The 72,089-nt window shown below is 41.0% G+C and overlaps 1 protein-coding gene and 1 long non-coding RNA gene across 2 annotated transcripts; one reads left to right on the plus strand and one right to left on the minus strand.

Moving 5' to 3' along the window:
* Positions 1–20,615: 20,615 nt before the first annotated feature.
* Positions 20,616–22,143, minus strand: LOC113017860 (macrophage mannose receptor 1-like). The gene is made up of 3 exons (XM_026160965.1): positions 21,870–22,143; positions 21,210–21,496; positions 20,616–21,115 (listed from the first exon to the last, which is right to left on the minus strand). Exons 1-3 carry the CDS (start codon positions 22,141–22,143, stop codon positions 20,927–20,929), a joined length of 750 nt encoding a protein of 249 aa, XP_026016750.1. The 3' UTR covers positions 20,616–20,926.
* Positions 22,144–27,741: 5,598 nt separating this feature from the next.
* Positions 27,742–28,196, plus strand: LOC113017861 (uncharacterized). Its single transcript, XR_003271604.1, has 3 exons — positions 27,742–27,761; positions 27,850–27,926; positions 28,179–28,196. It is a non-coding gene; the product is annotated as an uncharacterized LOC113017861 (long non-coding RNA).
* Positions 28,197–72,089: the final 43,893 nt, after the last annotated feature.

The raw sequence follows: 72,089 nt of genomic DNA on the forward strand, positions 1-72,089 counted from the left end.
ACGGGAGTCCACTGGCGTGCATGTTGATGTCGTTTAATGATTAAATTAGAATAGTCGGGCAGACGGCAATTTGGAATAATACGGTGAGTACATCCGCTCCAGATTTAAGGTTTTGTTTAGTTTGTATGTCTGGATCTCTTTTTTTGGAATATATTATAATTTTCTTTGTTTCTTTTATTCAGATGCGGAGGGCCAGACGTGGAGGAGACTGGGGTGCCTTGGTGGTGGGATCCTTTGAGTATTACACACCTGTGTTTTTAGTTCATTAGTGTGAGCCTGTGACAGTGCGCTGCACTTGTGTATCGGTGAGTTTTCCGTTTTTTTGAATTGTTTTTGTGTGTGGCATTCCTGTCCCTCCACTGGTAACCCCCGGCTCTGAATACTTTTTAGAATATTTGTATATTGATATGTATGCTTGTGCTTTTATATGCTGTTTTAAATAATTATTAATAAATTGTCAACCTGTTTTATCATTGAACCACGTCTCTGTATTGAGTATAACGAACCTAAGTACCTTCTTGGTGATTAGTATCATCTTGATCCAGTACTCTCTGGGTGAAATTCCCAGGGTGGCGTTGGCTGTTAAATTGTGAAGAGTATTTATTCCGTCCCCACCTCCTGCTGCCACACAAATGTATGAGTGCAGCATCATTACTTCTTGGAGGTGTTATAAGAGAATAAGTTATAGAAAACAGACGTTAAATCACAGACAGAGAATGAAGCACAAAGCTCAATCATGCGCATACCCTTCTGAGACAGTATTCTGGAAAAGGCATAAAATGTCACTGTGTGTGTGTGTGTGTGTGTGTGTGTGTGTGTGTGTGTGTGTGTGTGTGTGTGTGTGTGTGTGTGTGTGTGTGTGTTTGTGTTTTATGTGTACAGATTTTACTTAATTATTACTCATGATATAACATTGTCCAGACATGCCCTGTAAGGACATGAGGAGGAAACGGTGACAAAAGGAGCTGTGTGAGGCTGCTAAAGGCAGTGGATCCCTCCCCACCTGGATTAAAAAGAGCACAGGCAACAATAACACACATACCAGTTGTTGCATTGCAGACTTATTCAAGTATAAAAACAATAATAAACACAATTGCAGTGTTATAGTTCTATAACATGTTTCCATCATTGCTTTATTATGGATTAGTTGCAAGAGCTGTTAAGTGTGGATAATTAAATAATAGATTGATGCAATAGCAAATTGGGCGTTTTTCTGAGATGGACAGCAAGTGGAGAATGATGGGGGGGCAACCAGGTGAGAAGTACAAAGATAGTCAAACATGGTGGTCGAATGGCGTTGTTTGCATGACTGCTGCTCATACTAGGGAGCTACAGTTACTTGAGGTAACCATGAATGCCAACTTGTACTGTGACATACTCAGGCAGAGCATGATCACCTCCCTTCGGAAACTGGGCCACAGGACAGTATTCCAACATGATAACAATCCCAAACACACCTCCAAAAGGACTGTTACTTGCTAAACAAACTGAGGGTAAAGGGACTTGACTGCCCAATCATGTCTCCAGACTTAAACCCAATTGAGCATCTGTGGGGCATCCTCAAATTGAAGGTGGAAGAGCAAAAAGTCTCTAACATCCACCAGCTGTATGATGTCATCATGAAGGAATGGAAGAGGATTCCAGTGGCACCCTCTGAAGCTCTAGTGAAGTCCATGCCCAAGAGAATTAAGGCAGTGTTGGAAAATAATGGACATTGACACTTTGGGCACTGTTTGGACATTTTCACCTAGGGGTGTACTCACTTTTGTTGCCAGTGGTTTAGACTTTAACGGCTGTATGTTAAGTTATTCTGAGGTGACAGCAAATTTATACTGTTATACAAGCTGTAAACTGACTACTTTATATTTTATCTAAAGTGTCATATCTTCAATGTTGTCCCATGAAAAGATATAATAAAATATTAACAAAACAGCCCTTATTACAATTTTAGACAAAAAAATACAGGAAAAATATACAATAACTTCAGTCTTTATCTTTAACTTTGTGTTAAACACATGGTGTTCCACCCACAACAGAGAAAATGTCGGATCCAAAGCAGCTGCTTTGAGGTACACTGGATCTGAAAAGGGAGCAGTGATCCCATCTTCAAATCAAATCAAATCAAATCACTTTTATTGTCACATCACATGTGCAGGCACACTGGCACAGCACATGCGAGTGAAATTCTTGTGTGCGAGCCCCACAAGCAACAGAGATGTGCAAACACAACAACACAAACGAGCAAAATACAAGAATGGCCAACCTGAAACTAATAAATATATGTACAATATATAATAGTGTATGCATTTCTGGATGTGTATACTAAATATTTTCCTACGTGTGTGTGTGTGTGTGTGTGTGTGTGTGTATACACATTTTTACAAATTAAATAGTAAAAAATAATAATAATAAAAAAAAATAAATAAAAAAATAATAATAATAATAATAATAATAATAATAATAATAATAATAAAATATACAGAGTTGAATATGTGCAAAACAAGTGGCATTACTGTACAGTATGGAGTGCATAATGTTGAAGTTCCAGTAGTGAAGCTGAGGTGTCTATGACGTGTTCAGCAGTCTGATGGCCTGATGGAAAAAGCTGTCTCTCAGTCTGCTGGTACGGGACCGGATGCTGCAGAACCTCCTTCCTGATGGAAGCAATCTGAACAGTTTATGGCTGGGGTGACTGGAGTCCTTGATGATCCTCCCCGCTTTCCTCAGGCACCGCTTCCTGTAGATGTCTTGGAGGGAGGGAAGCTCACCTCCAATTATCCGTTCAGAGCACCGCACTACTCGCTGGAGAGCTTTGCAGTTGTAGGCGGTGCTGTTGCCATACCAGGTGGTGATGCATCCAGTGAGGATGCTCTCAATGGCACAGTGATAGAAGGTCCTGAGGATGCGGGGGCTCATGCCGAATCTTTTCAGTCTCCTGAGAAAGAAGAGGTGCTGCTGCGCCTTCTTCACTGTTTTGTTTGTGTGTACTGACCTCGTAAGATCCTCAGCCAGATGTACTCCAAGGAACCGGAAGCTGCTCACTCTCTCCACAGCAGCGCCGTTGATGGTGATGGGGGTGTGTACTTCTCTGCACCTCCGGAAGTCCACTATCAACTCCTTTGTCTTTGCGACGTTGAGGGTGAGATGGTTGTCTTGACACCAGTGGGTCAGGGCGCTGACCTCCTCCCTGTAAGCCGTCTCATCACTGTTGGTGATAAGACCCACCACTGTAGTGTCGTCCGCAAACTTCACAATGATGTTGGAGTTGTTAGTGGCTGTGCAGTCGTAGGTGTAGAGTGAGTATAGGAGAGGGCTCAGTACACACCCCTGTGGAGCACCAGTGTTCAGTGTGATGGGGGATGAGGTGATGCTGCCCAGTCTGACCACCTGGCGTCTGTCAGACAGGAAGCTAAGGATCCAGCTGCAGAGGGAGCTGCTCAGTCCTAGATCCTGCAGTTTCCTGTCCAGCTTCGAGGGAACGATGGTATTGAATGCTGAGCTGTAATCTACAAACAGCATCCTCACATACGTGTCTCTCTTCTCCAGGTGTGACAGGGCAGTGTGTAGTGTCAGGGCTATGGCATCATCAGTGGACCTGTTGTGGCGGTATGCAAACTGTAGAGGGTCCAGTGAGTCGGGTAGTGCAGAGCAGATGAAGTCCCTGACCAGCTTCTCGAAGCATTTGCTTACGATGGGGGTCAGGGCTACAGGTCGCCAGTCGTTCAATGAGGAGATGGTGGAGGATTTGGGTACAGGGACGATGGTGGCCATTTTGAAGCAGGCTGGGACTACAGACAGAGAGAGGGAAAGGTTGAAGATGTGCGTGAACACTCCAGCCAGCTGAGCCGCGCATGACTTGAGGACGCGGCCGGGAATCCCGTCCGGACCAGTAGCTTTGCGTGCGTTCACCTTCCTGAAGCACTTCCGCACATCCTCCTCAGACACAGTGTGCGCACTGACGTCATCCGCGGTGCGCACACTGTCCGGTCTCATGGTGTTCGCTGCGTCGAATCTAGCGTAGAATACGTTTAGATCCTCACACAGAGAGGCCGTGGTCTGCGGTGTGCTGGTTTTCCCTCTAAAGTCTGTGATCGTGTTTAGTCCCTGCCACATACTCCGAGGGTTGTCAAACTGTTGCTCCACCCTGTCCCTGTACTCACATTTGGCTGCTTTGATCGTCTTCCGGAGTTGGTAATGTGCGTGTTTGTGGTCCGATGTGTTCGCGGAGGCAAAGGCGGTGTTCCGTGCCGCCAGTGCCGCGCGAACATCTCCGTTAATCCAGGGTTTTTGATTTGGGAAGGATTTAACTGTTCTGGATGGGACGACATCTTCCACGCATTTCCTGATAAATCCACAGACTGAGTCTGTGTATTCATCAATGTCTCTGGCGGCCACGTGAAACATTTCCCAGTCTTCTGCTCTAGCCATTCGCACACTGATAAATATTCCAAGAAATCTTTTGTTCAAAGCTTGGAGACTCCTGAACAGACCATTCAGAAAATGTACGTGAGGTTTCCGTTTCTCAAGGTGGTGATTGAGGGACAGCACGGATGGAACAACAGCACTGATCGTGATGATTTTCTTACCTTGTGCCAAATCTGTTGCTTCTCCAAAAGGCTTCAAGATATCCACCATCTCCTTCAACAGATTCCACTGTTGTGCTATGAATAATAACTCCCTGTGCCCAGCCATTTCAAGAACAGCAAAGAGTTTTTACATTGGACAACTGCCTTTACTTGTCTGAGTGTTGAATTCCATCTTGTGATTACAGCAGCAGGGATCGCTTTCTGTTCACCAAATTCAGCTTCAAACACATCTTTGAATCTTGTGCTTGTGTGAAGTAGAGAGCTGAGTTTAGATAACTTTGAAAGAGAAGGAGATGCCACTTTGGTCTCTGACAACCCATCTCTCACAACCAGCTGGAGTGTGTTTGCAAAACACTGCAGGTGCTGGTTCTTTGCCATAGCAGTACCTACTGTTTCCTGATCTTCCAAGGTTAAGTTGTGCCAGAGTTCTGGGTCTCAAGGTGATCTCCATCATTATCATGTTCCTCACCTTGCTCAGTGGGGAAGCGCACAGTGAATGCTTTTCGCATATTGGCAGTATTGTGAGTAATTATATAGTCGAGTTCAGTGTTTCCCAACCGCTGTGCTGCGGCACATAGGTGTGCCGTGAGAAATGATCAGGTGTGCCATGGAAGATTATCTGGTTCCACCTGATTAGTACTCGAAGTGACCGGCGTGATTAACAGGCAGAATAATTACATTCTCTTTCACTACAGGGCAGTACAACCTGCTCTAATTAAATGGGCTGCCAACTGCCAGTAAAACAGAAGAAGATAAAGAAGAAATTATGTAATAGTCATGCTGTGAGTGAGACAACGCAGCGCAATATATAAATATAAAAAATTAATATTTGAAAAGAAAAAGTAGTCAATCTGACCTCGGTCCTGGAAAAAATTCCGACCCTGGTTAAGGCCCTAGCATGAGTAGTGTCAGAAGAAAGCAAAAGTGGTATACTGGGGACAAACTGAACCAATTCCGCTATGCCTGGTCCACAGGAAAAATGACCAATATGCTTTTTGTGACATTTGTGTTTGATAGTGTTCCTTGTGATTATTTTATTTATTTATTTATTTATTTTCCAATGTGAAATATGTGCCGTGGCTCCAAAAAGTTGGGAAACACTGGTCTAGTTTATCTTTGATGTTGCATTTGTCACATATAGCTTCAAATTTCTCACAGACTCTGTCACCAGTGTGTAACCCACTGAAATGGTCAAAGGCCAGCAGTTTGGGTTTCAGCTGTATCCTCTCTGTCTCTTTCTGTATCCAGTACACAGTGATACCAAGGAAACTCCTCATCTTTTCGGTCAAATGTCCACAGTAACTGAAACATGATCAGTCTCGCTCAACTGAGTTTTTACCATTGAAGGTTTCTCAGCAGCAAGGTTCTCTGTTTTTGATGTAATTGTTCTGTGACTGTATTTGCCGTCAACTACTGTCAGAAAGTGCCAATTGTTTTCCACAATAGACAGGGGCAGGTTGCAACCAATAATCTAGTCACTTAATAATGCATTTGTGATGACTTTCTGCTGTGGATGACTCACGCTGGCACAAGTGTCCAGAAATTGTGATATGGAAGGTTGAGGTTCATTTGTGATCCTCTTTTTCATCTGGTGTTCTTCAAATCTGGTAGAGGTAAGCATATTAAACTGATGTCAGAAATTCCATTACAGCCATTCATGAATTGCATTTGACTTTAAGTTGTTCCTACTAATCCTAAATAAATATCAACACTTAAATCCTCATAGTTTTCAGACAATCAAAAAAATTATAAAAATGATTTCAAATCAAAACACTTTTCTCAAAACTCATACTGCATATAGTTCTAATAAGCAATGTTTAGCATCCCTGTTTAGAATAACTAACGTTTGTAAATAAACAACAGCTAATACGATATGAGCACTCAAAATATTTTATGTGATATATTGACATAAATGACAGAAGAAAAGGCCATGTATAGCAAGGCTACTCAATTACACACTAAGATGGGCCAGACTTTTTTAACCAAGAAATTTCACTGGGCCAGACATTGCATTTGGCCTGTCCGTAACAGATAAAAGCCATGCAAAAGTTAAACACCGCAATGCACTAATTGCAAATTAAGTTGTTTGGAATTTTGATTTGATGGTAAAATAAATATTTGTCAGTCTAAGCGGGGTTAGATCTACAGGGTTAATGATGGGGAGGAGATGGTAAGAAAATGTCTTCCCTGAGTTCGGCTACAGAACCCACTTTCTGAAACGGACCTTCGCTCACCATTCACTGACAATTCTGAGCTAACAAGCTGCATGTTATTCTTGGATGCACTTGTAGGACCTGATTTAAAATAGCATGACAAAAATATCATACATGTTAAAACCAAACAGTATCATCAATGTAGCCTGGAGAACATTTGCTAATAAGATGAAGTTAGCTACCACCTACCACTCTTTATGCAACTTCAAATGTCGGACAAAGTTGGAAGTTGTTCCGTCTCCGTCTGTGATTCTGTTCTTGCATGTTCTGCATATAGCATTACGTTTTTTTATTGACTACTTTGTAGTTTATTTACTGAAAGAAATTACTCTTGGGAGCATTTTTGGCTTGAGCATTTTGTTTTTGTTTTTTAAAATCTGGTTAATTTGATTGGCTATGCTACAGCTCACGCACACATACATACGGAGTGTGGTAAGAATTAATGAAATGAATTAATGATACACATTTTTTATATAATATGTGTGTAAAATTTCAGATTTGGGGTAAAATATCAAGTCTTTTCAAGTAAACAGGTTCAAGTCCCAAGTCATTGGTGTAAAAGTCCAAGTCAAGTCACAAGTCTTAGAACATTTTTTCAAGTCAAGTCTAAAGTCATAAAATTAATGACTCGAATCCAAGTCATGTGACTCGAGTCCACACCTCTGTTTATATGTGATCCCTCCGAGCCTCTCAGGCTCTGTATTTTATTGTTCCGTTTAAAGAAATTAATAAAGTGGTTTGAAATTTCAAACTCGAACCCTGTGTGCTCTTTTAAAGCTGGTAGTACAAAACACAGCCATATTTTCATCCAGAAAGGTTGAATTTTAGTAAAAAAAAACAAACAAAAAAACAACGCTCTCTAGTTTGATACTGTCATTACAGACACAGTGGATGTTTAAAGCCTTTGGGCATGCATTTAAAAGGCAGTAGGTCTCATTATCAGCTGGAAATATTAAAGCCATAAAACAACTTTTGAGAGAAGCTAAAAACCATTAAACAATGACAGTGTTGGGCCTGTTCTGTCATGAGCAGCTGTGTGCAGGCGGGAGACGAGGGCCCAAACACACACTTCACAGAGGCGAAAATGTGAACTCAAAAGCAGCTTTATTGGTGACACAAGAGAAAAGGTACAAAACTAAACTAAACTGGGAAACTCTAGGAACTAAGCACATGGGGAAGAGCACGTGGAAACACGCACAACTATGAGGGAGACGCTTGCTGTGTCCAAATTCAGGGGTAGCATGCTTTGAAGGCTGCATCTGTAGGCAATGATGTCACAGCGATGCAATAAAGGCTGTCCAAATTCAAAGAGTCCACCAAATGTGGCGACAAATGCGTCCTGCCAGACAGGACAGGAAAACATTAAAAAACTGTTTAAAAAGAAACGTGTGAGATTATTTTTAGTCAGTGAATAAAATAAAGACTTTAAGAATTTATCCAAAGAGAAATTTCATGTTGATCCAGTTTAGCTGCAGCACCACCAGTCAGAAAACAACATAAACTTGAACTTGAATAAGATCGGTCATTTAAGATGACATTTGAACAATATCCATTTAAATAAACTGACCAAAAAAGTCATATGTTGCATGAAGATACTTAACCTTTGGCAGTTGGCACCGGCTCATTTTAAATTTCAAATACATAAAAAAAATCACATAAATTTATTTATTGCATCAAGGCTTTTTGACTTTGTCAGGAATCTCTATTTCTACAAAATAAAACAAAAAAATCGTTTCACTAAATTATAAAATGCCCTAGTTGAAATTATGACCTTTGTTTTGTTAGGGTTGGTTTCGACCCAGTTATAATATTATGAGTATAAAGCAATAATTAGAGCCAAAACTGAAATCATAAGTGCACTGTCAGCTGACACACTGACAGTCAGCTCCTCTCCTAATCATATGACCTTCATGGGAGTCTTATTTTGCGTGTTTTTCCAGTATACCTGCGCAAAAACAACAAAAACAAAGACGGGCATGTCAAGACATGTGAGGTAAATTCACGCATTTGAGTGGCCATTTGACTTCCAGAGTGCACATTTACAATTTGCAGCATACAAAAATGAGAAGAAGATTTACAGTGAGCCAAGTTCTGGATCATATTTTTGGTGAAAATGAAGGAGAGGACACAGAGCAGCATAGCGATTCAGATGGGCAGGTTTCTAAGGAGGAAGACAACGTGGACTATCATCCAGAAGACACAGACACATCTGATCAGAGGAGGAGGTCGCTGGTGCTGAAGCTGCTCCTGGTGAAAGATTCAAGTCCAAAAACAGTATGATCTTTTGGAGCTAAGTACCTCATAATGTACATGGCAGAGCAGCTGCTGCAAATGTCATCAAAACGAGCCCTGGAATCACAAGATTTGCTCTGACCAGAGTCAGTGACATCAAGAGATGCTTTTCCCCAGATTTGAAGGATGGGTCAGGTGTTACTACTGTGTGCTACTACTACACATTCACCCAATGTATATACTACATATATATATATATATTATATAGTTTTTTTGCACATGTCGAGGAGCGTGTCAGGTTACATTTCACTGTGTGTTATACTTGTATAACTATGCATGTGACAAATAAAGAACCTTGAACCTTGAACCTTGAACCCTTGTATCCTTCATGGCCCACCATATCCCAGGATTCATTGCGGGTCATACAGGAGATTTTTTCTCACAACAATCGTGGACAAAGTGGGAGTTAATGCGGGAGAGGGATACACCTTTAAATGTAAGTATATGAAAATCTGATGGTACAAAAGTTACATTTTTATAGCGGCTGTGTTGTTAGGCTTTGGGCATTTGCTTATGGTTATTTTTTAATTAAAATAATCTTTTTAAAAATTGCCCGTAAACTAGCTTGTATGGTGGGTCCCGCAGTTTTTCACGTATTGCTGCTCACACACACCTAATTTAGATTTTTTCAAATGAACCTTTTTGTGATATGTTTTAGGGAACAAAGACCAAACGGCTCAATTTATTAAAATGAGAGGAGAAAATGATCACCGGTCCACTGGGGTGAAGAATTTTGTCACTGTGGCATGGAGGTACAAGAATAAATCAATTTACACATCATATTCATATGAGTATGGTTTTAATAACCATCATGCTATACAGAACCTGTGATGTCCAGACGGTATTCCTCTTGTTTTCTGCTGTGAACACTTTTGGGTTTAGGGATTAACATAGTTGCCATGGTTTCCTTTCTTCTCTTATTTTTGCGTGTGATCAGGACAATTCTGGAGAAGATGATCCTGCAGGGGAAAGTCAGCCCCTTGCACGCCAGAAGACATGGGCAAATTTAAAAAGAATACAATGTATGTGTGTTATCAAGAAGATAATTCTTAAGAACACAAGTTAATAAACGTACAATTACTGTCCTAATTTCGTCTATCCCTGAGGACAATCGAGAGCCAAGCACAGCAGTGGGTGACCAAAACGACAGCGATGAGGAATGTGTAATCCACGTTAATCTCGTTAAAATGACTTTAAGCCATAACTGCATTAACGCGGCAAATCTCCATTAGCGAGTTAACGCGGATCGCCCTGTGCGTTCATCTCGTCATTTTAACGAGATTAACACTGACAGCACTAGTAATAAACCAACTGTTGGGGTCATGGAATTTACACTTTAGGGTAACACAAGACCCAGTGCAGACTCTTTATACACTCCAACGACTCATCTCTCCGTAGTATGAACACAAACTATTCTGGTCTGCTCATGTGAGGTACAGTAGTTGTTCCATCATATCTCACTCCTTAGATAATCATTACTGATTAACAGTAACAGTGTGTCTGTAGGGACTGTACAGATTAAGTCTGAAAAATTCTACGGTAGATTTGTTGTCTAGAAATTGATATAAAGACATCAAAAATTATGATTTCACAATTTTACAAGTTTAATGTCGTGTTCGAAGTAGTATGGGCCGTATCCTAAAGGAGATGTGAGGTGGTGCAAGCTCTGAAATAATTTTGCCCCCAGTCGCAATGCTGATTGACAACATCAAGAACCAGACTCTGAGATAAGTGAACTGAAACTCCATTCATTTGGTAAGCATGGCAGAAAATCTTGCAGTAGAATTGGGTCTTTGTCTCAAAAATCAAGAACTGGCTGTGAGAAAACACTGAAGTTCAGGTCAATTTTCTCTTCTTTGACACAAAACAATCCACATAAATGTTGTATCAGTGTTACATTTGTTTAAATATTGTTCCATCTGAAAACGTATGCATTTGAGAACAAAGATGTAATTAGCTGTGAATGTTGTACAAACTATTGCAGTACAGACCTGCATGCATTTTTATACATTATACATGTTATTGCAATAAAGAAAGTTAATGCATACGTTTAACTTGTTGGTTTTCTTTAATGCCATTAATATGCATACTAAGGAGCTTGGAAAGGATGTGACTAGAGTTCTTTAAGTTCCTTGAAGACATTTCACCTCTCGTCCTCAGTTCTAAAACCAAATGGTGGAGAATCCCAGGTATTTAAGCCTGAGTTGGAGTTGGCTCTTAAGCGGATGACTGACATACTATCAATCACTTGACTCATCACATGAGCCAAGGTTTGAAAAAGGTGTGTGTCATTACCACCAGAGGTTTCAGGTGAAACCACTGTATGACCTGGCCACACCTTAACATGTGAACTATTAAGGCCACCAAATGCAACATGTGAGTAAGGGTTGACGCACCTGGGAAGGGATCTCAATACTGGATTATAGATGGCAGTTAGCTGTTGTCGTAAGCCACCCACTGTTTTCACAGATGGTCGTTCACAGTGGACATAGATGGCCTCTTTCACTCCTCTTTCAAACCGTCTGCCTTCTCGGCCCAAAACATGAAAATTGACATCTTCGAAGAGTGACCTTTATGCTTCCTAAAGAATGGCTTCTTGTTGCACTGAAACTACTATTAGCAAACCCAACAAGCAAGTTAAGGACGCTCAACATACAGGGAGTGCAGAATTATTAGGCAAGTTGTATTTTTGAGGAATAATTTTATTATTGAACAACAACCATGTTCTCAATGAACCCAAAAAACTCATTAATATCAAAGCTGAATGTTTTTGGAAGTAGTTTTTAGTTTGTTTTTAGTTTTAGCTATTTTAGGGGGATATCTGTGTGTGCAGGTGACTATTACTGTGCATAATTATTAGGCAACTTAACAAAAAACAAATATATACCCATTTCAATTATTTATTTTTACCAGTGAAACCAATATAACATCTCCACATTCACAAATATACATTTCTGACATTCAAAAACAAAACAAAAACAAATCAGCGACCAATATAGCCACCTTTCTTTGCAAGGACACTCAAAAGCCTGCCATCCATGGATTCTGTCAGTGTTTTGATCTGTTCACCATCAACATTGCGTGCAGCAGCAACCACAGCCTCCCAGACACTGTTCAGAGAGGTGTACTGTTTTCCCTCCTTGTAAATCTCACATTTGATGATGGACCACAGGTTCTCAATGGGGTCCAGATCAGGTGAACAAGGTGGCCATGTCATTAGATTTTCTTCTTTTATACCCTTTCTTGCCAGCCACGCTGTGGAGTACTTGGACGCGTGTGATGGAGGATTGTCCTGCATGAAAATCATGTTTTTCTTGAAGGATGCAGACTTCTTCCTGTACCACTGCTTGAAGAAGGTGTCTTCCAGAAACTGGCAGTAGGACTGGGAGTTGAGCTTGACTCCATCCTCAACCCGAAAAGGCCCCACAAGCTCATCATTGATGATACCAGCCCAAACCAGTACTCCACCTCCACCTTGCTGGCGTCTGAGTCGGACTGGAGCTCTCTGCCCTTTACCAATCCAGCCACGGGCCCATCCATCTGGCCCATCAAGACTCACTCTCATTTCATCAGTCCATAAAACCTTAGAAAAACCAGTCTTGAGATATTTCTTGGCCCAGTCTTGACGTTTCAGCTTGTGTGTCTTGTTCAGTGGTGGTCGTCTTTCAGCCTTTCTTACCTTGGCCATGTCTCTGAGTATTGCACACCTTGTGCTTTTGGGCACTCCAGTGATGTTGCAGCTCTGAAATATGGCCAAACTGGTGGCAAGTGGCATCTTGGCAGCTGCACGCTTGACTTTTCTCAGTTCATGGGCAGTTATTTTGCGCCTTGGTTTTTCCACACGCTTCTTGCGACCCTGTTGACTATTTTGAATGAAACGCTTGATTGTTCGATGATTACGCTTCAGAAGCTTTGCAATTTTGAGATATCTTGCATCCCTCTGCAAGATATCTCACTATTTTTGACTTTTCTGAGCCTGTCAAGTCCTTCTTTTGACCCATTTTGCCAAAGGAAAGGAAGTTGCCTAATAATTATGCACATCTGATATAGGGTGTTGATGTCATTAGACCACACCCCTTCTCATTACAGAGTTGCACATCACCTAATATGCTTAATTGGTAGTAGGCTTTCGAGCCTATACAGCTTGGAGTAAGACAACATGCACTCCCTGTAATATTCATCCTTCTACATTTGCATTTAGGAAATCACAGCAAAAGTGGAATCCATCTTTGAACATACTTAACATATCATGTTTTTGTCAAGTCATTTTAGGCAAAATTACATAACATATTTACTGCAGTAGGAGTGAAAATTAAGTTAGTAAAGAATGATGAGTACTCTAACATGCTGTTATACTAAAACTCACAGACTAGTGAATAATCATTGTTAATGTTGAGATGAAGCTTTCTTTCGTCACATACAAACACACAAAGGTAAATAAACTAATTTGGTTGAATAATAAACCAAGGTTAATGGAGAAAAAAACATGTCTACCGTATACAGTAACACTGAGGCATGGACGGATTTGAATAATGTGAGCTTAATATTCAAACTGGCTTATCCGGTCTTTAAGTCTGACATCATTAGCTGTCATTTGTCCAAACTCCACTTCATGTCCCAAAGTCAAATGAACATTTCTAAAAGTTAGAAGTTTTAGAATTAGAAGTTAGCAGGAAGTTATGCTTAATTGGTAGTAGGCTTTCGAGCCTATACAGCTTGGAGTAAGACAACATGCATGCAGAGGATGATGTGGACAAAATACTCATTTGCCTAATAATTCTGCACTCCCTGTACACCGGATGCAGTCTTCTGTGAGTGGTAATCAGTTTATTTTCTCATTAGGCCCTTTTATGTTTATCACTTTATCTAGAGAATCTGTACACTTGTGTTTGTTGGCGCAACCAACTATGTTGTTGCATTAAATGTTCTGGGCAACATCCACATGCTAGTAGAAACGGTCTTGTAAAGGTCCTTGTGCTATACTGGTATCAGTCTGTTTGAATGTGTTCTTATTTAGTTTTTACATTCAGCATTTAGAAATGCTGTTTGCATTCTGCATTATGTAATTCACACATTTTTATTGAACTGTAAGAAACTATATACAATTTTCACAGTTTAACATCAGACAAAGATCTGTTGTTTAAAGAGAAAGCATCAAATCATGTCTGCTTTTAGAGACAGGATTTGATAGACCAGAATTCATGTCAGCAGTTTGATCCGCATTTTGTCATGTCCTAAAAATGAACTTAATATAAGGTTAGTTTTAGATTTTTAGATTTTAATCAGGTTAAGTTACCATATTTTTACCTACTAGTGTGAACTCACAGAGCCCAAGACTCAATTCAAATGTCTCCAAGTTTCAAAGGTTGTCAGTTTTGTGCACCGCATTAAAATTTGAAAAATAATTTTCTGTCTTGTGCGCATGAATATGTGCATCTGTGTTGCAATGCTGCCACCTGCTGGACCGAGCTAAATTATCTAAGGCAAAACAGTCTCACCTTGAACTTGAATCCAGCTCTGCTCTTTATTTTCATTAATAATCAAATAAAAACAAACTATCACACAGAGGTTGCTCTTGCTCTGTTTACACTGTGATAGGCTTTGCAGCAACGCTCACAGTTAAAGATGGGATATCTGAACACAAACACAATTAGCTTTTTTTAAAATCACTGATTGAACATAAGTTAACACATAAACAGAATAAATGTCCATCAGTAGGAAATGTGCCTGCACCAGTGGCTTATATTACCCATAGAAACAATTTCTTGTGTTTGTTTTGTGCTCTTCTCTTTCATTCTTTTGAAACTTTTTTTTTTTGACTTTTTATCTACTTTTTCCTGTTTTGTCCAAAATATAACAGTTGATAGGGGTCAGCATGGGCACCCTGACTGGTCTGCTGCCATGCAGCTCCACTCACAACAAACTGCAATGTACTGTGTATTCTGAGATGTTTCTGTCACACTCAGTATGATGTTATTTTTGTGCCTCTATTCTGAGCGCATATAAAAAACAATTTGCAAGCACAAATATTGCATTTTGAGGAGAAAATGATTTTGAGCGAAGCAAAGTTTAATTTGAGCAAACAAAACTCATTGTTGTGTGCAAGAAATGTATTTCAGTGTTTGCTGTTAACCATAAGCACACACAGTAACAGCCCCTCTCGCTCAGTTGTTGGCATTTGCTCTTGATCAGATCTCTGCTCTGTGTGCTCACAGACATCTGCGGACCTGCTCTCAGTGTGTTGTTCGCACTCACAATATCTCTGCTTCATGCACTCTCAACTCTCTGTACACCATTATAAGTGTGCCACAAAACCAACCAATCACAGACTTGGATACAAATATTCTGCTTGGCTGTTACTGTCTCTAATCAGCTTGCTAGCTACTGCATTCCGGAAACACAATCCAGAATGTATGTAAATGCATTTTTGCTTAGTATGTTTAATTATTTTATTTTAAAATGTATCATTTTTAAGGCCATTGTTGTTTTAATCTAGTTTAAACCAAACCACTCCACTAGGCACACTAGAAGCTTTTTCTTTGCTTGACTTAGTGATATGAAAATAATCTCAATACTTCAGATGCTTTCACGGCTCAGTGCTGTATTTGAATTTTGTCAGTGTTTCATTTTTATCAGGTTATGGTATAAGTTTGAAAAGACTTTATGCTTTTTTTCTTTTTATAACTCTGTGTAACTTCTGCAGCCGTTATAGAGATGGCAGCCTGCAGGCTATTTCAGATGGCACAATGACAATGCAGCATGTTTTCAGTCAGAACGAATCCACTTTTAAAACACTTTAACAGCTGCCTGGTTCCTCTGGGACTCTCAGGACTTGGCTGTGGGCACCCCACCTGGGGCCTCCCTCCCAGCCTCACACACTGTCATACTGTTTACCACATGTAAAATAAGAACTTAAGTAACATGAATAGAAATCAATAAAAAGATGAAAGAAACACCTGAACAAGAGGATCGTATAAAGAATTTATAGGAAAAGCTAAATGTGTTATACACCACTGTGTATTCAGATGATAATTCTGATTGCAAACCTGCCAGACAGGACAGGAAAACATTAAAAAACTGTTTAAAAAGAAACGTGTGAGATTATTTTTAGTCAGTGAATAAAATACAGACTTTAAGAATTTATCCAAAGAGAAATTTCATGTTGATCCAGTTTAGCTGCAGCACCACCAGTCAGAAAACAACATAAACTTGAACTTGAATAAGATCGGTCATTTAAGATGAAATTTGAACAATATCCATTTAAATAAACTGACCAAAAAAGTCATATGTTGCATGAAGATACTTAACCTTTGGCAGTTGGCACCGGCTCATTTTAAATTTCAAATACATAAAAAAAATCACATAAATTTATTTATTGCATCAAGGCTTTTTGACTTTGTCAGGAATCTCTATTTCTACAAAATAAAACAAAAAAATCGTTTCACTAAATTATAAAATGCCCTAGTTGAAATTATGACCTTTGTTTTGTTAGGGTTGGTTTCGACCCAGTTATAATATTATGAGTATAAAGCAATAATTAGAGCCAAAACTGAAATCATAAGTGCACTGTCAGCTGACACACTGACAGTCAGCTCCTCTCCTAATCATATGACCTTCATGGGAGTCTTATTTTGCGTGTTTTTCCAGTATACCTGCGCAAAAACAACAAAAACAAAGACGGGCATGTCAAGACATGTGAGGTAAATTCACGCATTTGAGTGGCCATTTGACTTCCAGAGTGCACATTTACAATTTGCAGCATACAAAAATGAGAAGAAGATTTACAGTGAGCCAAGTTCTGGATCATATTTTTGGTGAAAATGAAGGAGAGGACACAGAGCAGCATAGCGATTCAGATGGGCAGGTTTCTAAGGAGGAAGACAACGTGGACTATCATCCAGAAGACACAGACACATCTGATCAGAGGAGGAGGTCGCTGGTGCTGAAGCTGCTCCTGGTGAAAGATTCAAGTCCAAAAACAGTATGATCTTTTGGAGCTAAGTACCTCATAATGTACATGGCAGAGCAGCTGCTGCAAATGTCATCAAAACGAGCCCTGGAATCACAAGATTTGCTCTGACCAGAGTCAGTGACATCAAGAGATGTTTTGAGTTATTTATGCCGTTGTCACTAAAAAGGATCATCATTACTATGATTAGCATTTAATTAGCATATCCCCTTTCCACACACATCCTGAGGACTGACTGTTACTGGGATTACTGTGTTCTTTACTATGGACACAGCAAGCTAAACCTCAAACCTTTCCTGTCATCCTGCAGGCAGCAGCCAGTCTGTGAGGACCAGCTTCATCAGGTGTGAGGTCGTGCTGCCCTGCATCTACTCTGAACGGCTGTCTGAGTCAGTTAACACCTTCTGGAGGGACAAGGATGACAAAGTTGTTTTGGACATCAACAGCAGAGAGGATAAAATGGATCCAAAGCTTACAGGTCACGTGTTCAGCTTCCCAGACCAATACAAGACTGGAAACCTCTCCATCATCATAAAGGACCTCAGGGCGGACGCCGCCGGCCAGTACGAGTGTGACATTCCCAAAGTGAGCTGTCAGACCAAGATGACTCTGAAAGTCACAGGTCAGTTCAGCAGCACGAGTACTTTATTAGGAACACCTCAGTGTTTGTGCAGCAGCAGCTCAGGGGTCTTTGAAAAGTGCAGAAAAGGATCGCATTGCAGTGATTAGTGAGTAGAAGAGGATGGATGAAGGTCAAACAGTCAGGACAGATTTCCACACTGAAAACACTGGAATGATAAAATTATTTGAACATTACCTAATAAGACTGTTTCAGGACAGACAATTTGTTATTTTAAACTTTTCTAGCAGTCCTTCACAAACAGGGAACAGTCTGTCTATTCTCTCCATCTGTCAGCTTCTGCTGGCTCTTCCTCCTCCTCTTCCTCAAACACTGCTGAGTTTGTCCTGGTGGATCATCAGGGGTGCAAAGCCTCACAGATGATGTGCAGCAGTGGGTCCCTCAGTCTGTCCTCACTCTGGACACTTGCAGCTTATCACACATGGAAATCAAATGTGTGATAAGCTGCGGGATTCAAACACAAGTGTAACTTATAAATACATGTTCAAACTTTTATTACACAATCAGAGAGAAAGAAACAGAGTGCAGGACAGACAGACAGACAGGTGACAGTCTCAGGTGTATACACTGCTACAAAACAGCACAAGAGAAGGAGGATTTAGGGTTTGTGTTATTACGAGTGCTAAACAAGAAGAGTTCCCAGATGGTACAGTGGACACATGTGTCTCCTGTGATTAAAGCATCTTTCTTTCAGCTTAACGAGTGAACCGTCAGTTCGTTCAAACACACGTTAAAGTCCGTTTGGCTCGACACCACCGAACAGAGGCGGCAACATAACATAGCTAACATTAACAGTGCAGTGAATCCTGCTTGTGCCGTGATATTCAGGACTGCAAACCGAGCAGCATTCACTGACTTTCAGCTTGTTGTGTTTGTGGATATATGACTATATATAAAATCATCACATTATCTGTAAGATAAGGTCGACAATATATATATTTAGAAGTAGAGGCTTTAAAACAAAGTTAACGCTGAAAGTACAAACATCACTAATGTCACATAATTTTGCCGACATGTGACCAACAGTAATGTTTTAATGTTCTTCGTTATTAAACATTCGCACATAAATAAGAGACATAATATTCAATACTTACTTTTGACAGTTCACTCTTCGGCCGCTCCCTTCTGCCGTATTTTGCAGCAAAATTATCCAGCCGCGCTATGAATTGTGGGATATATGGGACCACGAAGCGTGCACCGGACTGTCACTACCCGATCCGTACCGTAAACCCGATCGGTACCCCGCATGCGCAAATCTTACGTCACTTCCTCTCTTTGCCAACATTGCAACATTCAATATATTTGAATGATACGGTTAGCGCCCAGTTAGCTCCTAGCATTTCTCAACAGCTCTGCTTCCTTTTCGACTGCCCGGGACATTTAAACAATGGATAATCCGTATACAAACAAATTCATGCTTTTCTCCTCAACAGAGAGCGTCCCCCGATTGAACAACAGCGCCGTAAAATAAGAAGAATGGCGCCTAATTACAGACTTAATAATATTGACTTAGCAATGTGTCACATGAAGATTCATCAGCCAGATTAAGTGTTTACTGACAATTGACAGTGATAGCGCACATCATCATCACTATTCCAACAATCCTCTCCTCACAGACAAGCATAAACACACTCGACTATCGCTAAATCAAATTTAACACGCATTTGAAATCACGTTAATTCAGTTTATAATAGGGTTCATTCGCTCCGTCAGCTGGTGGCGGTATCCTCGTATACTGGAGAGTAAACTGCCATTAAACGAACAGAAGAAGAAGAAAACATCTGCACATGCGCGGTACGGATCGGGTAGACCCGATTTGTACGGTCAGACTTTACACATGCGCAGTAAGGATCGGAGAGTCCTGATCCGTAACTATCTTTTTATTTTTCGTTTTTTGTCTACATTGTACTGAAATGCTTCATTATTGCAAACATTTTAAGATATACTTATTATTCTTAACATCTTAACAGACCCATAACTATCGTAAAACGCTACGACCGGAAGTAGACACCTTTCGCGCATGCGGGGTACCGATCGGGTTTCCGGTACGGATCGGGTAGCGACACGGACCACGCTTGATATTTGGGGAAATCGGCGCATTTGGAGTACACTTCGAATTGGGACAGCCGTCGTCGTGTGGCAGTGATGTAATCGCACTTAAAATGTGTACTTCAAGCGTGCAGACCCTGAATTGGGACACAGCCTGTGTCTGTAAGTTCAGTCTGTGTTACGTTTCCTGTTTTACTTTGAAAGTCTGTGTCTCATGTAAATGCATCGATGTGGCCTGATTTGCCCCAGCTGTGTTTCCTTCCTGTTGCCCATTCCCTGATTGCTCCCTCTGTGTATTTAAGCCCTGTGTTTCAGTTTGTCGCTGTTGTGATCTACCCTTATCTAGCTGTGTTTCTGTCTATGTAAGTGTATTTTGTATTTCTAGTTTTGGTACCCTTTTGAGTTCAGTATTAAAGCTGTTTTGAGTTCACTTTTCACCTCCGAGTGTCTGCACACTGGGTCCTCCTACTACCACTCCTGCCTGCACACAGCTGTTTCATAACAAATTCCTATGTACGTAGTTAGAGTGTACTTCTCGAATTCTGTAAAACATTCTTTTCAAAAGGAATACAAGACGGCCTGTTTTAGGATGTAAAAAAAAAGCCTCATAGCAGTGAAAGTAACCATATGGTTCCCTCACCACTGCTTATAAAGACAAATAATTGCTTAACTGCACATTAATCTTTATTTAATATCTTTATTGACTTGAGACAACTTTTAAATTATGTATAGTCCAGAATTTACTTGACATGTCACACAACTACATTAGGAAAATAACACATATAACAAGACGTTATGATTTTTTTGGTTTGCATTAATCTATCATCATTGTATAATCTAACAGTATGAAAACATCTCATCACTATTTCTCACCTTTTCAATGTACTGACTATATTAATTGATATCTTGGTAACATACATCATGAATGAAGGTACAATTATTCTAACTCAAAAACCTTTAACTGGTAGTGTAAAGTGTTGGTCAGGTTCCCATTGTTCTTGGAATTTCTAATTTTGGACTCACTCATATACCTGAATAACGGTTCATTTTTGTTTAACCCTGTCTGTGGAGTCTGCTTTGGATTATTTCTCCTGTTTACTTTGACACACATGTATCTAAGTGTCATAAGATGGAAAGGTAAGTACAGATATAACAAATTTTTACTTAAGTACAGTACTTAATTCATTTTGGAACAGAGAAAGTTCCTTTTCTGCTGGCAGTTTCTTATGCCGTACGGTGAACTACCATTCTTCTCGAGGACGCCACAGAGGCCCTCGGTTGGGCATTTTGGGATATCCTCATATTGCATTTCTTCTCCACCCACCCACAGCCACTCACCAGCCAGGTTACACAGGCCTGTCCACACCTGCCAACAGTAAACAAAGAGAAACAAACAAAGTTACAGTAAGTATAGTTATGAGTCTCTCACCAACACAAACGCATGCAGAAAACTGCCCAACCTCATCAGTGGTAGCCTCTTTTGCGGTCTCTCGTGCAGTGGTGTAGTCATCTGGAGTGATCAGGGAGGCCAGGTCATAGCCGTGGTTCCTGTATGAAGAGGCTGGATCTTCTGTGACCACTCCATCCAGAGACCTGCAGTGTTCTAATGCCTCCTCCCATGTTTTATTCTCCTTCACCAGAATCAGCTTTTCCTCATAACATAGGAAAGTTTTTTTTTCATCACACTTCTTGCGTTCCCATTTTCCGTTGCTTTTTCTGTTCACACAGTTTTCATCGTCTTTTGGTGCTGCAAGAAGTCGAAGTACAATAGACAAAAAAGACGGCTGGATTTCAGAGATGTTTTAAAGGTCTATTTTTTATCTAGATTCAGTATCAAATCATTTTACCAGTACAGTGTTTATGTGTGTAACAAACCCTCCTTGCTGAAGTTCCAGCTGAAACAGTTGGTTTGGGACTTCGTGAAACTCATTACAGTCAACACTGTGATAGACAACACTGCTCCACACTGTAAATCTGATCCTTTCTCACCACTCAAATTGTTGAATGCTCAAAATATCTCAAATCGATTTCAGGTCACAATGCAAATAAGTTTGGAATAATTACCAGTAAGTTTGGTCTTGTAACATCTAAGGAGTAAAAAACATAGTATGAGAATTTACCGCCATCCCATGGTGTGAAGTAGGCTATTTCGTCTCCTCTGGACCATTTCCATGGACTTGTTGCATCCTTCCGGGACAAACCGATCCATCCAGAGTACTGTAGAGCTTCATCCTCTTCTGCAGTTCTCACTCGGACCAAGTCAGTGTGGTTCTTCCTGCAGTATGCCAGTGCATCTGCCCAGGTATACTCGTAAGGGTTATTATAAAACTTGATGTCCAGCAGATGTCCACACACGGGGAAAAGAATGAGCAAGAAGCCAACGTGCTTCGTCATTGTGTTTTTCACAGGAGAAAAGTGGACAAAAAGCCTGCACAGACAGGGCACAGAACAGAAATTTTATAGTGAGGAAGAGCAGCGTCTGCTGTGTCCACATAACGCTCTACTGATAAATGCTGGGAACAATAAACTCTTCATTAAACACAACTAGAGTAAATTGCACAGATATAGGTGCTTGTGTGTTTAAAGAAATCAATAAAACATTTCAAATTTCAAGTGAAATGTCCTATTATTTAAAAAGAAAAGAACACAAAACAATAGAAATACTAATTTAAATAAATTGTTGTAATGACATTTACAAAATAAGAGTGCAAGTGAGAGCAAACTGAATAGTGAGATAGCTTTTGTTTTTTGTTCTTCTTTGGCGGATCATACACTGTGTTCAGTGTCTGATCCCTTTGTCACGATCTCGGGTCATCTGACCCAGCGTATTGAGTTTTAGTTTATTTTGATGTTTAAAGAGCACTAACAGTGTAGACCAGTCTAAATGGATCTTTGATGACATAAATAGCATTTTGGTTATTTCAGGTTAATTCCTCTATAAACGGCTGTTTCAAAAATGTAGATGTAATAACTCTTTAGCAATTAAGTGTCATGATCTGTCTTGGTTCCCCGTCTCGTTAGTTAGACTATGTTCAGCTGTGTTCCCACCTGTGGTCTATTCCTTCGTTTGCCTTGTGCTTTTAATGTCTGCCTCTTCCTCCGCTGGTTGTTGTGATCACCCTGAATGCTGGGTTTTCTGCTAGTCTGTCTGTTTAGTTTAAAGTGTTTTCCCAGTTTTAGTTTATAATGAATAATTCCAGCAATAAAGCTGTGTTTTGAGTTTAGTTTGGATTTTGGGTCCATTCCTGGCTGCCTAACACAGCTGTTATGACACCAAGTACTTTCAGACACTACAGTGACTGTGGTCCAGTTTATACAGGAATACTTCTTTAATGAGCTGCCTTTTTTAATTATTATTTTTTTTATCTATACTTGATCCTATATCTATGTGACAGTTTAATTAATCACGGTTTTCAATCACTGACATGAAAACAGGAGTTAAACCAATTCAGTTCTCTTTCAGTTGAGCTGTGTTTATTGTCACTTTGCTCACTACATATTTTGTCAGCTATAAATTTTACTACTATTTGCTGTCAGTTAGTGTAAAACATTACAACAAAATCAAAATCAGACAAAGACCTAATGGGTTAACCTAAGTCTCAGATGGTTGTTTTAGTGAAATTGCTCTAAAATGACGAAAGAAAAATTAGAGAATGAGTTGTACATGCATACATGCTAGTCTCAGGAAGTTAAACTGCTTTTAATATACAGTTTCAGCAGATTAAAACTGAAATCAGCCCAACTGATAAAGTCCACAACTTACGTGGCTATCACACTGTTTTCTCTTCATCTCTTTATAAATATAAGTCTCTGTCATTCATTCATCGGACCTGTTTGTACAGCAGCACTTACCTTGGTAGATGTTATCAGGGAATCTTTGAAATTCACTCTGGTTATGATCCCTCTATAAGACACCAGTGGTGATTCAGAGGTCTGTTCAAAACCTGCCATCCAGGTCCCAACTAATTTGATGGATAGCTCTGGCCTGGCATCCCCCAAGTCATTTAAATCAGAAGCAAAGCAGCAGCAGCATTTAAATACACTCTATTCTGGATATTTACTTAGTCCCTTCCAAAGAACCTTCAGGGATCATGTAATGTAAACCACCACACCCTACTGACAGAAAGCTGTCTAAAGGTGGGGATTTTTGTGTTTGAGTGATGTGCCTTAAAACGTTTTTTAACTGTAGTGTAAGAACATTGTTTTAATATTTTTGTTTCTGCAATATATGCACACCATATATATATATGAGAGTGAATACAGCAGCTTCAGAGAATGAAAAAGTTGGTAAACCACAATTAGCAGGACATCCCGCACTTTCTCCATTACAGGTTTACAACCTTTAACTGCCTCATTAACCTCCTAGGACCTGGCGTCCACATATGTGGACATCACATTTTGGACGCAATCGGTCTCTATACCGTCCGTTTTCTTTTCAGCTGCTTTTAAGCATGTTTCTTGTCGTCGTTGTTCCAACACAGTGCGTTTGTTTTGATTTGTGGACCCGGAAATGGTGCCGCGCTCCCACAATACATTGCGGCGTGACGTCAACTCCAAAGCCCTGTTAAGAAACGGGGGGAAGTTTTAGGATTGACGCCGGTGTTTTGAGATGTGAGAGATTTGGGACGTTTAGCGCAAATCTTGTGTAGTTAGTGTGTAGTGTATTCAGTAGTTTTGTTGTGTGTGTCAGAACAATGAAGCGACTGCTGTGGCGACTGAGTGATACATCTCCTGTTGTCAGGCCTGCAGGCAGTAGCGGTTTTTGATACGGGCGACGTGGGCGGTTGCAGGAGAGAGACGGAACTGGGAGCACTGCAAAGAACTGTACTATAAGAAGCACCAATCACAGAAACAGTGTGAACAAAATAAAAAGGCTGAAAGTAAGATTCCTGAATTGTATCGGATTCTTTGGGATTACAATGAGATTAAGTTCAAGAAAAAACTGAAGTTAAATCACAGACAGAGGATGAAGCACAAACCTGAATCATGCACAAGCCCCTCTGTGACTGTGAGACGTTAACATATTTGAGATATGTAATAGAAATTAAATTAGGGTAAGGAGCAATAATTCTTAATGGTGTTTTGTGTCCAAAAGTTGATTCTGTTCATCTGGATGTAACGTTTTGTGGGAGAAACGTTTCACCACGCTGGTGGAAACCCAAACAAAACACGCATTAAAAGGCTGTAGTGCCTGTGTCTCAATCTCATGACCAATGTCACCCCTACTTGCGGCCCGCATGATGACGTGAAGAAATATTGTAAAAAAAATTATTCACAAAGGTTATTTAATATGAAGGCAATAGGCAGAGTGTTACAGGCACAGCCCTAAAGAATGTAGCATCATGGGCAGTGTAGTCCATGCTGCGGGGAGAATGGACTGCCGTACCTGTTATGTGTCTGTGAGCGCTAGGAGGGAGAAAAAGAGAAGAAAAGTACAAATTGTCACTGACCAGAAGCGGGAGCTGGAAACATGTAAATGTAATAATAACCACTGCAGCCAAAAAGAGTGCCTGACGAGCCCAGTTGTAAGTAAGCTATTAAGACTGTACACCGTGTTCGTGTTTTCCTCCGAAAACAATAAGTTCCGTTGGAGCAGTCTTTCAACGCCTCTCTCTGTCTCTCGCTAGCAAAGTTGACCGAGACAACAAAGTAAAGCTAGTTTTCGGCTACGAGCCTGAGACGGAACCTGACATACAGGGAGTGCAGAATTATTAGGCAAATGAGTATTTTGTCCACATCATCCTCTGCATGCATGTTGTCTTACTCCAAGCTGTATAGGCTCGAAAGCCTACTACCAATTAAGCATATTAGGTGATGTGCATCTCTGTAATGAGAAGGGGTGTGGTCTAATGACATCAACACCCTATATCAGGTGTGCATAATTATTAGGCAACTTCCTTTCCTTTGGCAAAATGGGTCAAAAGAAGGACTTGACAGGCTCAGAAAATCGGAAGGTTGCCGGTTCGAGCCCCGGCTTGGACAGTCTCGGTCGTTGTGCCCTTGGGCAAGACACTTCACCCGTTGCCTACTGGTGGTGGTCAGAGGGCCCAGTGGCGCCAGTGTCCGGCAGCCTCGCCTCTGTCAGTGTGCCCCAGGGTGGCTGTGGATACAATGTAGCTTGCCATCACCAGTGTGTGAATGGGTGGATGACTGGATGTGTAAAGTGCTTTGGGGTCCTTAGGGACTAGTAAAGCGCTATACAAATACAGGCCATTTACCATTTATCTGTAATGACAATATCAAACTACAGAGTTTTGTTTTTTTTCCTAAAATTTTCAGATTATAAGTTTGGAGGTGCTGAGGTTGAAATTTCACACCACTTTATTAACTTGTTTAAAAAGACCAACACAATGCAGGAGCCGTCTCATGGCCACAACTGTGGACTATCAACACTGATGATGAGGAAGATTTTTTGTTTTATTTCAGCAACTCTCCTGACAGTGCTCCGACAGACTTACCCTGTGAAACCCATGTAATCGGTTTGGCCCTGTCTCGTGATGAGTTGTGAACTAACAACTTTTTCTATGTAAAAAAAAGAAGCATTTTTCTCTTTGTATATAAATAATGCTGATGTCATGTGACGAGATTGTTAGGACCAAGTACAATAATCTCAGTTTTATCTAAATTTAGAAGCAGAAAATCAGAGGTGTTTAGCTGTCTAAGACATCCCTGTAGTTTCACTAGTAAAAGTATCAATTGCATAGCAGTGAAAATGTATTCTATGCCTTCTGATGATACTGCCTAAGAGAAGCATGTATAATGTAAACAGAATGGACTATTTACACAATCACTTCTGTGTTCTATGTAGTCCTGCCCCAGTGCTTCCGGTGTGGTTAAACCATGGCGACGTTCTACACTCGCTGCCTACAAGAGCTCCCAAAATTGAACATCACTGATGTTCATCGGATTAGCAGAGTGACGACTACCCCCGCCAGCAAATTAGATAAAGGATTTCAATTATATGCTGCATCATATATACACAACTACGAAGGTAAGAAAACATAAATTAACCGACAAAGAAACGCTAGCTAACGTCAAATGCAAACACTATGTTACTCCGCTATGTCCTTCATTTGATGTCAATTCTCTATATTACATGTTTTCTTAAACGGTGTTTTATGTCGTCCGAAACTATAGTTGAGGTTTTCTTAACTAATGTCACTTTTGTTGTTAGACACTGTTATAATAGCGTTAGGTAGTTGGCTAACTAAGGAGGTAGTTAACTACCTAATGCTACTCTTGCTAAGTGTAAAGTATATATGTTTAAGACGTGCTGACATGAGTAATACAGAAATAATGCTAATGGTACTTGTATCTTTATTCAGTGTCCAATAAAGACAGGTTGTCAGGGGAGGTCGGTGTGAGAGCCCTGTGCTACAAGTCAATGAGGAAGAGTGAGGCACCACACAGACTAAGTGTAGGCAGGAAGCTGTGTAAAGTTGTTAATCCCCGTTCAGTGGGGTTCAGTTCATTTAAGCATTAGTTAAGTTCATTCCTAAAGGCCCATCAACTTGAATGTTTTCCTTGTCTTCCTGCTTTATCACTCCTAATTTGACTAGTCAGATAGTTTAATCAACGTGTGTGGGTGATCAGAAACATTTGACGCCAAGTTAATACTGCAAATATACACAATCTAAGTTATTACAGTTATCAAGGATGGTTAAGTTGTTTTAATAGGGAGAGAAAGAAACACTAAGCTTTCAGGAGGGTAAGCCTGTGGGGGTCAGTAACCATAACACTGAACTATGTTCCTGTTCAGCTCTTCCATGAAGATGTTACATTTTTAATTTTCGTTCTTTCTTCTTAGATCAAGCTTCTGGATTCATCGCCGGTGGTACTGACACATAGCCAGTGCTCGTGTGTGGCATTAGTTAAGAAAACCTCAACTATAGTTTCGTTGTGGCTTGTGGCTCTTCCAAACAGCACACTACTCACAACTCAGAGTGCCGGTTGTCCCCCCTGTGCATAGCTGCACGGAATCTGAACAGTAATGGCACAAGCCACGGACAGTGGTAATTTAAATGAGGTTAAAGTTTTTGAATTAGTCCATGTTTACATATGAACAGCAACACCATCCACAGTAAATGTGTCTTCTGTTAGGGTGTGAAGCCAGGACCCATCAACTCCATGATCTTCACTAAGCCGGTACCAAATAGGATGGCCCAGACTGGAGTACGGTAATTAGATTTGTAAAAGTTGGTTTCATGTGTTACAAATATATGTTGCTATTTGTTCATACATACATGTGTCAGAATAGGTATTAATTTACATACATTACACTTTCTGAAGACAGCTAACTCAGTCATGTACATATACATCCCAGTCTCTAACTTATGCACCACTGTTTTACACCTTTTAGTTTTTAGTTTAGTTGTTGTTCAGTATAACAACCTTCTTTCTTACATTATTGTCATTGATGTTTTCTTCAGGAGTGGCTTCTACAGAGGCATTCTTGTTCAGAATAACAGAGGCATACGCAAAATTTAATATTGAGGACAGGCCACTTGTGACCACAATGAACATGAGACCTGACAAGCCCCTTGTGGAAAGTGCCTTTGGGCTGGTGCAGGAGGGCAGTGTTCTGTCATATCAGCAGCTGGTTTTGACAACCCGGTACATCACACTACACCGTGATGCACCACCAACACCGCACTTGCCTCTGAAGGGGTATGACATCTTGCCACCAGATTGTGTGTTTGTGTGCTCAGAAGAAGAGCTTCTGCATCTGAAAAGCTTGTCTGTAACTCTGGAAATGGCTCACAAAATAGAGGAAGCTACACGTGAGCAAAGCTCTTCGTCTGAGTGAATGAATACCCCCAGTTTGGCTTCAAATGTCCCAATGTACAAAACTTTATTGACTGCAAATATGTGCAAATGGAATGTGGTACCCCTAAACTAAGAAAGAGCCACGCATATTACTGGCAAGGGCAAGGACAACTGCTCATCAGTGGAATGCAGTGGTGTGACTTTGTTGTGTGGGCACAAGAGGACTACCTAGTGCAAAGAGTATACACGGATACAGATGTGCACAATGCAATCAGAGAAAAGGCTGACTACTTATTTTTTTACATGTATATGCCAAGATACCTGTGTTTGGAAAAATGAACAGTGAAAACATAGCAAAAAGGAAAACAGATCCTTCAGGCTGGCTGGAACAAAATAACTTGTTTTATTTGCAATATATTTCATGAATTCTTTTGTTGTTACTTGTTGTTACATGTTACTTTTATGTGAAATCAATAAACTTATTTACGCAATGGCATCAATTTCATTTTTTAAAAACACACATTAAAACATTGAATTTGTGCAGAACTTATTTACATGGTAAGTATTTAAAACTCCATGCCTAACATACTGATATACATTTAGACAATAACACAACTGAATGAAGAAAATGACAAATGGTATTTTTGACGTTACAAAAGCACAATGTCATGATCTCTTTTAAGACTGTGCTCTTCTTGATCGTCAGGAGGAACTAGTTCAGGGCGTGGCTCCGTTCTTTCCCAAACACTACGCCGCGGTGGTTCAACTTTATAGCCATTCCACTCAAACAGTGTTGGTACAGCACCTTTAATAAGCCGCCTTCGACCATCGAGGGTTGTTGGATCTATGAGTTGATCACTGGCAAAGTGTCTGCAGAAGACCCTGGTGTGAGAGGTAATCGTGAAATGATCCCGGCGTATGTTTACCAGCCATTGTCTTCTCAAGTCGGAATGGGTCGGAAAGCCATGAAAACTTAGTATACCGTTAAATTTGGCTGAAGCCGTACAAAGTGGGACACAGTAATGCTCGGAGTATTTCTTCTCCTGTTTTTGAAAATGTTCTGTTTTAAATACTTTTCTTTTTATTCTCATTCTGAAGCGACATTAGCATAGCAACCGATAGATAAACAAACATACCAGAAACACCCAAGCGGTAGTATTTGGAAATGGAAATACGTCACATGCCCTAGTGCAAGTAATCCATTGGTCCAGGTACTGAACCCTGTGGAACTCCATAATTAACCTCAGTGTGTGAAGCAGACTCTCCATTTAATAAATAATAATAATTGTAATGAAATATTATTGTCAACAGTATCGAATGCTGCACTTGGGTCTAGCAGTAACCATTTTAACATTTCAATATGAATCAAGGCAGAAAACTGAATGTCTGAGGAGGAGGCTCAGACAATCAGCAGCCAAATGCAATAGTGAAAAAACAATAAGAAAAACAGTACTAACATTGTCTTTATTTGTCTTCATTTGAAGTTGCTGCAATCAGTGGTATTTATATTTAAATATTGTTTTTTAAAGATTAAATAATTGAAAAAATGATGTGCATATATTACACAAACACAAATATTAAAACAATGTTCTTATAGTAACGTTTCAAAAAATGTTTTAAGGCACGTGTCAGCTTTTATTCCATTTCAACATCACTCAAACACAAAAATACCCATCTTTGGCAGTTTTCTGTCAGTAGGGTGTGGTGGTTTGCATGTACATGATCCGTGAAGGCTCTAGGGAAGTACTCAGTAAATATCCAGAACACAGTGAACTACTATGGAAAACAATCCAAACTGAGACTGTATTTCAATGCTGCTGCTTTGCTTCTGATTTAAATGACATATGGGATCAAATTAGTAGGAAATAGGTGGCAGGTTTTGCATGAACCTCTGAATCACCACTGGTGTCTTATAGAGGGATCATAAGCAGAGTGAATTTCAAAGCTTCCCTGATAACATCTGCCAAAGTAAGTGCTGCTGTACAAACAGGTCTGATGAATGAATGGCAGAGACTTATTTATAAAGAGATGAAGAGAAAACAGTGTGATATCCACGTAAGTTGTGGACTTTATCAGTTGGGCTGATTTCAGTTTTAATCTGCTGAAACTGTATATTAAAAGCAGTTTAACTTCTTGAGACTGTATGCATGTACAACTCATTCTCTAATTTTTTAGTCATTTGAGAGCAATTTACTAAAAACAATTATGGTTGAGTGAGTTTGGCCAGTGTTAACTTTTCATTGTTAATTCTACTCAATTTAGTGTCAAAATTAACAACAAAATGTTTAAAAATTTTGCAAAGCTCTCCAGCGAGTAGTGCGGTGCTCTGAACGGATAATTGGAGGTGAGCTTCCCTCCCTCCAAGACATCTACAGGAAGCGGTGCCTGAGGAAAGCGGGGAGGATCATCAAGGACTCCAGTCACCCCAGCCATAAACTGTTCAGACTGCTTCCATCAGGAAGGAGGTTCTGCAGCATCCGGTCCCGTACCAGCAGACTGAGAGACAGCTTTTTCCATCAGGCCATCAGACTGCTGAACACTTCATAGACACCTCAGCTTCACTACTGGAACTTTAACATTATGCACTCCATACTGTACAGTAATGCCACTGTTTTGCACATGTCTCACTCTGTATATTTTATTTTATTTATTTTATATATTCTATTCATTGTTTACTCTATTTAATTTGTAAAATATGTGTACACACACACACACACACACACACACGTAGAAAAATATTTAGTATACACATCCAGAAATGCATATACTATTATATATTGTACATATATTTATTAGTTTCAGATGTAGCCATTCTTGTATTTTGCTTGTTTACATTATTGTATTTTGCACAACTCTGTTGCTTGTGAAGCTCGCACACAAGAATTTCACTCACATGTGCTGTACCAATGTACCTGCACATGTGATGTGACAATAAAAGTGATTTGATTTGATTTGATAAATATTTAACACTGAGGGTTATTCACACTGTTCAGAGTAATATGATTACACTTTATAGAGCTCATTTTACTCCAAATTTAGTTTAATAACACACTGTGTAATAATATTTCTTTTTATTTCTCTGTAGTGTTATTTTTTTCATATTTATCATATGTTGCTATTTTACTAAATGGCTGTGATTTATCCTATATTATGGATATAACAGCAAACATACAGGTTATAGTAAAAGCATTTATTATGTTGAGAGGAAGGGGAGCTGCTCTTGTAGCGACCTGCAGCAGGTGTATACTGGCGTTTGTTTACTGGCGTTTGTTTACTGGCGTTTGTTTACTGGCGTTTTCTTTCTCTTTTTGTTTTTAACTTTGTTTTAACTCTGTTCTTAACCGTGGTTTTAACTTTTTATGAGGGTTTTTTTTTTCCTGAGATGGAGATCTTCTACACCTTAGTTTTATTGTTGTTGGCGATATTCACCTGGAGTCATTCACTCTCACTGACAATCACTTATACACACGAGGAACTACTTGGATTACGGTGGTCCTGTTTGTCTATGTACGACTCTTCTAATGCTCGGACAGATGTGATTCTTTGTGAGGATTTATTTGCCCGGTCAAAGACTAATTTTGGAAAGCCCCGCCGCTTAAGAAAACACGGAAAGAAAGGCGGTGTGTGGTTCTCTTGATAATAAAGGTTGTTGGAGTGTTCAGTGGATCCAAACACAGACGCAAGTAGAGTTTAAATGAAAGTGAGTTGTTTCTTGGCTGATTGCAGGAAAGTCTAGAAAGATAAAAAGACATAGACCAGAAGGGGTAACTGAGAAACTATAAACCACTGAAACAGAGACCACGTCAGAACTATAGAAATTGAACAAATTGAATTCATTGGAATCGTTAGTCTCCTTGCTTATAGATCATGCTCATTGGTTCTTGCACTTTCGCTAGAATCAGTTTTTTTCAGTTGTCATCAGGAAAATAGCAGAGCAGTTTACAGAAGAATATGGACATTATTTGCGGAATTTTTTTTTTTTTTTTTTTTTGCACAAAAAGACATAATGCTAAAGCCAAACTGCATCCAGAACAGAAAAAACTGTGTTATGCTGCCAACACAACTCTTTGCAAGCGCATGTACACACACCATGCTAACTAAGGAGTATTATTCTTTTAAAAATAACTTTTAAAGTAAAACTGGACGTTGCACACTTTAACAGGGAAAACACAGACACGTGTATCAATGTGATATGGGAGGACTGACACAGTATAATTCAGTCCTCAAAATTATTACAAATTACTCTCAGTGGTGGGAGAGGTGTTTTCCTCTAAATATTTTTTATTGGTCCAGTATTTTTTTTTCTACTACGAGTCCTCAAACTATTGTGGAAGTTTTACACAAAACCATTTTCTTTATTTTTTATCATCTTAGTATAAGTGTCTTCTGTACTGACGCCATGTTTTACAGTTCTTATCAGTAGTCATTGGAGTATTTGCATGGACTTATCTCTCCATAGTATGAACACAAACTCTTCAGGCCTGGTATAGAAGTGGTTCCATCACGTTTCACTCATTAGATAATCATGACTGATTAACAGTAACAGTGTCACGTTAGAGGGAAGTGAGGACTTAGGTGTGGAGCTCTTGATAGCTAGACAATGTGTTTTATTTAAGTGCTCAAACAGTTCACAACATGACAAAAGTCCAAAGTCCAAATTGTGCTCTTCTCCTGAATCCAAGTGGTAGTGTGATTCCATTCACTCGTGACAATAGAGTGACCGTGCTTCTTCGCTCTAACCCATCCACTCCGTCCTCAAACTCCTAGAAAAGGGGGACAACACACAACAGGGGAGGAGGCTTTCCAGCCAACACAACACTACTTTTGCAGAGCTCACTGTTACTACCAGGCTTAGTGCAACAATCCAGCACTGACTGTCACCCGATCACAATGTTAAATAGCTCTGCCCAAGATGGAGGATGATTGGCGGAAGCTGGATGGAAAATTAGGCGCAGGTGTGCCGTCTTCAGTGCAGAGATGCTTCCGGGTCAGAGGACGCTGAGCCCTCACTCTCCCGGAAGCGCGAACTTCAGTAAAAAAACAAGCAGAAATTGAAACTCCAGTAGATTTGGGTCTCAGAAATCAAGAACTGCCTGTGAGAAAACATTGAACTTCAAGTCAGTTTTCTCTTCTTTCAGTTTTCTTGCTGTGAATGTTATATAAACTATTGTAATACAGACCTGCATGCATGAATATACATTATACGTGTTACTGCAATAAAGAAAGTTAATGCATGCATTTATGTTGTTAGTTTTCTTTAATTCGACTAATATGCATGCTAAGGAGCTTCAAAAGAAAGTTACTAGATTTCTTTAAGTTTCTTGAAGACATTTCACCTCTCATCCAAGAGTCTTCTTCAGTTCTTAAACCAAATGGTGGACAGTCCCAGATATTTAAGCCCTCTTGGGAGTTCTCCCTTAAGAGGATCAATGACCTACTATCAATCATGTGACTCATCTCATAAGCTAAGGTTATGTAATGGGGAAGTCTTTAGGACCCAGGGGACCCAATGGAGGGTATAAAAGAGGAAGTAGCAGCAGGTGCTCTTCATTTTCCACTGACGAGCGGCTGTGAACAATGGTTGTGTGAGTAGGTGAAGAGCCTGAGAAGTTTTAATTGTCTGCTACACAAACAGTTGTTTTAAACCTCTACAGCAGAGGTTCGAGGTACAGGCTGTTTTTCTTTTAGTGTTTTTTTTAAATTTGTTGAAATGTATTTGATGTTTATTGTATTTTATGTTTTAGTAGTGATTTTTACAAGATAAGCCAAGATAAGCCAGGTGTGCAGCAAACACAGTTGTCTGCTGGAGGTATGTTAACTTAATATATTTGACATTAAAAAAAAGTATATTGATGCACTATAATCTAATTTATATTGTATTGCCTCCTGCAGGGCAGGCTGCACATGTGAATTTGTCACTGTTTTTTCCTCCTTCTCCTTGTTGTTGTGTTTTTGGTTTTGGTAGGGTCACCTTTTAAAACTGTTTTTTTATGCCGGGTTTGTTTTTATTTCTACTGGGCTGGTGCAATATTAGTCGGGAATTGTGCAATCCCTGAGTGGGGCTCTTACCTTAGGGGAATTAGGATCTTTAGAGGTGCTCTGTGTGGATTTGCAGTGAATAGGTTTTTATTAAGAGTGATTTTTAGTGCCACCGATTATTGCCTGAACTAGCACTTAGTGCATGCGATAAGTGTTCTGTTGGGCTCGTATTTATTTGGGGTGGATTTGTTTCTTTTAAAGCAACGAGCATCTGGGACCGCCAAGGGAGAGCAAGCCCTCAGGTGATAGTTGCATTGCTGGCAGGTTGCACCAATAACACTATCTTTTGGTCGTTAGTGACCTTTTACCATTTTGATGTTTTAGGCCTTTTGCAAACCCTTTGTGTTCTTTTAAAATAATAAATTTTAACATATCTGACTGATATTGACCCTCTTGTCCTGTTTATTCTGGGCTCGTTCCTGTGAGAGCTTTGGGCCTGAAAGTTTGCACAAGTAGTATAGAGGCCCTTAGCGGTTACTCGGTGGCTTTCGCTCGCTACATTATTTGGCGTTGTCGACAGGATCCAGGTCATATCAGTTACGGTGTTTGGTTTTTATTTTAGTGTGGCCCTGTTTATTTTAGTAAGAGTGTTAGAGGAGAGGAGGAAAAACAGTGGCATTTTCTACGGAGGGGAAGCTAACGCTTGGGCTGCTGCGGGGATAATAAACCTCCTTCGCCGACCCTATGGACGACGTACAGGCCCTCTTGGAGCAGCTGCAACAGCTAAAAGCAGCAAATGAACAGTTGAGAGACCAATTACAGGAACGTTCTCCTGGGACTGGTCCAGTGCCAGATCCAGTGCCAGGTCCATCTACTGTGCCATCAAATATCAACCCAATAAATGAAGCTACAAATGTGTGTTACGTTTATGCACCTCGGGAGCGTAAATGCCCAAGGTTTACTGGTAAATTGTCAGTGGACTTGTTAACTGTTGACCAGTGGGTTGAAGAAGTACGTAGATGCCTGGAGATTCGTCCTATGTCAAGAGCAGCACAAGTGATGTTTGTGATGGACCATCTTGATGGCAGTGCTAAATCTGAGGTCTGTTTTCATTCGAGTATCAGCAGAGACACTCCTGACAAGATCTTTGATATTTTGGTCGAGCACTATAGCTGCACTCAGTCATATGTAGCTGCCCAGCTACAGTTCTTCCAGCGCACCCAGCGAGAAGGGGAATCTCTGCGAGATTACTCTCATGCCCTTAAATCTTTAATGGACACTGTAATCTGTAAGACACCAGGTGGTATTCCAAATTCTGATATATTGCTAAGGGACCAGTTTACTGAACATGTCCATGATGATATGCTGCGCAGAGAGCTGAGACAGCGGGTCCTTCAAACACCAGACATGTCCTTTCTTGCCCTACGCAGTATCGCCCTTAAGTGGGCTGATGTAGGTAGGCAGGGAGGGAAAACTAGGTCCCGAGCCTATTCTTGTGATACGAACTGTCAGGTAGTAGAGGGAGTTAATGCAGAGATGCATGCAGTCACCCTTGGGCCTAATGATGACATTCTACAGATAAAAGAGTGCCTTCGTAAACAACAGGTTCAATTGGATACGCTCATGAAGCAAATGTCTGTCCAATTTTCACAGCCGTCTCAGACTGAACTACCCCTGACCCCTCCCACAACTAGGCCTTTTCGTTTCCAGGCAGATGGAAAGCCAATTTGCCATCGGTGTGGTAGGGCTGGTCATATTGCCAGGTTCTGTAGGGTAAAACATCCAGCTATAAAGAATAGTGGTGGGTCTCATGCTGATGCACATGTACAAAGTCAGGTTGTGGAACAAGGCCCTGAGTCTCAGCCATCGGGAAACTAGGTCCCTCTGGTGCAGAGAGCCAGGCATCAGGAACAGGGTTTATAGGCTCAGCTGAAGTTGTTATGGAAGATCCCTCTCGACTAATTGGGAATTGTCCAGTGGTGGAAATAGAAATGGGGGGTGTTATAGTTCCCTGTCTTTTGGATACTGGGTCCATGGTCACCACTATTCGAGAGAGTTTCTTTGAGAAGCACTTCAGGTCGCAGGGGGTGGGGCACTTAAAGAAATGCCAATGGTTACGCCTCAGGGCAGCTAATGGGTTGAAAATCCCCTATATAGGCTACATGGAGCTTGATGTGACTGTTTTTGGTGGCACCCTGACAAAAATGGGCGTGTTGGTGGTGGAGGACCCTCTAGATGGGAGCGTTCAGCAGCCACAGAGTGTGCCTGGCCTCTTGGGGATGAATATCATTAGCCGTTGTTACCACCTACTCTTTGAGCAGTTTGGCCCTCGTCTGTTTGAATCTCCTGCCCTTGAAAATGCCAGTAAGACGTGGAGAGAGACACTTCACAAGTGTCAGCGCATTGAGGCTTTGAATACATCCGGGTATTTAGGTAAAGCAAAAGTCCACGGTCGAGCTGTTTGTCCCTGCTGGTTCGTTGAAATGGATACGTACTAGCTGCCCCTCTGCTGCTAACATTAACCTTCCATCAGTGCTCCTGGAGCCCATAGCGACAGGTAATCCCCTGCCAGGGGGCATCTTGGTTTCTCCGGCCCTCCTTTCTGTTGAACAGGGTGTTGTTGACATTCCGGTGGTTAATGTGGGAATTGAGGATGTTTGGTTACCGCCCTGTACACAACTAGGTGAATTGCATCTGGTTGACCCTCCATCATCTGGGGACTCTGTCATTACTGCAGAGTCTGATGATCCCACGTTGCAGATAACGATGCACGAAGTGACTGTACAGGCGCATCCGCACCTTGATTTTTCCGAGCTCTCATGGCCTAACTTGTCCAATGAACAGTCACAACAAGGAGTGTCACTTTTGCAGAAGTATTGTTCAGTTTTCAGCTATGGGGAGGGAGATTTAGGATGTACCACATTGGTGGAACATGAGATCCCTTTAATGGATGATGCCCCAGTGCGACAGCGGTATCGCAGGCTCCCACCCTCTCAGTATGAACAAGTGAAAGCCCATATTAAAGATTTGTTGGATCGGGGGGTAGTGCGTCTAAGCAGTAGCCCTTATTCTTCCCCAATTGTGGTGGTTTTCAAGAAAAATGGAGAGATTAGGCTGTGTGTTGATTACCGTTTGCTTAATGCCAAGACACGGAAAGATGCTTATCCATTACCCCGTATTGAGGAGTCATTAGATGCCCTGACGGGAGCACAGTGGTTCTCTACATTGGACCTTGCAAGTGGGTATAATCAAGTACCAGTGGCTGAGAAGGACAAAGCCAAGACTGCTTTCTGTACCCCTTTTGGTCTGTTCGAATTCAATCGAATGCCATTTGGGCTTTGTAATGCCCCTAGCACCTTTCAGAGGCTAATGGAGCGGATTTTTGGGGATCAAAGTTTCCAGTCCCTTTTATTGTACCTGGATGATATTGTTGTGTTTTCATCCTCCTTTGAGCAGCATCTGGAGCGTCTTGACTTGGTCTTAACGCGGCTCAAAGAACACAATCTAAAGTTGAAGCTGGAGAAGTGTCACTTTTTCCAGCCAGAGGTTCAATACCTCGGGCATGTGATATCGGCTTCTGGGGTGGCGACCGACCCTTCTAAGATTAGTGCAGTGGCTGAGTGGGCACGACCGACTACTTGTACAGAGCTACAGTCATTTTTGGGATTTGCCTCATATTATCGGCGTTTTGTTGAAGGTTTTGCCAAGTATGCTGCCCCGCTCCACCGGCTGGTGGGCGAGCTGGGAGGTACCAAGAAGAAACGTAGAAGTGGTGCCAGTGGGGCAATGTGTCACCTTTGGAGTGAGGAATGTGAGAATGCATTCCAAACACTAAAAAGGCTGCTGGTTAGTGCCCCAGTATTGGCATATGCAGATTTTGCTAAACCTTTTGTCCTTGAGATAGATGCTAGTCAGGCAGGGTTAGGGGCAGTTTTATCTCAGGAGCAAGAAGGAAAGAGGCGGCCAGTTGCTTTTGCTAGCCGGGGCCTGCGACCTAGTGAAAGGAATATGTCCAATTATAGCTCTAGAAAGTTGGAATTCTTGGCACTAAAATGGGCTGTCACTCAAAAATTCCGTGAATATTTGTTGGGAAATAAGTTTGTCGTGTTCACAGATAACAATCCCCTTAGCTATTTGCAAACTGCTAAATTGGGAGCCGTAGAGCAGCGATGGGCCTCAGAACTAGCTGTGTTCAACTTTGAGATTAAATATAGGCCAGGTCCCAGCAATCGCAACGCTGATGCATTGTCACGGCAACTGCATCCACAGAGTCCATCTGGCCTGCTTCCAGGGTTGAAGGTTCCACAGGAAGTGCAAGATCAGACAGATGTAGGTCAACTGGGAAATGCTGTTGCCGCTACGTGTAGAGCCATAGGTGCATTTCCATCCCGACCTAAAGCTGATCTAATATCCCTTCAAGCTGCTGACCCGGTAATTGGCCCTTTTTCACAGTATTGGGAAAGAGGGAGGCTGCCTACCAAGCAGGAAATGGGTAATGTAAGTAAGGGAGTGAAAAAGTTGGTGCAACAGTGGCCCAGAATCAAGTTGAAGGAAGGTGTCTTGTATCGTCAAGTTCAGACACCTGGTAATGGCCAAGTTTTGTTTCAACTGTTGCTACCCCAGTGCTTGCAAACAGAGGTCCTGAGAAGTTTACATGATGATCATGGGCATCAAGGCATTGGACGCACTACCAGCCTGGTGAGAGAAAGGTGTTTTTGGCCCTTTATGGCACGTGACATTGAGAAATATTGTCAGGAGTGCGATCGTTGTGTCTTGGCAAAGGCTGTAAAACCAAAAGTTCGCACATTCAGGGGGGGTTTGGTGGCTTCTAAACCCCTGGAAGTCATTGCCATTGATTTCAGTGTTTTGGACAAGTCTAGTGATGGGCGTGAGAATGTACTTGTGGTCACTGACGTGTTTTCAAAGTTCTCTCAAGCATACCCTACAGTAGATCAACGGGCAAGTACAGTGGCACGGGTATTAACTGAAAAATGGTTTTATATCTATGGGGTCCCTAAGCGTATCCATAGTGATCAGGGAAAGAGCTTTGAGGGAGACTTGCTGAAACGTCTGTGTCACCTGTACGGCATAGACAAAAGCAGGACCACACCATATCATCCTGAGGGCAATGGACAATGCGAGAGATTTAACAGAACACTCCATGATCTGTTGCGTACGCTCCCTCCTGATAAGAAAAGAAAGTGGCCGCAATACTTGCCACAGGTATTGTATGCTTACAATACCACAGAACATCAGTCCACCGGTTTTTCACCTTATGAGCTTATGTTTGGTCAGAAGCCCCAGTTGCCCGTTGACTTCTTACTGGGGGCTTCCCAGTCGGAACCAATGTCTAGATCTGCGCAGGAGTGGGTAGAGGAGCATAAACAACGTCTAAGTTCAGTTTATGTGCATGCGAAAGAACAACTCCAACAAGCTGCAGAGAGGAGAAATAAACATTTTCAGCCCACAGTTACTTCCCTTCTCTCCCCAGGTACTCTGGTTTATCGGAAAAGTCATCCTTTAGGCCGCCATAAGATCCACGATGCCTGGGATCCTATGGTGTATGTTGTTGTGCAGAGTATGGACAAAGAAGGCAGGGTTTACAAAATACGCCCTAGAGATCGTTCAGGTCCAGACAAGAACTTAAATCGGGCCGAGTTGAGAGTAATACCTTCAGGTATTGTAGCACCTGCTCCAGACGAATATCCTCTCTCTGACCCAGGGCTGGTAGTTGAGTCACCCCGGCAGTCAACATCAGATACACCAGATGATGACAGTGAGGCTGGTGGAGTTGTACTCGCCCTTGTTCCAAACCCACCCAAAGATCAGCCACCCTCGGTATGTGTTCTCGAGCTTGTTAGTGAAACTAGTAGCATAGGCTCGAGCAACTTGAACCCTGTATCCATAGTTCCAGAACAGCCAGAGGAAAGTGGGATTGATAATAGGGAGAATGTTTTAGAGCAGGACTCGGGAAGAGTTCAGGGGCGGCCTAAAAGAAGTACAGCAGGAAAGCATTCTAACCCCTTTAATCTCCCACGGTCAGTAAATCAGACTACTGCTGTTCTCACTAGCGATTCACAGAGCTCTCTTGTCCATAATGATTTGCCCCAAAATTTATTTAGGCCCTGGCAGTAAGTGGTCACCGGGACGGTGACCTTTTAAAACGGGGGCAATTGTAATGGGGAAGTCTTTAGGACCCAGGGGACCCAATGGAGGGTATAAAAGAGGAAGTAGCAGCAGGTGCTCTTCATTTTCCACTGACGAGCGGCTGTGAACAATGGTTGTGTGAGTAGGTGAAGAGCCTGAGAAGTTTTAATTGTCTGCTACACAGTTGTTTTAAACCTCTACAGCAGAGGTTCGAGGTACAGGCTGTTTTTCTTTTAGTGTTCTTTTTAAATTTGTTGAAATGTATTTGATGTTTATTGTATTTTATGTTTTAGTAGTGATTTTTACAAGATAAGCCAAGATAAGCCAGGTGTGCAGCAAACACAGTTGTCTGCTGGAGGTATGTTAACTTAATATATTTGACATTAAAAAAAAGTATATTGATGCACTATAATCTAATTTATATTGTATTGCCTCCTGCAGGGCAGGCTGCACATGTGAATTTGTCACTGTTTTTTCCTCCTCCTCCTTGTTGTTGTGTTTTTGGTTTTGGTAGGGTCACCTTTTAAAACTGTTTTTTTATGCCGGGTTTGTTTTTATTTCTACTGGGCTGGTGCAATATTAGTCGGGCATTGTGCAATCCCTGAGTGGGGCTCTTACCTTAGGGGAATTAGGATCTTTAGAGGTGCTCTGTGTGGATTTGCAGTGAATAGGTTTTTATTAAGAGTGATTTTTAGTGCCACCGATTATTGCCTGAACTAGCACTTAGTGCATGCGATAAGTGTTCTGTTGGGCTCGTATTTATTTGGGGTGGATTTGTTTCTTTTAAAGCAACGAGCATCTGGGACCGCCAAGGGAGAGCAAGCCCTCAGGTGATAGTTGCATTGCTGGCAGGTTGCACCAATAACACTATCTTTTGGTCGTTAGTGACCTTTTACCATTTTGATGTTTTAGGCCTTTTGCAAACCCTTTGTGTTCTTTTAAAATAATAAATTTTAACATATCTGACTGATATTGACCCTCTTGTCCTGTTTATTCTGGGCTCGTTCCTGTGAGAGCTTTGGGCCTGAAAGTTTGCACAAGTAGTATAGAGGCCCTTAGCGGTTACTCGGTGGCTTTCGCTCGCTACAGTTACAAAAAGGCATGGATCATTATCAGCAGAGGTTTCAGGTGAAAACGTTGTGTGATCTTACCTCACCCTATCACGTGACCTACTGAGGTCACTTGATGCAAGATGTGAGTGGGGGCTGAGGTGCCTGGGAAAGGATCTCAAAACTAGATTGTAGGGTGCAGACAATTTGGTCGTAAGCCACCCCTTCTGTTCATGGATAGGTATTTACAGTAGACATAGATGGCCTCTTTCAAACCATCTGTCTTCTCTGTCCAAAACACTAGCATCCTTCAAATAGTGGCCTTTATATCCCCTGTAGGTTTCCTTCGAATGGAGCCTTAGCTTGACGCTCCGCTTAGTCCCTCTTTCCATATCCAAAAAACAAAACAACAGTCCTTGATAGTTTCTCAATATTTACTTCGAAAGTCCAAACAGGTACACAGCAACAGAATTCCAAATTACGAAAACTTATAAAGTTCAATTCAAAATGGATGAAGAGAGATTGCGAGGTCAAAAAACCATGTGGCTCCACTCTCCTCTTGCCCAACTTCCTGTTTTTTCTGCACTATCAAAATAAAAGCATACATTTCAAATTAAACTGCATTTAGGCTTCTACATCCCCTTTTCTGTGAGTACGTATACAGCACAGTTGACCATAGTTTCCAGGGTTTTCCATTAGGACATAGTACCTGTCAACAGGAACTAAAATAGTACCTGCTCAGCCAGGGTTCCAGGCAATCTGAGCAGGTACTAAAATGTGATATTGTCAGACTGCATGCCTCTGATCTGAGGCAAGTTGATCCAAGTGGGTAATAATGGAACAGGGAGTTTGCTTTCTTACTAATGGCTACTTGAAAGCACCGAACCCATTGGCAAACTTAACAAGCAAATTAAGGATTCTTAACATGCACCAGACCCAATATTCTGTGAGTGGTAATCAGTTTATTTACTCATTAGGCCCTTTTATGTTTGTTTATCACTTTATCTACAAGACCTGTGAACTTGTGTTTGATGGGAGTTGTTGCAGCAACTAACTGTATTGTTGCATTATGTGTTGAGGGTAGCATCCACGTAATAGTTAAAGCACTCTTGTAGATGTCCTTTTGCTACCAGAAGGATTCTGTTTGAATGTGTTATTTAGGATTTTACATTCATGTAAATTACAGTTTTATTAAACTGTAAGAAACAATAAATGATAACAGCTTGTTTGTAGCTAAGGTGGGAGAGAAATATATAGACAGAGAACAGGAAGGGGCATGTATGAAGGTGTTGTCCCACTCCTGAAATTCAGATAAACTATTTTCAATTTGCAATGTAATTACAAAAGTTTTGGGTGGGGTTTAAATATTTGAATCAGGAATTACAGTAGATGAATGTGTTTTTATCTAGTGTTTAAAACACATTCCTGCAACTTTGTGGAAATAGTTTCAAAAAGTGAAAAAACTGTGTGTGGAAATGAGTATCATCAGAGGTCAGGGGTTGCTCTGCACAAGTATAGCTTTGATTAAGTTGTTTGCTCCTCTGAAAATCCCCTGAAATCAGTCTTACTGGGTCACATTAACAACACAGGTCCAGGTTCTATTCTCACTTTTTTGCTCGTTCATCTGCAAAAAACTTCACCTCAGGAACATCGGTCGGTTCCTGCTTCAACAATATCTCCAGTTTCGAGGTGCCTGCTGTGGCAGCAATTCAGAGCTCCGCACCTGCCCCCGCTGCTGAACCAGCACCATTGATACTCTCTGAGCATGATGTGAGGAGAGCTCTGAGGGCAACAAACTGCAGGAAGGCAGCGGGACCAGATAGCATACCGGGACGTGTGCTAAGAGTATGTGCAGATCAGCTGACCACAGTTTTCACTAGCCTCTTCAATGCCTCTCTGGCTCAGCAGGTAGTCCCCACCTGCTTTAAAACATCAGTGATTGTTCCGATCCCGAAGAACACCCGCCCAGCCAGCCTAAATGATTATCGCCCAGTAGCCCTAACATTTGTAGTGATGAAGTGTTTTGAGAGGCTCATGAAACCCTTCATCAGTTCCCTCCTTCCTCCCGACTTCGACTCACTGCAGTTTGCATACCGGACAAACAGATCTACCGGAGATGCTGTAGCACAGGTCCTGCATACCACACTGAGCCATCTAGATGAGGGATGTGGGAACTATGTGAGAATGCTGTTTATAGATTACAGCTCAGCATTCAACACCATAGTTCCCCACACCCTCTCGGGTAAGCTCCAAGATCTGGGATTCAGTACATCTTTGTGCAGGTGGATTTATAGCTTCCTGACCACGAGACCACAGTCAGTGAGAATAGGGGATGTGTACTCCCATACACTCTCATTGAACATAGGGGCCCCCCAGGGATGTGTACTGAGCCCCCTTCTCTACTCCCTCTACACCGCGGACTGCACGGCCAGACACCCCACTAATTCCATTGTGAAGTTTGCTGACGACACAGTGGTGGTGGGACTCATCTCTGGGAACGACGAGACGGCCTACCAGAGTGAGGTGGATGGACTAGCAAAGTGGTGTGAGGCAAATCACCTCTCCATGAACATCAGTAAAACAAAGGAGATGGTGATTGACTTCAGAAAACAGAGAGGTGAGAAAACTCACACCCCAATTCAGATCTATGGAACCCCTGTGGAGAGAGTCTCCAACTTCAAATACCTCGGTGTCCACATCAACGAGGACCTCACTTGGAGTACACACACGGACTTCCTCATTAGTAAAGGCAGACAGCGCCTCTATCACCTGAGGCGTCTAAAGAGGTTTAAGATCTCCAAGAATATACAGAGGAGATTCTACACTGGTGTCATTGAGAGCATCCTGTGCAACAACATCATGGTGTGGTACGGGAACTGCACAGTACAGCAACAGAAAGCCCTGCAGAGGGTTGTGCGCACAGCTGAACGCACTATGGGAACATCTCTACCAGCACTGCAGGACATCTATGCTGAAAGGTGCAGATCCAGGGCCATCAGGATCATTAGGGATTCTAGCCATCCCGCCCACAAACTGTTCAGGCCACTGAGGTCAGGGAAGCGCCTCTGTAGCCTGAAAACAAGAACAGAAAGGTTCAGGAGGAGTTTTTACCCACAAACTGTGAGACTCCTCAACCAAAACACAAACCGGACAACATGATGGACAATCTCACACACAGTACATAATTTGCACTTTATCTTTCTTCTCTGAACCTTATCCGTACCTTATTATATACATCTGTACTATGTAAATATGTATATTTTTATAGTCTTCTCATTCAAATCATTACAGTGCAATATCTTGCACGTCAAGGATATATATTTATAAGCACAAACATATGGACTTTTACATTGTTTTTTTTATATATTTTTTTTTACTTTTAACTTTTGTTTCTTTTCCTTTTTTTCTTAGCTTATGTAAAATCCTTTTTAGCATGTTTGCACAGTCGGGGGGAGTACTTTTTTAGCCAGAAAAAACATTTCACTGTATGTTGTACCAGCTATAACTACATGTGACAAATAAATAAAGAATTGAATTGAATTGAATTGAAGTGAAGGGCTTTGACTTTCTTCTTCTTATAAACTGTGTCTCCCAAGGGTTTTTTTCCTTGCTGCATCTTCATTTTCCTCCTGACATTCTGCTGATTTTCAGATGAGTGTTCGGGAATGTTTCCAAAAGATCACCATCAGGCCAACAACAGGATAACTGCTAGGATGTTCTTGGAAGTCTGTGAAGAGAAGCATGAGTAACGTTTTTAAACTGAAGAAAATGTCAATCTGAGGGACCTACTTGACCAACTTGCTGATGACTGCTGTTTGACCCACTTTATCTTTAGAATAGTTTCACAGACATACATACTATATGGCAACATTAGCTGGTCAGAGGTGCTTTTGGCAACTTTCAAGTTAATATCCCTTTCTTTGAATTCATCCCATTCTCTTCAAGTATTGCTGATGATTAATTTCCACAAATGCATTGTAAAAATCAGACTATCATCTATCAGTAACAGATCACTTCCAGCCATCATCAGTTATCATTGATCAGTTATTTACACCCAGCTGAGATCACCACACTACTTTAACCTTCAGATTTACTGCTAATATTAAATGTTTTCCAGAATTAATTAAAACAATGAAATATTTTCATTTCACTTGTTTGATTTTTGTCTACTAAATATTAAATGTTTTCCAGAATTAATTAAAACAATGAAATATTTTCATTTCACTTGTTTGATTTTTGTCTACTAAAGAGATTTCGTGATGCTCCAGATTGTATCAAAGAGTTCCCCAACTTTTTCTACAGCTGTAGTCATTCCACCTCATACTGGCAGTCATGATGACTACTGACATTTCGAGGTGAGTATGATAAAATTTATAAACACACGCAAACAAAAAAGGATTTGAAAATGCTTTAGAGAAATGCTTAACTGTGACAAGCAGAAAGTCCCTCAAACTGGCAGTTCTTACCCAACCTGAGAAGCTTAATCACTTAATAAGAGCTCAACAGTCACAGTAACTGAACTGGATCACATCCAATGAATTTCATTTTCGTTTTCTTTTTCCAGTGAGCCGTTCATTTCTCTGCTATTCAGACTTTCTATTATATGTCCCAGTCACTGGCTCTCAGCAGACTCAATGAATGGTCATATTTAGATTATTTTCTAAATATACTTACAGTATATGCTGAGCTTTCTGTAGAGCTCAACACATAATTGAGCTCTACAGGAAAGCTGCTGCTGTTGGCTTGGGTGAATGATTTTATCTCACCAATATTTACCCAAAGATTTCACCAAGACTTGGCAAGTAAACTCAGTTTGTCAGTGTTATAAAGTGGTTGCCAATGTCATACATCCGTTTATGTCTGCAAAAAGCCTCTAACCTGAGAATGGAAACATTTCTGCATTTTAATAGTGGAAAATATACATATTTACATATTTTTAAATGTTTAATCATTTTTACATGGACAAAAATAAGTACATGAGACCACACGGATCTTCAGAGACAGAAAAAAATAACATGAAATTGTCATAATCTGAATCTTAAAGGTCCCTGGATTAACATCATCAAGCTCTTTAACTTAGTCATTCCTGTGTGTTTGATGGCATGCTTATGAATAAGAACTTTGGTCACATAGACTCTGAACTTCTAGTTATTTCAGAATCAGCTTCACTTCAAATACAACAATTTGATCAAATATGGCAAAAATCTGAGAAAGAGGGAAACCCACCATGTTAGACCATCTCTTAAAAGCGCTCTTTGTGCTTTAACATGTTTTAACTCACTCTATCACCAGCAGCCATTATAAAGACTATAAAAACAAGATTTCAGATAGCACGATGCTCACGTTCCTCACGAGTACAGTATGAATCACAGGGAAAGGACTCAAACAGCACCGAGACTTCCTAACACAAAGTTGCACTTTTTGGGACACTGCAGGATTTTTTCAGACAGAAATGATCCATTTTTAAAACCTTTTAACATGTGTGAGGTCACTTTAGTCAGTTAATAACAGACTACAACTTCATGATGATCGTGTTTATCTTTAACCTCTAAAGCCCCAATCCTACCTGATCTCCTGCTTTTTGCCCCTGTATCAGGGGGCGTTGGGGCTTAAGAGGTTAAAAACAAAATCAGCCAGAAAGCAATATAAACCCGAATTTGAATAAGAAACGTTGTGTAAAGTTAAATTAAAAATTTTTCCATTTAAATAAACTGACAAAAAAAAAACAAGTGTGATCACAAAAAGACCAAAAAGTCAGAATATGCTGCATAAAATCAAATATGTCTGTTAGGACCTTCAGATTAAATGTAATCTGTTTAAATACATGACTATAAACGAAGGACCAAAATCTCAGCATTTCAATCTCTGAATAGTTTTAGTGATTCAGTTTCTTTCAATAAATGGTTGTGAATGTCTTATATATCCTCCATTTATTAACTCTGTCCTGTCACATGCCCATGTCAGTGTGCGTAAGTATGTTCTTTGTTCTGAAGGCACGTTTTACAGCCTTGGTCAGATCCATCTTTACACCCTGTGCAAAAACCTCAACAGCTCATCTCTTCGCAGTATAAAGGCAGATCATCTTTAGATGACCATTACAGATAAACAGCTGTGTGTGACCTTTGTCCTCTTAAAATGAATGAAGGTGTTGAGCTCAAGGAGCTGGGGTTTTTTGTTTTGTTTTGTTTTACCAAATTGCATAATTTACCTATTTTTGGCCAAACAAGCAATTTCATGTAATATTCTTTGTTTCCAATAGGGGCGTATGATGGCTTACTGCACTCCAGTAGACCAAAAGAATGACACAGTTTTGACCAATGACTGTATAAACGATGGACGACGTGACACCGCCTCCTCTCATTGTGCAAAAATGAAGCCAAAATGTCCCGCTTGTGGAGGCTGCCATCTTGCATTTTTGGAGCCAGAGTCTGCGCAGTAGTGACTTGAGGTGGAGCGACTGCGTCACGCTCCTGCCCACACACCCACTGGACATGACCGCAAACATGCCCCCCTACACTTTTTAGCCCGGCTGCTCCATTTTTTTTGCTGATGGGTTTACCGCAACTGACGACTTGTTAAATTAAGGTAAATACAACCACATCACTGTTATGAAAAAGACACACAGCTTAACATCTTATAGTTCTGCAACATCTAAAATCACTCTGTTGTTAATTCATTTGCTAGATTAGCCGCTAGCATGCGCAATGTGTTGGGGGCTTGTTGCTAGCTAGTTAGCGATGCTACACACCTGTTACTCTAGTCTGTATAGGGTTGCCAACCGTCCCTTAAAAAACGGAATCGTCCCGTATTTAGAAACAAAAGTACACGTCCCGTATTGAGCTAATAAGGGACGCACTTTGTCCCGTAATACAGTGAGAATCAAAAGTAGTCTATAACTTTTAATGGAATTAACACTTTGTTTGAAAACATAATTCCCAGCCCCTCTCCTGCTTTGTGACCAATGAGCTGACAGCACACTTATGACAATTCGAGTATGACAAGTCAGATTACCGCTCATCTCATTGGTCGAGGAAAGGTCGCTTACGGAGAAAATACCGGAAGACAACCGATGACCACAACAACAAGCATGGCCAACAGGGAAACAAACGCCGACACTGCGGTGCAAGTCTCGGACGGCACACTGTGCGTCCATAAAATGAAGGTTATAACAGAAAATCTGTCGCTCGCTCTCTCTGTCTTTCACTCACACAGACACACCACCACATCAACTTTGCTAAATTGCTAATGAAAAACATTGATCAGGCAGCTGTGATTGAGCAGCAATGTAAATCCAACTATTTGTTGTTGTGGTCGTGATAATTTTGTGATGCCACATGGAAAAGGCTCGGATGAGCTTTCCAAAGTTCTACAAGTTGTGCCTCCATCGCTTGTGTCCAGATCACACGCTGCACAGCTGTGCTGCTCCGTCTTTTTCACCGACGTTTACGTATTTGCGCGTGAGCAGCTGCGGTGACACCCTCACGAGCGATTGATGATCGGGAGCTGGTCGTGAGGTGTTAATCGCTTCTCGTTACCCCACGTATACTACACGACGCACGATGAAGGCCAAAATCGGGCTGATCACCAAATCGGTCGCACGACTCAAAAATCGGCTCAAAATGGGCCAAAAATCGCACAGTGTGAGCCCAGCATTAGAGCAGCAATGTTTGTTCGCTCAGAGAAAGAAAAAAAAAAGGCTGCAAAAGTACAGGGAGGAATGGGAAAAGGAAAACACCTGGCTGGAAAAGTGCACTATAAAGCGCACTGCACTGTGTGCTGGCGCACTTTTTCCATAGGCATGCTTCTATTGGTGGGCACATGAAGAACATGAGGGGCATGAAAGCTCGGGGAACCCTTTACCAATTTTTTGTCCGCCAGGCCATGGCAGAAGCAGCTATGGTATGTAAACACTGGTTTGTTTTTTTTAAACCCTCTGGTTAAGGTTAATATGGGCATGTGCAGTGAATATCAGGGCTATGTGGCCAGAAGTGTAATAATATAATTTATTTTGTGTAATAAACAACTGCAAGGATAGATGATTACAACAAATAGATCACTAATACATAAAAGTAATACATAGATGAATAATGATGATGAGTTAAGATGCGTAATCATGGGAACAAGTGGGTTTACAAACAGGAGCAGCTGATTAGCTTTAGAAAAGCTGAAATAATACCTCAACTGAAGCCAATTGTACTAAATGCACTAAATGTGCACTGTTACAAGAATATTTTTCGTTCTATTGCTTTCTATTAATTTATATAATTTTAAGTTAAGCAGGACAGAGTTCTTTTAAAGAAAGATTTACTTATATTCTCAAAAGTTAAGCATGACAGGCTTCTGTTTAAGAAAGAGACCTGTTTTACTGTGTTAATGTTGTCATTGTGAGCTAAAAATAAATGGCTAAATGATCATTTGTTTCCCATATGGTCATATCACAAAGAATATGCATCTGCTTAAATCAAGTTCAAGTCAAATGGTTAAAAAATAATTTCACACACAAAAAAAGAGCTACCACACTGGGAAGGGTGAAGACAACTGGGTTGCCCGGCCCTGGCGACGAGGTGTCCCTTATTTATTTTTCAGGGAGTTGGCAACCCTAAGTCTGTATTATGTAATGATTCAGCACTCCTTAGGTTTTGTTATACATTTTTAGACAGCGATAAGATCAGCTACACACTCCACTGAGGCCCTGAGTTACTGCTAATATCAAAAATGTAATGCTGTCCTTTGAGATTTTAGCATTTAAGACTGTGAGTGTAATGGATCTAAAACTGTTTAAATCTTCAGAACCGTCTAAAGTCAGGTAACACGGAAACTTTAAAAACAGCAGCAGAAGGTTTCAGTAGTGTAGTCTAATTTGTTCTTTTCATTTAATAATAGAGTCTATATTATATCAACAGCTACATTCACCCTGGGGAGAAACTAGTGAGGCAGACCATGAGGACTAAGCTGGGTTTCTGGGTCCAGAGGTTTGGAGAAACGTCTTTCCTTTCTTTCATCATCTCAGCTGTCCTGTGCCAGATGTTCTGTTGACCCACTGAGAGAGGCTTCATTTAAGAAACACCAGGAAGACCGAAGCTCATGGCATTGATCAAGTGGGACTCATCTTCACCAGCAGCTCCCTCACAGGGAAATAGTCAGCACTCCTCTGTAGGCCCACCCCAGAAGATGGATAAACCCAGCATTTCATGAACACTGTGATGGAGACCTTTGGTTTGTGTAACGTGTAACGTTATAAATACTCGGATACTCTCCAGAGTCTCCGCACCTTTACATAAAGATATTATATTCAGTCCTGTAGAAAGTTAGATATTTAAAAATATATGATCCTCTCTGGTTACTCTGGTATGAATAACTCTGCATCACTTTATGGTAAATAACACATTATCTGCAAAAAACTGAAAGAATTCCAGATGACAAGTTTATAATTCAACATACAAGTGACGACCTTTGACCTTCATCAGGTTTTATTTAATTGTGTCAGAGAAACTTAAATGTGCTCTTCATGCAGCTGAGTACATAAAGTGTTTAAAATGGAAGCTGTGCAGGTCTGAGATCTGCAGCTCTCTGAAACACCAAACAGGTCCTGTTAATGCTGATATACAGTGACACAGCTACATGGGTGATTAATCCTTTTGACTTTTTGTCTTTAACTTTATCAATAAAACAGCTGCAGCTTTCACTGACAGCACATGTGGTACTTTAACCTTTGTACTATTTTCATCAGTTAATTTTGCAGTTAACATGTGAACATGTTGGATGATCTGTCTGCTGTCATTAGGTGGTGCTGAAGTCTGACTCTGAGGGCAGCTCCTGTAATCACAAAGAGAACAGAATCATCACAAACTGAATTATAAAGTTTATCTCTTAAATCTGAAATAAAGCTGATCCTTCTGTCCTCACACACTCAGGATCTTTAGCTCTTCTCTTACATTTTTTTCAGTTCTACAGTTTAATCCATAGTTACAGATTAATGAGGAGTTACTGAGGTACAAGCTTAAAAAAAAAATTGGTGTTACTGTCTTTACACATGTGGAGACTGAAAACATGCTGTTGTTTGCACATATTTAATAATCAGCTCTGCACAGGAGCTGAAGCAGAGTGCAGCCTGTTGCTTTTACAGTATAACACTTGTAATGAAAGTACAGTAACGATAATTAGTGACCGAGCAGCCCGGGACGTTTCTCTTGATTTCTTTAGTCAGGGTAAATTCATTCACCTGCACGGGTTAGCTAAACGAACTTTACAAAACAAGTTTCCCCGACAGCCGAGTGCTTATCTTCAGAGGTGGGTAGTAACGAGTTACATTTACTCCGTTATATTTACTTGAGTAAGTTTTTGAAAAAAATTTACTTTTAAAGTACCTTTTTTGCACAATACTTTTTACTTTTACTTGAGTGCATTTATGAAGAAGAAACGGTACTTTTACTCCGCTACATTTGCAAAATTCGACTCGTTACTTTTTAAAAAATAATTAGTTTAACACATTAGATAACATGCTGCCAGTGGAGTTTCCGGTAACTTTTTTACCAATGAGATGTGGCCGTGCAGTCACATGACCAGTTTGAAACTGTGAAAAGTAGCGGACACGCGGAAAGAAGAACATGAAAACATGGCTGAGTCTACGCTAGAGCTGAAGAGGATGAACAGCATTTACTTCACATACAAAGAATGTTTCGCTTAAAAGCAGTACAAAAGAACAGCTATGTCTTCAGTGTCGGTGTCTTCAGTGAGAGCCAAAACAAACCAACTTTTCAGCGTGAAACAACTCAACTCGTGTAACCTGAGGAAACAGTAAGTTTTCTCTAAATCTCTTTTTAGCTGTGGTTAGCTGGATGTCAGTCTTATGTTACAGCAGCTGTGTCGAGCTCGAGCTGCGAGTCATATTTTCGGCGCTACGTTGTAGTGAGACAAGTTTGTGGGTGTTTTGTGCAGCTTCAGCTGTCTTTTTAACTGTTTGCTGGTTAGCTAACGTGAGCTATAAGCTAACAGCTAGCCTGGTTAATGACGCTAGAGTTCCACGCACATGCAAACAGCTCGTCTCTACTGCTTTAACTGTTAAAACAGAAGGCAATACTGCGGGTGACAGGGTTTATTATGTGAAACAGCAGCTTGTTTAAACAGTCTGCATTAAGCTGGGCAAACACTGGAATTTTTTTCAGTCACGTTATTCCGCTCCTGCTCAAAGTGTACAATTAAATTGCAGGGGTTAAAAGTTCATAGGTCACAATGCAGGGTCTCACACTATACGGCCTGATGCTCTGATGCGACCTGAGTGCTCAAACTGTGCGTCCATAACATGAAGCTTATCATACAAAAGCTGTCCCTCGCTCTCCCTCTCTCTGTCTTTTACTCACACAGACACTCACACACCATCAACTTTGCTAAATTACTAATGAAAAACATTGACCAGGTGGAGCAGATTTCAAACGGTTGACTGCGTTGTGACGACAAAACCACTGGCTGGCTGGAAACTGGATTTATTTCTACAAAACAAAGTGCAGCAGCAAAATCAGTGTCACACAGCAACAGCAGGCCTCTCCTCATCCCAGTGTGGAGTCCATGCAGCTCTGCTTACAATATATAAAAGAAAATACAATCTATCAAAACAACGGTGTGGTTTCTCTCAACAGCCACTTTAAAATCGAATGTTACAGTGGGGTAAAACAGTGACAAATATGAAGCAAGGTGTAGTCAAAAATAAGCCACTAATAATAGCTTGTAATATTTAAATCCCCACTAAGATGGATCAATTACACAATACATATTCAAACAACTTTAACTTCTCCCAACATGGCTGAAAATACTAGTCAGTGTGCAGCCTCAGGTCATGAACTCATTATACACATAAAACAAAACCTGTACATTTACACATACCTAGAGTTGGATGTCTCGAGACCACTTTTATGTGGTCTTGGTCTCTGTCTTGGTCTCGCTGTTTCGGTCTTGCGTTCTCAAATCGACATAGTGTTCGGGAGATTTGGAGTCAACCATCATCTGGTCTTGGTCTTGGTCTCGATACCCTCTGGTCTTGGTCTTGTCTTGGTCTCGGATTAGGCAGTCTTGACTACAAGTCTACACATACCTAAAAGACAAAGTGCAGCAGCAAAATCAGTGTCACACAGCAACAGCAGGCCTCTCCTCATCCCTGTTTAGCACAAGTAAGGAACACATAAACGGATGGTGTAACAGATAAAAGGCAGTTCCAATTACTATTTTCCTTGTTCAAAGCAATCAAAAACACTTTGGGAGCTTTTAGCCATAAGAACTAATACTTAGCAAAGAAAAATACACCACATTTAAACATATAATTTAGTACAAGGAGAGGAGCTACAGAAAGTGTGCCTCACCAGTATGGAGCCCATGCAGCTCTGGCTGGGAAAGCCCACACATGCAACATGTTTACAAGTGGCGTCACACTGATTAATGCCCCACTTCAACAGTGACACATGGAACCTTAGTTTTACAAAAATTAAATTTACACAATAATAAAAAAAAAAAAAACTATATACAATACAGTTTTGAGTTCACACTCCGTATATTATATCTCAGCTACACAGGCAGCTGTGATTGAGCAGCAATGTCCATCCAACTCTTTTCATGGTTGTTGTAGTCGTGATAATTTTGTGAGGCCACATTGAAAAGCCTCGGATACGTAAGCGTAGAGCTGCCAGCCAGACAAAAGAAAAATAGAGCTATATCACGTAGGGGTGCAACGATATTCGTATCGATATTGAACCGTTCGATACAGTGCTTTCGGTTCGGTACGCATATGTATCGAACAATACAAAATTTGTAATTTATTTTATCAACTTTCCTTCTGACGATGCTGTCTGTGTTGAGCGCTCAGTGGATCTGCGTTCGACTACTCCGCTTAGGCTGCACTGTCGAGCGCAGATCCACTGAGCGCTCAACACAGACAGCATCGTCAGAAGGAAGAGCGCAGGGCAAGCTAGCGAGACAGAAGTTAAGCTCTCCTTGCAACATGGCAAACTGAACCTCCCCCACCCTCATTCAGATCTGGCGTTTGGAATTATTTTAGTTTTCATGTGATGTATGACCCTGAAGGTAAGCGCGTCATGGATTAAAGTAAAACAGTATGTTGGATGTGCCATGCAATGCTCAATTACATGGGTGGGAACTAGTGTGTTAGCGCAGTTAGCTCGTTAAGGTGTTGGCTGTCTAGCCCCATGCACGGAGCGATCGGCGGTAGCTCGTTAACGGAGATTTGCCGTGTTGTGGCGTTAAGGTCATTTCAACGAGATTAACCTGAAAGCACTAGTGGGAACACAACGGATATGACTGCACATTTACGCCGACATCATCCTAGTGCAAAGACAAAAACAACAAGCATGCATGCTACAAACTTTACCCAAGTCATTTAGACAGCCGTTAGCACATGATTCTCCTTATGGGGACCTGATATGTTTAATATGCTGCTGAGAATATAGCCCAGAAGAAGCGTATAGTATAGTTTTTATTTTGGAAAGAGCCATTTCTCATCTGTAATAAACTTTCTTTTCCAAAGATGAGTGATTCCTCAATCAGATACAGGGCTCGCAATATCGCTAGCCCGACGTCCTGGGGCTAGCGATTTTTCCAGTCGAGCTACCAAAATCTATTTCTGCCCTGCCCGTCGGGCTATTGTAGGAAGGAAAAATATATGTCAATGCTTTTGCATTCTTTTGGAAATGTAGCTGGGTAATTGTGTCATTGTCATCGGTGAGCCACTGTCAATATGTGACATATTGAAATCGCGTTTGAATTTGCGCTTGTTTTTTTGCTTTCACTTTGCAGTCGCGCGAACTGTGTATAGAGAGCGACAGTACTGATTGGTGAGTGATGATAATTTGTGCACCAATTCCTCTGACATCGTCTTGTCATGCTTGCGTAGTAAGCTAACATTGATAAGTGAAATCTCCCGCAGCAAGCTTAAACATGTGAGAGGTTGATCGCGCAGAGAATCGCTGAGCTTATGTGAGTGCGTGTGTAAAAGCAGCAGGATATATATATTTCAGTTCTGCTGAGCCAAATAAGACAGGTCAGGGTGAAGAAGTGACAGACAAAGAAAAGCTTACCACAAAACGGAAAAGTTATGACAAATCAGACTATAAGGCAAAAAGAAAGTGCAGCTTTATGGTTTCATGGACAAAATAATTTCTGTGGCTGCAATATGACGAGCTAAATAACCAGGGCTGCACATAAGTGGTCCGCAGGTGCGCATTCGCTGTCAAAATAAAAAACATGCACAAGGGTTAGGGTTAAATTTAAAAACTGTACTTTTGAGTTAAAATATATATTTATAATTTTAATAAATGACAAATTAAAAAGGCATGAACATTATTTTTGTATCGAAAAAATATCAAACCGTGACACCAAAGTATCGAACCGAACCGAACCGTGAATTTTGTGTATCGTTGCACCCCTAATATTACATTATAACATGAAAAGTATATTGTTAGAACAATAAGCTTTTCGCGTTATAACGTGATATAGATCTATTTTTCTTTTGCCTGGGTGGCAGCTCTACACTTACATACTCAGATGAGCTTGCCTCATCCTACAAGTTGTGCCTCCATCTCTTGTGTCCAGATCACACGCTGCACTGCTGTGCTGCTACACCTTTTCTTTCATTTCTGTGTTTGTGCGTGCACAGTGCGAGAGGCTGCGTTGAGGGGTGACAGGATTTCAAACAGGTTTGATTATCTTGTGACCATACGATTGATGATTGCGAGCTGGTCATGAGGTGTTAACTGCTTTTCGTTACCCCATGTATACTACACGATGCACACACGATTAAGGCAAAACTTGGGCGACTGAAAAATCGGCTCAAAATGGGCCAAAAATCGCACAGTGTATGCCCAGCTTTTGGAGGCTAGCTCCAAACAAACATCTGCAGCTTGGCAGTGTATACAGCACTATAATGACCAGACCTAATTCTTTTGAAAACCTTACATCTTTCCACAGGTCTCCATTTCATCAGACATCACCTAGACACAGAGATGGATGAGGCCAGCACAAACAGCAGCCTATTCGACGAAGATGATGGATCCATGGGGTCAGGAAAGTCAGAAGCAGGGGAGCTGGAGAGGTACCTTTCATGTCCATTCACTGGAGGTGTGGATCTATTGCATGGCTTTCCTCACATCAAGAAGCTGTCGATCAAAGTCAATACAGCTCTTCCTGCATCTGGAGCTTGTGAAGGACTTCTTAGTCATCCAGGACTCCTGTTCACTGCTAAACAGTTAGAGCTTCACAGAAAGAAGCTTGAGAGCAAACTGCTGCTGAAGCTTAACCATTACCTCACTGAGTGAAGAAATGGCACATTTTTGCTAAATATGCAGAAATAAATGCACACCCATACAACTTATGGTCAATTGAGCTGCCTTGTATGAACATACGTTGAAGATGCCTCGTTCTGTTTTCTCTGAGGCTGCTGTGCCATTTGGAGCAAAAATCAATATAAAGTTTTGTGATATTATTCTGTTATCATATGTTACCTTATATATGTAATCAAAGTAGTTGAAGTATGATACTGCTGTAGATCATATTATACCCTTTAACATAGAGTGTGTGATCAGTATGTAGTCTTAGTTTGCAGTATACTTCTGACTTAAAAGAGTGTGAAAATCATTAGATCTATTGGATTGACCTGTATTACTAGACACTGTTGAATGTGTTACACTGTGTCTTGACATTTCATACTGCTGAATCATGAAGAGAATGTTGGGTGCAGAGGACCTTGTGCCGATAATAGAAGAGACAGACCACATTCCATACCCCCACCTTTCAGAAGAGCAGAAAGACAGGGAGCCGAGGTCATAACTTAGGCGCCGTAAAAGAGAAAGAATGTGAATATTTAGGCTTTTACGACTAGGTGGGGGCCACTAGAGACTATAAAAAGCTGAGCAACCCGTCACCATTTTGAGACTGCTGTGACCCTCTTCAGGCATGTCTCCCCATCATGATGGTCCTTATGCTCTTAAGTGTTGAATTGTATGGAAATAAATGATTGTTGATTGAGCATAAATACACCGAGTATTGTCCTTCCTTCAGCCCAAAGATTCAAAGAATTGGGAGATTTCAACAGTTTACAGCATATCTTGTCACGGGAAATTGTTTTCACTGTTTATATATTTATATTATTTACTGTAGGTATTGGTGAAAAAAGCTTTATGTTGTGAAAAACTGAAATCTGGAAATTAGAATTGCTGTGCCTTATTTTGTTGATGTTTTTACATATATTCCTTTTGAAAATGGTAAAATTTGTATATTTATTTATTTTTGTTTGTCTGATAACATTTATTTAAAAAATAAATCGGACATTTCAAACAGTTACTCGCTACTTGAGTAGTCTTTTCGCCAAGTACTTTTTTACTCTTACTTGAGTAACTTTTTTGACGACTACTTTTCACTTTTACTTGAGTAATAATATTTTAAAGTAATGCTACTCTTACTTGAGTACAATTTTTGGATACTCGACCCACCTCTGCTCATCTTAGCTAGCTAGGTCCTAAGACCTAGCTAAGGATGGTAGTTACGGATTACCTTACAAACACGTTTAACATACCGAAAAAGTGCAACGGGGCCTCGGGTCCTTCTGTCGGGTAGTCCAGTTTACTGAAGAACACCTCAGGCTGTCAGGTTAAAACAATCAGGCGTGTTTTCGTAACGTAAACACTGGCCCTCCTCTCAGAGCCTAAGTTCTATCTGCTATTCCCGAACAGAGATACGCAAGTTTCTCCGTGACTGCAGCTATCAGTCAAAGCTGTTATGATGATGTTACACTCCAATTTAACATCACTGCGGTAGGAATTAGAATCAAACTTATGGGAAAGGAGACCCCTTGAACATAAATCAGCGTGGTGAGAACTATTGATAACAAAAGAAAGAATCTTTGGAAAAAGTTTATCTTAGGAGAATTCATTTATTTTTGTCTGACCCCAGTCCCATCCGCTAACATGGAGGAGGCGGGGTTTATGACCTATACTGCAGCCAGATACCAGGGGGCGATAGGGACGTTTTGGCCTCATTTTTGGGGTGCTGTCGCATTGTCCATCTTTTATACAGTCATTGGTTTGGTTTTGACATAGGTTTGACATAGCATATATATATATATATATATATATATATATATATATATATATATATATATATATATATGCATATATATATATATATATATATATATATATATATATATATATATATATATATATATATATATATATATATATATATATATATATATATATATATATATATATATGCATATATATATATATATATATATATATATGCATATATATATATATATATATATATATATGCATATATATACAGTGGGGCAAAAAAGTATTTAGTCAGCCACCAATTGTGCAAGTTCCCCCACTTAAAATGGTGACAGAGGTCAGTAATTTGCACCAGAGGTACACTTCAACTGTGAGAGACAGAATGTGAAAAAAAAATCCATGAATTCACATGGTAGGATTTGTAAAGAATTTATTCGTAAATTAGGGTGGAAAATAAGTATTTGGTCACCTCAAACAAGGAAAATCTCTGGCTCTCACAGACCTGTAACGTCTTCTGTAAGAAGCTTTTCTGTCCCCCACTCGTTACCTGTATGAATGGCACCTGTTTGAACTCATCATCTGTATAAAAGACACCTGTCCACAGCCTCAAACCGTCAGACTCCAAACTCCGCCATGGCCAAGACCAAAGAGCTTTCGAAGGACACCAGGAAAAGTATTGTAGACCTGCACCAGACTGGGAAGAGTGAATCTACAATGGGCAAGCAGCTTGGTGTGAAAAAATCAACTGTGGGAGCAATCATCAGAAAATGGAAGACATACAAGACCACTGATAATCTCCCTCGATCTGGGGCTCCACGCAAGATCTCATCCCGTGGGGTCAAAATGATCATGAGAACGGTGAGCAAAGATCCCAGAACCACACGGGGGGACCTGGTGAATGACCTGCAGAGAGCTGGGACCAAAGTAACAAAGGTCACCATCAGTAACACACTACAACGGCAGGGAATCAAATCCCGCAGTGCCAGACGTGTTCCGCTGCTGAAGCCAATGCATGTCCAGGCCCGTCTGAAGTTTGCCAGAGAGCACATGGATGATACAGCAGAGGATTGGGAGAATGTCATGTGGTCAGATGAAACCAAAGTAGAACTTTTTGGTATAAACTCAACTCGTCGTGTTTGGAGGAAGAAGAATACTGAGTTGCATCCCAAGAACACCATACCTACTGTGAAGCATGGGGGTGGAAACATCATGCTATGGGGCTGTTTTTCTGCCAAGGGGACAGGACGACTGATCCGTGTTAAGGACAGAATGAATGGGGCCATGTATCGTGAGATTTTGAGCCAAAACCTCCTTCCATCAGTGAGAACTTTGAAGATGAAACGAGGCTGGGTCTTCCAACATGACAATGATCCAAAACACACCGCCCGGGCAACAAAGGAGTGGCTCCGTAAGAAGCATTTGAAAGTCCTGGAGTGGCCTAGCCAGTCTCCAGACCTCAACCCCATAGAAAATCTGTGGCGGGAGTTGAAAGTCCGTGTTGCTCGGCGACAGCCCCAAAACATCACTGCTCTCGAGAAGATCTGCATGGAGGAATGGGCCAAAATACCAGCTACTGTGTGTGCAAACCTGGTAAAGACTTATAGTAAACGTTTGACCTCTGTTATTGCCAACAAAGGTTATGTTACAAAGTATTGAGTTGTATTTTTGGTATTGACCAAATACTTATTTTCCACCCTGATTTACGAATAAATTCTTTACAAATCCTACCATGTGGATTCATGGATTTTTTTTTCACATTCTGTCTCTCACAGTTGAAGTGTACCTCTGGTGCAAATTACTGACCTCTGTCATCATTTTAGGTGGGGGAACTTGCACAATCGGTGGCTGACTAAATACTTTTTTGCCCCACTGTATATGCATATATATATATATATATATATATATATATATATCAAAAAGGAACTTTCTGCCAGGGACGCCTAGTCCTTGTCCTCTTTGAGGGATAGTCAGTTGGTCACTGTGGAGCTTGGGGCACTCCAGAATAACTAGTGGTTTCACCACTTTACCGTTTGGAACGGTATCTGCGCTTTTTTGGACACTGTTAAATTGAGTTAGGGATTTTAGAGATTAGGCCAGAAACAGTTACGGTGTGTTCACACCGAACGCGATAGAAGCAGGCGGAGCGTCAGGCTTACATGTAAAGTCAATGGAAAGGCGCGCTGACCCGCGATTGCGGCTCCCGCGAAAACTCGGAAGCAGATTTGCGTCGCGAAAACGCGAAAACGCCTGAAACGTGCGTGAGTGTAGCGCGTTTCAGGCGTTTGACTCGCGAAAAAAACCACGCGCGTGAGTTTATGTGTTGCATTTTGTGCATACACGCGTTTCGCGTCCCCCGCTCAAGATGGAAAAATCTGAACTCCAGCGTCAAATCGCGCCGCGACAACCAATCAGGAGCCTGGTGACGTGGCTGTTACCTAGTTCAAAGGGGCAGATCCAGCCAAAGCCCTTTATTCTTCAATAGAAGGAAGACTAATCAATGCCGTAGCAAACAACCCGGAGCCGTACGACACCAGCTGCTTTCTGGACCGAGACAGGAATATAAAGGACCGAGCTTGGAGGAAGATATGTAAAGAGATCGGGCAACCTGGTAAGTTCATTCATTTTTCTTAAGTTTTCTCTAAAGTTTTCACTGACCCGGGGAAGCCGCACAAAAGCTAGCAAGCCACCGCTATTTTCCCACTGACGTACAAATACCGTTCTGCTTTTAGGCATGTTGTCATTTAAGAATATATTTTATTGTTTATTAATAAACAGCTCACAGTAGTCCCGCTGTTCATCCGTCACTGCCTCTTTTTTTTTTGATTTTGATTTTCTTTTTTTGCACCTGACAGCATTGCATTCTGCAGCCTGATTGACAAATCTCCTGCGCTTGCCAAATTTATCACGTTTGGTTTTGATAACCATCACGTCCAATAGAAAAAACAGCACAAAAACACCCATAACTATGAGCCTCATTCGGAAATAGACACCTGCACCGCGAGGGAAAAAGGCGCACGAAAGTTGCAGGCAGATGAAGACAAACCGCGGCATAATAATACTTTTACGTTTTGCAATCTACAAAGGTTTGCACTTTGAGAATCAATTGTGAGAACTGTGACCAATGTTCATGTGTGTGGGGGAAAAAGTGTATAAAGTGCGTGGCCAGGGGCTAGTTATTCTGAGAACCCCTGCTGCAATAAATGAGGGACCACTGTCTACTCTATGATTATTATATTCAACCTGTTAACATTTAATACTGTATTGATAGAACCAACTGATTCTGCAGCAGAGCATCCCCTGTTGCTTCTCCTGGCTCCCCAGTCCCTGAGCTCCTGCTGCTGCACCCACAGGTATGTAGAGCAAGCACTGATACCTTTTTAGTCGGTGGGATTGCCTGTGATCACCTTTACTAAATATCTACAACCAATCTGATTATATCCTGTTTTTGGTTTGTTTTTTTCAATGTTGAAATTAAAATCTAGTAGCAGCCTTCTCATTTCTTTGTGTTTTGTGCTGTTTTACAGGCCCACAGGGGAGGACGGCTCCGAGGCAGATGAGGGACGGGTCCCAGTACGGTCCATCGGTGGTGGAGCTGGAGCCACACCAGTCTCCAATGGAGCAGTTCCTCCTCAGCCTTGTTCCTGCTCTGGAGAGCAGCTGGTCCTTTTTATTCCTGTCTCTCTGTAAATTCTTATATTTTATATATTTATGTTTAATGTTTTTCTGTTTGAGACTTTTAATATTATTTCAAATAAATGTTTATAATGACTAATGTCTCAGTTCTACTACACAGCAAATGTTGGCACACGACTTGACACATGTAGAATTTATTTCATATTATACTAATGACAAAATATACTAATACAGTGGGATGCAGAAGTTTGGGCAACCTTGTTAATAGACATTATTTTCCTGTATAAATCGTTGGTTGTTACAATAAAAAATGTCAGTTAAATATCATACAGGAGACACACACAGTGATATTTGAGAAGTGAAAAGAAGTTTACTGGATTTACAGAAAGTGTGCAATAATTATTTAAACAAAATCAAGCAGGTGCATAAATTTGGGCACCACAAAAAAGAAATGAAATAAATATTTAGTGTATATCAATGTGTGTGTCTCCTATATGATATATGGGGTGCCTTTGTCTGGATGTGCTTCCCATCCAGAGCTTCACAGCACAGAGGAAAGTTCCAGCGCTCCTGGAATCCCTCTGTGATGGACCGCCAGTCTCCAGGTGAAGGCACAGCCATGAAGTCGTCCACTAGATAGTCCCAGATGGCCGTCACTGCCTGGGGGGTGATCTGGCTCACCGTGGACACACCGACTCTGAAACTGAACGCTTGGTGCTGAAGGAGTCCCCGGTGACAAGGAACCTGGACAAAATTGTTCAAAATCAGTATTATGTGTACTGCAGTTACAAAATACATTATTCAAATTCCAAAATACTTTTGTGATGTCAGATTTAAATCACAAAACTTAAATCTTACATAAAAGATTTTGTAATTATAAGGATAATTACAAAATGTATATTAGATAATATCTAAAACAGTTGTGTTTTATTTTAACTTTAACATATCATAATTTGATTGGTAGCAACTTTTACAACTACAGTGAGCCAATCACTCATAATTCCTAAACATGTCAATCAGGTAGGAATGAAGTAAGACATTAATAGAAATAAAGAGTTGTGTGTTGACATGTAGCCCTTTCCTTGCTTAAATCATTAATATTTTTGAAAAATTAATCTGTGATAAGACAGCTTATCAAGATAGAACCATGTAACTAGAGATGAACCAAACTGTTCAGTTTTATCTAACTCTGTTTTAATAAAGGCTGGTGACGCCTGCTATAGAGTCTGACAGCTGCAGGGATTATATACAAATATTCAACTATCCCAGAATTAAACCAGGTCTAAATAAAAAGGAGTGAGTATCACTACAAGGTTAACTCAGTGGTCCTAATGCTACAGTTTGATATCAGCAAACACCGAGCGCATACATTGATGTGACACCACAGCCATGCTATCATCGCAAACACTGATAACAGCATAAATCGAATTAAATCGGGGCTTGATGAGAGCTTCTGAGTATCACTAGAAATATTATAAACAGTCGTCTTTGTACCACAGTTTGCTTTCAGTAAACACCGAGAGCATTCACTGTTAGCATAGCACATCCATGTTAGCAGTGTATAAATGGATGGTTTAGCATATATTAGCACAGGTATCAATAAAGGACTACCGTATTAAACACTTTTACTAACCTCAGGCAGACGGACAGGCGCTCTGCAGGTGGGATTGAGCGCCTGTAGTTGGTGTCTAGGCGGGCGATTCTGGGACCGACGCGGGACAGCAGGTCCTCAAACTGGCCGAGTGAATGACGGTGATAGCGCTGGAATCGGCCGTCATCCAGGCGCAGCTCCTGGAGCAAGTGGTGAAACTCACCAAACTGCTCACGCCTCTGGAGGACCTGATGGACCCAGGTACGGCAAGGATGTCCTTTACGCCGCTACTCTGCTCTCCACAGTAAATAGAGAAAGGAGACTCTCTCTTCAAGCGCTAGCTCGACAGCTGCCATCTTGCAAAGATACCGGTCTTGCAAAACTTCCTCCCACATCCCTCCCACATTTCCGGTTCACGCGCGTTAAAATATGATATTTTGGGGCGCGATGGATTTTTCTTGGACACGCGTAGAGGTGCGAATGTGCACGCGTCAAGTTAGGGGCGTTTGGGGCTTTTTTCACGCGCCCATCGCGTTCGGTGTGAACACACCGTTAGACTCTGATACTGGTTAATTGATTACAAAAAAGTTGGACTTTCTTCGGTTGGACCCGTTAACTTAAATTTGTCAAAACTGTGTAGGCGCTAAAGCTGTCAGGCCTGAGAGTGATTGTAAATATAAGACATCTTTGTATATATATAAAATAAGAGAGTTAGTGTGTGTGTGAAACGAGGCTGTGTGTGACGTCAGCGCGCTGCAGCTCTGCGAGCTATTTTTAGACAGTGTGTGAACATGCAAACGAGGTGGCTGCTGTGAAGCGCGCAGAGGACTTTTGCTTCCTGTTTAGCGTGTTTTTGAGTTTTATAATTATGATTTGCAAACAATGATACATGCCTGTAATTAAGACGCTGATTTTGCCGATTATAATATTACAATTAAAGTTTTGAATGACTACGGTGAATGTTTGATGTTTGGCTGGGTTTTGATAAGATAAGATAAGATAAGATAAGATAACCTTTATTAGTCCCACACGTGGGAAATTTGTTTTGTCACAGCAGGAAGTGGACAGTGCAAAAGTTATGACGCAAAAATTAGAATACAATAAGAATAAATACAGTACACAGCTGTACAGAATAGAATAAAATAATATACTATATACAGTATATAGAAGAGACAAATCGTGCATGATTTAGACCGGCACTTCAGTCGGCAGAGTAAGATTGAGTGATAAATACAGCTGTGATTTGTTTCAGTTTTGTGGTGTGAAGCAGGATTTATAAGATTTTTTTAAGTGGTTCTTGTTTCAGTTCAATAATATAAGCAGTTACATTTGATTTACTGTTGCTTTTATCATAATATAGGGTGTGATCAAGCACGAGGTTCAGCACTAGAGGTGGTGTAGTAATTTCATTTCATCATACTTAGATAAAAGGCATGCTTATTTCGGGGTCGTGCCGAATTAAAATTTCACCTATAGGGGATCTTCTTTACATGAATTGCATTGGTCACAGTGAGTATGGATAAATGACTGAATACAGTGAATTTTCTTGAGGGTGTGTTTCTAGGGATAATTATTACTGGTTTTATACATTCAAATTGAGGACGGAGGATTGTGGCGGAGAGTGTGGACAGAGGACGTGAAGACAGCTTTGCAGCTGCTGGAGTGAGTAGCTGTGTGTATGTGTGTGACAGGAACTTTGCTTGCCCATAAAAGGCAACTGCCTGACTGTGTGAAGTATGCACCAAGAGAGAGAGAGAGTAAAATCTAGGCAGATGTAGCGAATGGATGTTTTCAGAAAAGAAATAGTAAGTGGATGTTTTAGTGTTTTAATACAGGTGGATTTCTCTCAACCTGGAAACCTGAGTACAGCGGCAAAAGTATAGATTAACAGAATTTGGACGACAGACAGGCCAAGCTTTGGCTCAAAAGTTTAAAGTTTGATCCCAGCTTTGTCCCCACCCTGAAAAGAAGCTTAAAGGACATCTTCTCCTCCAGTTATCGGTTACCATCACTGGAAATTTTCAGGCAAGTTTTTGGCTGATTTGCTATTAGCACCATGTGTCCCTGAAATCTCACAAGCAAGCTCTGACTCCTGGCTGAAGACATGGAATGCTGTTATTTAAGGTGGGAAATAAAATTTGGGAAACAAAATAAAAACACACACACAACCAGAGAAATGTATGAGAAAGGCACGTGTTAGAGAAATGCCTTGTTTGAGAAAAAAGTTGAGATAAATCACCTACAAATGTGCACACACACGTAATGAAAAAAAAACAGCTTACATTCATGAACACGTGAAGATTTTCCAGCAAGGTTAAAGCAGCGAAACTTAACATACACCTGTTGTTAAATGATAAAGGTTATCCACTACTAACAAATAAACTCTCTGAGTTGCAGGACAACAACTTAACTTCAAAAAAAGGGACACTGGTCTGACCAACCAGTGATGACACGACAAATTTAGTGGTTAAAAGATTCAAATTGTGACATGTTTTCTGCTGATTGATTGATACAAGTGATTACTGAATGAAAGAAAATTCCTTTTTTGGGCTTTTAAACATGATCTTAAGAATTTTAACATGTACCTGTGTTGTCCTGTCAGCTTGGTGGGTTATGAGTTGATTATATAGTGAGAAAAAACAAAAAAAGGGGGAGAGAAGGCTGACACAGGGCTTGGCCCCGTTGTTTCTCCCCTCTCTGAATAACACAGCCAACACAACATCATTTTCCTGTTCGTCTGTTTTTGTTTTGTTTTTGTTTTTTCTCTTTATGCTTGATTACAGGATGCTTTGTCGGCCTGGAAAGCCGAGGCTGACCTGGACTCCTGCTCTCCTCTACCATCTTTGATGTGACCCTGACCAAATGCTACAGCAGCTGGACCCACAACAAAAACCTGAAAATGTCAACACTGCTGCAGGAAAACGATCTCATGCAGCGGAGATGGAGAACGTTAGATCCGAGGCCCATTTCACTACACGGGGGAGATTTCCAGACAGCTTCAGCTGACAGAGCTGTGACGAGACGCCCATTAAGCCCGGATGAAAAGTGAGGCCGAGCAAAACAATGCTGACCTTAACAACTCTGCATTAAAACTGTGCAGGACAGTGACAGACCAACACAGATGATCGGGCAGCAAAAAGGGCATGCCAGAGACAGGAGGAGTAACTGAGGTCAGGAGGCACCTCAGAATGGACAAAAGCACAAGAAGAAAATAAGCTGAAGGCACAGGTGTCGGGGCTCAGCCAGGAGCTGACCTCTGAGAAGAGCCGAACAGCAGAGCTGCAGAAGGCCGTGGAGCAAAGCAAGGAAAACATAAATAGACTTCAATCTGACTTGTACGGAAAAGACTCTGAGGTTTCTGCCCTCAGTAAGAGCTCAAGGCATCAGAGCAGAAACTGAGCATGACTCAAGAGGAGCTGGCTGCTAATCGAACCCATCAGTCAGGCTTGGAGTCCCAGATACAGGACTTGAAATCAGGCCGGAGCTTGCTGGAGCAGGAGGTCGCCAAACCTGACGAAAAAGCTCCAACAGCAGGAGCAAACCCTGAAGGAGCTACAGAAGCAAAAGGGTCAAGTTAAGGAGGAGCGGAACAAGGAGAAGATGCAGGACACTGGAGAAAAGGACTGCCTCAATTGGGGCCAGAACCAGTATGGACAGAACTTTGAGCAGCAGCAGGCAGCGCAGGACCCCAGGGCACACTTCAGGCCGTGGTTTACCCAGAACACCAGAACAGGAAAGTGATGAACACAAACACACACATCTACATACACTGACTCAGAATGAAGAGAAACACACATATGAACACATATGCACTCGTTGATTGAGTGAGAAATGACACACACACACATGCACACACCTGTGCAATGAAGAATGATGCACACACACACGCTGATGCAATGAAGAATGCTTTACTAACAAATGCTTATGCTGACACGCAAAATGCTGCACACAAACATCCAAATACAGAATCTGTTACAACAACAAGAAGCCATTGATTGTTTATTGGTTAAATGCATTTCATGCCACCCTGAGGGCATTTGTGTAGATTTAGGGGACAGGGTCTAAAGCAGTTTGGTTACGAAAACAATGTCTGTGTGTGATGTCTGTTTATGGCTTAAGGCCTCGACTGAATTGTTTACTGTGCTTCACACAGCCTGATAAGGAGCAGTGGTACAGAGTGAAAATGATGAATTAACGGTGTGAGTTTTATTTCGGAGCGCCACATTGTTGTGAGTGAGATTTAATTGAAGAATGAACACACTGAAAAAAAAAAAAGGGGGGGGGTAGTTGAGTTTTAACATCAAACAAGGGTTATATGAATATTTTTATGACTTCATTTGTGTTTTAATAACTTAGGTACGGTAAAACTTAAGCTAATGGTGACCCAAAAGGTTTCTGGACTTTTTTAGAGATCCAGTGAGGAGCATAAATCATTATTTCCACGTTTAAGTATTAATCATTGAAATGAACTGAATAGCGTTCAGAAGATAAAATGCCTGTGTTCACGAGAAGCTGAGTACCACACTGGAGAGGAAACCGTGGGACGGTAGGCAGTAGGAAACGCATGATTTTTGTGAAAAGGGAGGGGCAAATGTGAGAATTAAAAATGGCTAATTTGTTTTTGATGTCTTTTCTTAATATGAGTGGTTTTAATAATTTTCAGACACACCTTGCAAATGTGCTTATAATGAGTTGGCACTCGGTCTTTTGAAGGTCATAAGCTTCGTTCGGCGTGATGGTCCGGACTGATATGTTGCAGGTATTGACTTTGAGTGCAGAGGGCTAAATGCAAACACACTTACACACACATAGGATATGATTAGAATAAGTCCCTGGGACATTCTGAATATTCTAAACCAATTCTGAATCCCCAGAAGGTCAGTAGATAACAACATTAGATTATTAGAGCTAGGCAGAGAGGTGTTTTGGTTTTCTGTCTCTTACAGAGAAAGGAACAGACACCAGACGAGGTCACAGATATACGAGGATCCTTCGCAGCAGAGACAGACATGGTGACTGCCGAGACACCAACTGGGTCCAAGTGTCATGGCGTTTGGGCTCCGATTAGTCACCTCAAAAGGATGGATCCCATAAACACAGCAATAACCATGAAGGGGTTGGTGGAAATCCAGGAACACCAGACCAACGAGGTTCGAGAGGCTCTTGGGCAAAAGGGGGACACGTTCCTGTTCCTTTTTCTGGGGGACACAGTTGTGACCCGAGGATACACAGATCGTTGTTGGAAATCGGGGCAGAATAATCCCCTGATCTGTGCAACGACTGAAGGGTTGTCTAACCCCTGAGGTTGAAGAAAGAAGAGCAGAGGATCACACGACTGGAAGACACTGGTAGCTGCAGCAATAAAATAAAGGCTAAAAGCTCCTCAGACAGAGGTTCTAGTCTGAGTACGTCTGAAGGGTATAAGGTAGCACCAAAATAAAGCTGTGGGAGAACTGGGGAGTGTCATCTGTACCTGCTATTGTTGTAATAATAGTTTTTCTTGCACCTGAACTGCGCAAACACAGAGGTCATCTCACATATGGTTCGCCCAACAGGGGGACAAAGGGCCTCAGGGGTAAGAAGAAATGAACCCGGCCACACTGGATTACAGGGTGTATTACAATAGGGGGAGTGTGGGATTATAATATTATTTTATGCCATGTTAGACCCCTAATTAAAGATTGTGAATTATTATGTAGTTTTAGTTTGCATTATTCTCCTGAATTAGAAGAAGCTGATAACTTTTGCATTTGTTAAACTGATTTGCATTACATTAGACTGCTGATTTATTGTGAATGAATGATATTGTTTTATGATGCATTATACTGCTGAGTTATAAGAAATACTGTTCGCAGAAAGTCATCGCCTTATTTGTCTGATTAGAAGAGAACAGAACATACTGGAGAGGTTTTCTGCCCCATCTCAGCAGGAGCAGATAAACAGGGAACCAAGGTCGTAGGTTAGGCGCTGTGTGAGAGAAAGAATGTGAATGTTTAGGCTTTTATGACTAGGTGGGGGCCACTAGAGGCTATAAGAGTTTGATCAATGCTCCACCATTTTGAGATCTGATGCTGTCTGCGTACGGCGTCCATCTCCCACGCGTGTGATCATTAAAATCATCGTTTGACTCAACCCGGCCGGACCAGTGTTGTTATTTTGGCTTTTCCTCTCGTGTCCATCCCCAATATTTGAATCCGGAACAATATATATATATATATATATATATATATATATATATATATATATATATATATATATATAAGGGGTGCAACGATATTCATATCGATATTGAACCGTTCATACAGTGCTTTCGGTTCGGTACGCATATGTATCGAACAATACAACATTTGTAATTTATTTTATCAACTTTCCTTCTGACGATGCTGTCTGTGTTGAGCGCTCAGTGAATCTGCGTTCGACTACTCCGCCTAGGCTGCACTGTCGAGCGCAGATCCACTGAGTGCTCAACACAGACAGCATAGTCAGGAGGAAGAGCGCAGGGCAAGCTAGCGAGACAGAAGTTAAGCTCTCCTTGCAAGATGGACCTCCCCCACTCTCATTCAGATCTGGCGTTTGGAATTATTTTGGTTTTCATGTGACGTATGACCCTGAAGGTAAGCGAGTCATGGACTAAAGTAAAACAGTATGTTGGATGTGCCACGCAATGCTCAATTACATTGGTGTGAACTAGTGTGTTAGCGCAGTTAGCTCGTTAACGTGTTGGCCGTCTAGCCCCATGCACGGGGCGATCGGCGGTAGCTCGTTAACGGAGATTTGCCGTGTTGTGGCGTTAAGGTAATTTCAACGAGATTAACCTGAAAGCACTAGCGGGAACACAACGAATATGACTGCACATTTACGCCGACATCATCCTAGTGCAAAGACAAAAACAACAAGCATGCTACAAACTTTACCCGAGTCATTTAGACAGCTGTTAGCACGTGATTCTCCTTATGCTGCTGAGAATATAGCCCAGAAGAAGCGGATAGTATAGCTTTTATTTTGGAAAGAGCCATTTCTCTGTAATAAACTCTCTTTTCCAAAGATGAGTGATTCCTCAATCAGATACAGGGCTTGCAAAATCGCTAGCCCGACGTCCTGGGGCTAGTGATCTTTCCAGTCGGGCTACAAAAATCTATCTCTTCCCTGCCCGTCGGGCTATTGTAGGAAAAATATATGTCAATGCTTTTGCATTCTTTCAGAAATGTAGCTGGGTAATTATGTCATTGGCATCGGTGAGCCACTGTCAATATGTGACATATTGAAATCGCGTTTGAATTTGCGCTTGTTTTTTTTGCTTTCACTTTGCAATGACAGCACTGATCTGTGAGTGATGATAATTTGTGCACCAATTCCTCTGACATCGTCTTATTAATCGTTAGCTTACTATGCAAACATGACAAGTGAAATCTCCCGCAGCTTAAACATGTGAGAGGTTGATCGCGCAGAGAATCGCTGAGCTTATGTGAGTCCGTGTGTAAAAGTAGCAGTATATATATTTTAGTTCTGCTTAGCCAAATAAGACAGGTCGGGGTGAAGAAGTGACAGCCAAAGAAAAGCTTACCACAAAACGGAGAAGTTATGACAAATGAGACTATAAGGCAAAAAGAAAGTGCAGCTTTATGGTTTCATGGACAAAAGAATTTCTGTGGCTGCAATATGATGAGCTAAATAACCAGGGCTGCACATAAGTGGTCCGCAGGTGCGCATTCGCTGTCAAAATAAAAAACGCGCACAAGGGTTAGGATTAAATTTAAAAACTGTACTTTTGAGTTAAAATATATATTTATAATTTTAATAAATGACAAATTAAAAAGGCATGAACATTTTTTTGTATCGAAAAAATATCGAACCGTGACACCAAAGTATCGAACCGAACCGTGAATTTTGTGTATCGTTGCACCCCTAATATATATATATATATATATATATATATGCGCGCCGTGTATTAACTGCAGCTACAGCTGTGCTTTCCGTGTCTGTTTCCCTCAGCGACCCGCTGAAGGTTTTTGCATGTTGTATTGCGATTTCGCTGGCATGACATACTTTCACAGCACTCAGATCCGCCTCTCTCAGAAGCCTCTCTCTTAACTTTGTATC

This window comes from Astatotilapia calliptera, unplaced genomic scaffold, assembly GCF_900246225.1.
Source record: "Astatotilapia calliptera unplaced genomic scaffold, fAstCal1.2 U_scaffold_24, whole genome shotgun sequence".
NCBI classification, from domain to species: Eukaryota; Metazoa; Chordata; class Actinopteri; order Cichliformes; family Cichlidae; genus Astatotilapia; species Astatotilapia calliptera.

Excerpts from the sequence above, each read along its gene's own strand:
- LOC113017860 (XM_026160965.1), bottom strand. The coding sequence starts at position 22,143 with ATGACGAAGCACGTTGGCTTCTTGCTCATTCTTTTCCCCGTGTGTGGA. Across the intron at positions 21,497-21,869 it reads CTTCACACCATGGGATGGCG|CACCAAAAGACGATGAAAAC; the intron begins GTAAATTCTCAT and ends GACTTCTTGCAG. Across the intron at positions 21,116-21,209 it reads AAGAGGCTACCACTGATGAG|GTGTGGACAGGCCTGTGTAA; the intron begins GTTGGGCAGTTT and ends TACTGTTGGCAG.